At 42.8% G+C, this 72,089-nt stretch overlaps 1 pseudogene; it reads left to right on the top strand.

The window, feature by feature from the left end:
- Positions 1-50,329: 50,329 nt before the first annotated feature.
- Positions 50,330-50,446, top strand: LOC126429748 (5S ribosomal RNA; annotated as a pseudogene).
- Positions 50,447-72,089: the final 21,643 nt, after the last annotated feature.

Here is a 72,089-nt window from a genome sequence, read left to right as displayed (position 1 = left end):
ATAAGTTCAGCCGAAATTTTTGTGAAGGACCTAACGGTGTTCAGAGCGGATTGGCTGAACATACTTGGTGGTAACGTGTTTGTTACTATTAGAAATAGTCTCTATTGTAACGAAATTGAAATAGATAGTTCCTGTGAGTAAGTACGACTAGAGCTCATTCTTGGCAACCGGAATAAATTAGTAAATGGATCCTTTTATCGACCTTCCAACTCAGATGGTACAATTGCTGAAAGGCTTAAAGAAAACTCGAGTATAATTTCAAACAGGTATCGACGCATACAATTATAGTTGGTGGTGGCTTCATTTTACCTTCAATTTTTTGTCAAAAATACCTGTTTACAACCGGAGGTACGAATAAAACATCATCCAGAATTGTGCTATACGTATTCTCTGACAATTATTTCGAGCAGTTAGTTCCTGAACCCACTTGAATAGTAAACGGTTGCGAAAACACACTTGACACCTTAGCAGCAATTGAGAGATTTGTAGCAAATAAATTAACAAACGACGCAGCTGACCCCCCCCCCCCCCCTCCCCTTGGTGCGCAAAACGGGTCAGAACACCGTTGCAGAAACAACGATAACAGAATGACAAATTTTAACGAACGCAAAATCTGCAAGATTGGTGATCTTTTACAGAAGCTCTAAATTTAACGTGGACTTGAATGCTAGATGCGTATAATTTCCCCACAACGAAACTGTCTCGAAACCTGGCAGATAATCCAAAGAGATTCTGGCCGTATGTAAAGCATGCTAGCGGCAAGACAAACCAATACCTCGTCTGCGCGATAGCAGTGGAAAAACTACAGGTGATAGTACTGCAGAAGCATAGTTACTAAACACAGCGTACCGAAATTACCTCACCAAAGGAGGCGAAGTAAATATTCCAGAATTCGAATCAAGACCTGCTGCCAACATTGAGAAACTTAGAAGTGGATATCCTCGGAGTAGTGAATCAACTTAAATCACTTAATAAAAGTAAGTCTTTCGGTCCAGACTGTGTACCAATTAGGTTCCTGATGCAATAGCTCCATGCTTAGTAATCATATACAACCGCTCGCCCGACGAAAAACCCGAACCCAAAGACTGGAAAGCTGCGCAGGTCACACCAGTATTCCAAAAGGTTGTAGGAGTAATCCACTAAATTACTGACCCTTATCATTAACGTCGATATGCAACAGGATTTTGGAACACATATTGTGTTCGAGCATTAGAAATTACTTCGAAGAGAACTGTCTATTGATACACAGTCAACACGGATTTATAAAACATAGTTCTTGTGAAACGCAACTAGCTCTTTACCTACAGGAACTGTTGAGTGTTAATGAAAAGGGATTTCAAACTGATTCCGTATTTCTAGATTTTCGAAGGCTTTTGACACTATACCTCACAAGCGGTATGTTGTCACATTGCGAGATTACGGAATATCGTCTCAGTTATGTGACCGGGTCAGTGATTTCTTGTCAGAGAGGTCACAGTTCGTAGTAACTGACAGGAAGTCATCGAGTAAAACAGAAGTGATTTCTGGCGTTCCCCAAGGTAGTATTATAGGCCATCTGGTACTCCTTATCTATATAAACGATTAAGGAGGCCACCTGGGCAGCTGTCTTATGTTGTTTGCAGATGATAATGTCGTTTATCTTCTAGTAAGGTCATCATAAAATGAAAAGTAACTGCAGAATGGTTTCGAAAAGACATATGTAAAGTTAGGAACTGGCAGTTGACCTTAAATAATGAAAAGTGTAAGGTCATCCACATGAGTGCTAAAAGTAATACTTTGGAAATGGAAATGCCGTTCGGCTAGGGCCTCCCGTCGGGTAGACCGTTCGCCTGGTGCAAGTCTTTCGAGTTGACGCCACTTCGGCGACTTGTGTGTCGATAGTAATCCGTTAAACTGTGGTTCCACGATAAATCAGTCAAATCTAAAGGCTGTTAATTCAACTAAATACCTACGAATTACAATTACGAACAACTTCAACAGGAAAGAACACATAGAAAATGTCGTGGGGAAGGCGAACCAAAGACTGCGTTTTACTGGCGTGGCGGAACAGAACATGCAATAGATTAACTAAAGACACTGCCACGCTGGGTAGCCGCGTGGTCTCGGGCGCCTTGCTACGGTTCGCGCGGCTCCCCCCGTCAGAGGTTCGAGTCCCCACTCGGAAATGGGTGTGTGTGTTGTACTTAACGTAAGTTAAAGTTCGATTAAGTAGTCTGTAAGCCTATGGACCGATGACCTCAGCAGGTTAGTCCCATAGGAACTTACCACCACCACCACCAGTAAACACACTACCTACACAACGCTTGTTCATTCTCTTTGAGAACACTGCTGCGCGATGAGAAATTCTTGCCAGGCTGGATTAACGGAGTATATCGAGATATTTCAAAGAATGCCTGCACGTTTTGTATTATCAAGAAATAGGGGAAAGAGTGTCACTGGATTTGAGGTGGATATCATTAAAACAAATGAGTTTTCCGTTGCGAAGGAATCTTCTCACGAAATTTCAATCACTAACTTTCTCTTGGGAATGAGAAAATATTTTGTTCATTCCTACCTACATAGCGACAAACGATCATCATAATAAAATAAGGGAAATCAGAGCTCACACGGAAAGATATAGGTGTTCGTTTTTCCACGCGCTGTTCGAGTTTGGAATAAAAGAGAATTATTGTGAAGGTGGTTCAATAAACTCTGTGCCAGGCACTTAAGCCTGATTTGCAGAGTATCCATGTAGATGTGGATGTAGGTTAGATAATAAAGCACCACCGAAGGACAAAAAAACGCCAGCATAAAGGCTGATGACATTGTTCTATTATCTAACAAAGAAAATAAATCAGAAACCTGTTAGAATCCCATTAAAAAATGCTATTATGCTTCCTGTTCGTAAGGAATCCTCCTGCCGTTATGCCACTTTCTGAAGCAGTGATATTCTACCACATTTGTCTGATCAATTATCTTAACGTTGTTTACATTTGGCTTCACTGACATCTGTTACATACAGATTTAGTATATGCATTTTCTTTCCAAGATTTCCTATCTTTCCTTTCTATATACGGGAGAATTCTGGACGTAATACATCATAATCTGACAGATTCCGAGGTACTGGACTGTTAAGGCGTGCCCGGGAGTAGATATAGAGTCAGACCATAATTTTATGAGAAACGTCGGGAAAAATCAACGTGGAAAAGTGGGCTGCTGAAGCAGTGATGAGAGGTGAGATTGGTATGAAGGCTATAGATTCTGCGATAATTAATGACACAGGAGACGGTTGAGTTTAAAATGAATGAAGATCTCTGAAATGGGCTATGGCAGAAGTTGTATCCATACCGGACAAGGGACACTAAACGTCTACAGACAAGGGAAGCTCTGATGGTGAAAGAAACGTAACGTAAATTCTCGAAGACTTGAACTGGTAATCGCTTGAAGAAAGCTGCGAAGTGTCCCGCGAAGCCTACATCAAGATTTTAAATTAACTGAGGTCTATGAATATTCTACAGCCCATTACATCTCACTCCCATAGGAACTACGAAGACAGTATTAGACTAATTACAGCGCAAACAGAGGCAGTTACGCCGTTATTCTTCCAGTACCCCGTATGTAGAAGGAGGGAAAGAAACTCTTAAGCTGTGGAGCAATGGGAAAAACTCTCTGCCATGTAGTTCTCAGTGGTTTGTAGAGTACGGATGTACAGTACTGGCCATTAAAATTGTTACACTAAGAAGAAATGTAGATGATAAACGGGTATTCATTGGACAAATATATTATACTAGAACTGACGTGTTATTACATTTTCACGCAGTTTGTGTGTATAGATCCTGAGAAATCAGTACCCAGAACAACCACCTCTGGCCATAAAAACGACCTTGATACGCCTAGGCATTGAGTCAAACAGAACTTTGATGGCATGTACAGGTACAGCTGCCCATGCAGCTTCAACACGATACCACAGTTCATCAAGAGTAGTGACTGGCGTATTATGACGATCCAGTTGCTCGGCCACCATTGACCACACGTTTTCAGTTGGTGAGAGATCTGGAGAATGTGCTAGCCAGGGCACCAGTCGAACATTTTCTGTATCCAGAAAGACCCGTAAAGGACCTGCAACATGCGGTCGTGCATTATCCTGCTGAAATGTAGGGTTTCCCAGGGATCGAATGAAGGGTAGAGCCACGGATTGTAACACATCTGAAATGTAACGTCCACTGTTCAAAGTGCCGTCAATGCAAACAAGAGGTGACCGAGACCTATAACCAATGGCAGTCTATACGATCACGCTGGGTGATAAACCAGTATGGCGATGACGAATACACGCTTCCAATTTGCGTTCCCCACGATGTCGCCAAACACAGATCCGACCATCACGTTTTGCCATTCGTGCACCCAGGTTCGTCGTCGAGTACACCATCGCAGGCGCTCCTGTCTGTGATGCAGCGTCAAGGGTCACTGCAGCCATGGTCTCCGAGCTGATAGTCCATGCTGCTGCAAACGTCGTCGAACTGTTCGTGGAGATGGTTGTTGTCTTGCAAACGTCGCCATCTGTTGACTCAGGGATCGAGACGTGGATGAACGATACGTTTCAGCCATGCGGATATGATGCCTGTCATCTCGACTGCTAGTGATACGAGGCAGTTGTAATCCAGCACGGCGTTCCGTATTACCCTCCAGAACTCACCGATTCCATGTTCTGCTAACAGTCATTGGATCTCGACCAACGCGAGCAGCAGTGCCGCGATACGGTAAACCGCAATCGCGATAGGCTGCAATCCGACCTTTATCAAAGTCGTAAACGTGATGGTACGCATTTCTCCTCCTTACACGAGGCATCACAACAACGTTTCACCAGGCAGTGCCCGTCAACTGCTGTTTGTGTGTGAGAAATCGGTTGGAAACTTTCCTCATGTCAGCACGTTGTATGTGTCGCCACCGACGCCAACCTTGTGTGAATGCTCTGAAAAGCTAATCATTTGCATATCACAGCATCTTCTTCCTGTCGGTTAAATTTCGCGTCTGTAGCACGTCATATTCGTGGGTAGCAATTTTAATGGCCAGTAGTGTAGAATATATTGTGAGACAACTTGAATATAGCAGATTAACATCCTGAACAAATTAGATTCTATAACAGACGGACGCCAGTGAAATTGTATAGTGGTTGTGAGGATCAGTTCTGCTATCTTTCTTGTAGACGGGTGTAACGTGATTCTTCCAATCACTGGGCTCACCGGTTTGTTCGAGGGGTTAACTCAGCCGCAACGAAGACAACTTACTTGAATTCACACCTCACAGACAAGACTGAATCCTACCGCTGGTGCCCCTCTTCGCATCTGAACCGAGCCACAGACCTCTGCCGCTCGGAGCCACCTGTTGCCGGCTGCTGGCCCGCAAAGTGGTGGCCGGCGCCTAACGGCATTACCGGGACTACCCAGGACAGAGAGAGAGGGGGGGGGGGGGGGGGAGTCGAGGGGAGGCGGCTCTGCATTTTTATCGTGGACCTCAACCGACGAGAGCTCTCCTGGGAACGCCAAAATGAGAAAGCCCGCGCATGTGCCCGCGTATTTGCATAATCACGTGCCACGGTTGCCTCTTTCGGGAATGCCGCGACTGCTTTCTCAGTGGTGTTGCTGTAGTACATTACATTGGGCTGTATATAGAATCTTAATCCCTTACTTCAGGTCCTGTTACCTGATTTATGCTGTTTTCTCAAGAGCAAGAAACTACCACATCAACATTATTATTGGTTGCTTCAGCCCAAAGGCCAGCCGGGGTGGCCGAGCGGTTCTAGGCGCTACAGTCTGGAACCGCGCGACCGCTACGGTCGCAGATTCGAATCCTGCCTCGGGCATGGATGTGTGTGACGTCCTTAGGTTATTTAGGTTTAACTAAGTTCTTGGGGACTGATGACCTTAGCAGTTAAGCCCCATAGTGCTCAGAGCCATTTGAACCATTTTTTTCAGCCCAAAGATTAATTTGATGCAGTTCGCCATGCATGTATTTCTGGTGCAAGTCTCTTCATATCCGCATAACTACTAAGACCTAGATCCGTTTGAACCTGGTACCTGTAGTCCAACCTGTTCTCCCTCTACCAATTTTCTCTGCCCACTTCCTCCTCCTGAAAAACACACATATACTTACTTCTATTTCTGAATTAAATAATCCCTTGTGGCTTGCTGACATTTGTCTTGTGATCTCTCATCAAGACGTTACATATTTCGTTGAACTGCACTTGCACGTCTGTTGCCATCGCTGACATAATGACACGGTTATTGGTAAATCTAATTTTTTTTATTTCTTCTCTCTAAAATTGCTTATTGAGTCTACAGACTGAGCAACGTCCATTTCCTTGAAGTGCTATACCGACAGTTTCGATTCTCTACAAATTGTAGATAACTTAGCGCTCCCGGTACTCTATCCCTAAAGGTTTGCCTATTTTCAATCTACCTTCAAATATTAGCATTACCTGATATATTGCTAAATCTCAGTGGAACCAAATGATTATTCCCTCATGTGGTCCTCTACAAATTAAGTCATCCTGTAGATAAATCGCTTTAGTAATTTTCAGGCATGGCTTATTAAATTGGTGGTTCGGTAATATTCCTATCACCATATAACTTCTTTGGCATTCGCATTATTACAGTCTTTTTGAATTCTGAGCATATTCCACGTGAGTAATTCATCTCGCTTTATAATTGGAACAGTTTTGTTTGTTAATTTGTTTATTTAGATATGTATACTGTTTCAGTACTTTCAATCCTAAAGTTGAGATCAAAATTGCGGAGAAACTGCACGTACAGAATTCTCTTCATGGCATGTTTCAGTCAGAATATTAAATCATAAACATCATTTTGTCTGCTAATACAGAAGATCGAGGCTCGGTGGTAATAAAAAAAGAGATAAACCAGTTCATACCAAGACTGAGATCTACCGAACATGTCAAGTGTATTAGCCGATACGATATACAACCCACTGTGAATCAAGGTAAAATCCACTGAAAGATTTACTACTGACTGGGAGCAGCAACCAAAATTGTGCATGGCTCAGATTGTCTACATTCATCCTCTAAGATCTGTGCTTGTGAGATTTATAGCACATTAGATGCAAGCCCCAGCTAATTATCTAACCAAATTCAGGGGGCTGACATGTTGCCTACCGCTGTTACATTCAGAAACAGGTGAAAGCAAACTGCCAACGTTCATTACAAGAAACTGCAACAGATTTTAATCGAAGCCGGACAATTCATTTTCTGTTTCACTCAACAATATCTTGGACGGGCTTGGCCACAGAAAGCCTCATGAAATTAAGTACTAGTCGATGGTTGCAGGCGCTGCACAATTAGAGTCTAAAACAGATGAGCATCTGCTTACGCAGGTACGGTGGTGGAACCAGCGGTTACTGACCTCTCTAGCAATGTTATTGCGGTAGAGATGGTACAGTGGACGGTAGAGTACCGCATATTATTAAAAGGGCACATATCTTGAAAGCGCCAGTTTGTCACAACGAATCAGTAGGATTCTGCAATCGTTTCGACCTTGGTCGTCGTAATACCATTCCAACCTCTAAAACGAATGTAATTCTCAGGTGGCTTCACAGTCTCTGAACAACAGCAAGTGTTATAAAGAAAACGTCATCTGGCCCGAATAAGGCTGTAAGGATTCCATAACATATAATAGACAAAGGTAAGTGCTGATTTGCATCCCACTCACGTGCTGTGTCGTCCGAACATGACACAGCCAGGGTTAAATTCACCACAGGCGCGAAAATGCGAGCTGCTGCCAGTGCCGCAGAGTCTCGCCACTTGTGCGTGTTCCACCACCGCCACGGGCGGCTCTGAGTATGAAAAATATCGACTCCGTTTCCTAAACCCTCGTCGCCAGTTTTGTAAAGGTCTCGTCGCCACTGCTGTTACGGTAGACGGAGTTTGTCAGTTCGTGAAACGGCTTCTGGTGCAGTACACCACTAAGACAATTTCTCCCTGCCACTGTTACACAGCTATGCCCTATGGTTATGTAACAGGAAAGGAGAACGAAGGTTCTACAGCATTCCAAAAAATTAGTTACGAAATCACAAATAGGAGTTAAAAAGGGTTGGTTATCTTTGTGACTTGTTGAACAATGAAGTCTGCAACACTGCGTGCAATATAACACAAAAAAAGGCCCTCAATGGCTACGTGAAAAACAATCTTAGGTAAACTTCACAGTACATAGCAAATGCAATTTACAACAACCGTCTGTTTACTTCTAAGAGTCCAGTAAACGACGTTACCTGTCTATAACCAAGTGGGCGAGAGCTGCTCTTCTATCTTCCGAATAGGCTTCTCCGATGTCGTCCCATCCTTCGCGGATTGTACTCGGCCGGCAAATGGCCGAGGCGAAGTCGATAACTTCGTTCTCAGCAACGACGCCTCTACAAAACTGGTTTACAAAACTGAGTCGATATCTTCATACTCAGAGCTGCACGTGGTGCTGGTGGAACTGACGCACGTGGCGAATCTCTATAGCACTGGCAGGAGCTCGCCTCTTTGTACGAGTGGTGCTTTTGCCCTGGCTGTGTCTTTTTCCGACGATACAGCATCACTCACGATAACTGAGATTAGATGTGAATTTATATGCAATACTTTGGAAAGAATTTAAAGTTCCATAAACACAAAATGAACTTATCTCATATTTTAAGGTATCACATTATCAACAACGTCAAGACTTCGTCATTCAAATTAAAGTACTGCTAGATGAAAAGGAAGGGTTAATAATCATCTGGAGCGATGGGGATCATTTTCACATGAAAGAAGAGGTCATTAAACAACTTTCCACTATCTCGCTGAAAACCCTTGAGAAGTGTATATATAACGCCATTCAGTACGTGCAACGGTGTGGAGTAGCACGGGCGTCGTCGTCATTATCAACTCATATTTTTAAGATGAAGACAGTGCTAAAGTGCCAGACAACGCTGAACGAAACGTTCACGTCATCCAGAGCTAATGAAACGACGTCAACGTAACATTCAAAATGCTAATTGTCAACAAAATGTTAGTTTTCCAAAAGGCTGTACGATTGTCAATGTATATTATTCGTCACAGATCACTTCAAGTTTCGGTGACGTCCGCAGAATGCAACAAACACAAACGGCATTGCTCGAACTAAGGAGGCAATGAAAGCAGGCGTAGTGCCGACACTATTTTTAACGTCCATTACCAAACAGGAAACAGGCAGGCCTTCAACACAAACAGCTTCACTTAGGTAAAATTCCCAAACCGGAAACATGCAGGCGTTCTTCAATGACAGGGTTAGTTAAGAAAACTTTGCACCCGTCGTCTAGGGGTAGCATCTTTGTTTAGTAAACAAAATGTCCTCGGTCCCCTGTTCGAATCCAGCCACCGCTCAAATTTTGATCAATAACCAGCATTTACAGCCGAAGACTTCCGGTATAAGAAGCCATTCTCGTTCTGCAAACGGCCTTGTCAAGGAGAGCGGAGAAGCGGACAGAGATTCAGGTCAATATCTTGTCCTATGGGTGGGAAAGTCCTCCTGAAGGCGGAAGATCAGCACTGATCAACGGCATGAGGACGCAGAAGCCAATGGAAACCACTGCATTAAAGACACGTTAAGTGTATCCACAGGACTTGTGGCCTGTAATTGAAAGTGTCATGACTATCTTCCCATTGGCAAAAGATTCCAGAGTATTTTCCGATTCGGATCTCCGGGAGAGGACTGTCAAGTGGGAGGTGACCACGAAACAAAGATTGCATAATCAACAAAAGGACGTCTTTCTACGAGTCGTGACGTGGACTGTCAGAAGCTTGAACGTGGTAGGGAAATTAGAAAATCTGAAAAGGGAAATGCAAAGGATTAATCTAGTTGTAGTAGGGGTCAGTGAAGTGAAGGATTTCAGATGAGTATAGGGCAATATCAACAGCAGCAGAAATGGTGTAACGGGAGTAGGATTCGTTATGAATAGGAAGATAGGGCAGAGAGTGTGTTGCTGTTACCAGGTCAGAGATAGTGTTGTTCTTATCAGAATCGATAGCAAACCAACACCAACAATGATAGTTCAGGTATAAATGCCGATGTCGCAAGCTGAACATGAAGAGATAGAGAAGGTATATTAGGATATTGAAGGGGTAATGCAGTAAATACAGTGAGATGAAAAGCTACTGGTCGCGGGGAACTGGAATGCAGTTGTAGGCGAAGGAGTAGAAGAAACGGTTATAGGAGAATATGGGCTTGGGACAAGGAATGAGAGAGGAGAAAGACTAATTGAATTCTGTAGTAAACTTCATCTAGTAATAACGAATACTCTGTTCAAGAATCACAAGAGGAGGAGGTATACTTGGAAAAGGCCGGGTGATACAGGAAGATTTCAGTTATATTACGTCATGGTCAGACAGAGATTTAGAAATCAATACTGGATTGTAAGGCGTACCCAGGAACCGACACAGACTCAGATCACCATACAGAAGTGATGGAGAGATTAGTCAGGAAGAACCAATACGCAAAGAAGTGGGACACGGAAGTACTGAGGAATGAAGAGATAAGCTTCAAATTCTCTAAGGCTGTAGGTACAACAATAAGGAATAGCTCAGTAGGCAGTACAGTTGAAGAGGAATGGACATCTCTAAAAAGAGCCATCACAGATGTTGGAAAGAAACACATAGGTACAAAGAAGGTAACTGTGAGTAAACCAGGGGTAACAAAAGAAACACTTCAGTTGATCGATGAAAGGAGGAAGTACAAAAATGTTCAGAGAAATTCAGGAATACAGAAATTCAAGTCTCTCAGGAATGAAATTGTGGTGTGCGTACCGTAAGACCTTCGGTACACACACCATCAGATTATTTGACTTGTCGCTCTAACGAAGTAGGCGAGTGTCAGCAATATGTCTCGTGGTCTTATCGTGGCGCGTTTGTCTTCTGCCGTTAGGTCAGACGATAGAAATGCCACTTGCACGCTTAGAGTAGCAGATTGACGGTGACCAACTTTAAACAGAACTTGATTAATTTTCACACACATTTATTAAAATAATAAAAAACAGACATTACGTAACTTGATTCTGGATGCTGTGTACAATTGACAATCTGAAGTTCCCTTGGTCTTGGTACGTTAATCTTATTCTCACATATCTCTGATACTAGACAAAGTGTCTATTCATTTATCTTCATGGCTATGTACAGGAATATGGTAATCTTATTAGGCGCAGACTGAAACTTAACTTCGGACTGGTACAGACTAATGCAGACTGTACAGACAGGTGCAGACAAATGCAAACTGACTAACCGGAGGTCTGTACACTCGTTATAATACCTCGAGCGTTCAGGTATTACTGCGTGAGTGTGATCCGCTAGGAGAAAAGGTTCTACGTTAGCAGCAATCTCATTGGCTGCGTTACATATTAATACGCGGATCGGCGGAAGCAGAATTTGGTCCATCTTTAAGACAGCGCCATCTCGTAGTGCGGAGACGGACGAGCGCTGCGCCTGCGCTGTTGTGCTTAGCGGGGCGCGCTCTATTGGGAAAGTCGTGTACGTGCTGACTACACGGAACTATGTACACAACAGAAATAAATAGCAAGCTCAGGGAAGCTAAGTCAAAATGGCTGCATGAAAAATGTGAGGAAATCGAAAAAGGAATGATTGTCAGAAGGACAGACTCAGCATACGGTGCATTAAAAGCAAGAGTGGTAACATTAAGAGTGCAGTGGGAATTCCACTATTAAATGCAGGGCAGAGAGTGAATGGATAGAAAGAATACATTGAAAGCCTCTATGAGGGGAAAATTTGTCTGATGTGATAAAAGTAAAAAGAGGAGTCGATTTAGAAGAGATAGGGGATCCAGTTTTAGAATCAGAATTTAAACGAGCTTTGGAGGACTTAAGATCAAATAAGCCATAAATGATACATGGCATTCCATCAGAATTTCTAAAATCATTGGGGAAATTGACAATAAAATGAGTATTCACGTTGGTTCAAAATGGTTCAAATGGCTCTGAGCACTATGAGACTTAACTTGTAAGGTCATCAGTCCCTTAGAACTTTGAACTACTTAAACCTAACTAACCTAAGGATATCACACACATCCATGCCCGAGGCAGGAATCGAATCTGCGACCGTAGCGGTCGCGCGGTTCCAGACTGCAGCGCCTAGAACCGCTCGGCCACCCCGGCCGGCATTCATGTTGTTGGTTAGAATGTTTGAGTCTGGCGACATACCATCTGACTTTCGGAAAAGTATCACCCACACACTTCCGAAGACTTCTAGAGCTGATAAGTGCGAGAATTATCGCACAATCAGCTTAACAGTTCCTGCATTCAACTTGCTGTTGAGAATAATATACAGAAAAATGGAAAAGAAAATTATGGATGTGTTAAATGACGATCAGTTTGGCTTTAGAAAAGGTAACGGCACGAGAGAGGAAATTCTGACGTTGTGGTTGATAATGGAAGCAAAACTAAGTAAAAATCAACACACGTTCATAGCATTTGTCTACCAGAAAAAGTGATTGACGGTGTAAAATGGTGCAAGATGTTGGAAATTCTGTGAAAAATAGGGGTAAGCTTTAGAGAGATACGGAAAATAGACAATATGAACAAGAGCCAATAGGGAATAATAAGAGCGAACGATCAAGAACGAAGCTCTCCGAGTAAAAAGGATGTAAGACAGGGGTGCAGTCTTTCCCCAAATGTCTATCTGTATATCGAAGAAGAAATGATGCAAATAAAGCCGTGCGGAGTGGCCGTGCGGTTTAGGGCGCCACGTCATGGTTTGCGCGGCCCGTCCCGCCCGAGGTTTGAGTCCTCCCTCGGGCATGGGTGTGTGTGTTGCCCTTAGTGTAAGTTAAGTTCAAGTAGTGTTAAGTCTAGGGACCGATGACAGCAGTTTGGTCCCTTAGGAAATCGCACACATTTGAACATATTTGAAAGTGAAGAAAAATTACATGATCTGCGGAAAGGAATGAACAATATAATCTGTACATAATATGGTTTGAGAGTAAATCGAATAGAAACGGATGCAAAGAGAAGTAGCAGAAATGAGAACAGCGATAAACTTAACATCAGGAGTGATGGTCACGAAGTAGATAGACTTACAGAATTCTGCTAACTAGGCAGTAAAATAACCAATAACGGACGGAGCTAGAAGGAAATCAAAAGCAGACTAGCAATGGCAACAAGGGCATTCCCGCCCAAAAGAAGTCTACTAGTATCCTACATAGGTCTTATTTTGAGGAAGAAATTTTTGAGAAAGTGCGTCTAGAGTAGTAAGGTAGTGAAAGATGGTCTGTGGGAAAAACTGGAACAGAAGAGAATCGAAGCATTTGAAATGTGATGTTACAGACGAATGTTGAAATTAGGTGGAATAATAAGGTAAGGAACGAGGACGTCCTGCGCAGAATCGGAGAGGAAAGAGAATGTGGAAAACATTGACAAGGAGAAGGGACAGGATGATAGGACATCTCTTGAGACATGAGAGAATGACTTTCATGGTACTAGTGGGAGCTGTAGAGGGCATAAACTGTAGAGGAAGACAGAGATTGGAATACATCTAGCAAATAATTGAAGACGTAGTTGCATGTGCTACTCTGAGATGAAAAGGTTGGCACAAGAGAGGAATATGTGGCGAGCCGCATCAGACCAGTCAGAAGTCTGATGACAAAAAAAAGTTAAATAAAACTACCAAATAGAAAACAGGAAGGCCTCCAATGATAACAGCTTCAGTTAAGTGAAACTACCAAAATAAAAAAACATGCAGTTCTTCTCCAATAACAGCTTCAGTTAAGTAAGATTAGGAAATAGAAAACAAGTAGGCCTTCATGGATAACTGCTTCCGTTAAATAACCAAGAGTTTGAATTGACTCATCACAAGGGATATACCAGACGGCTTACATGCAAGGGGCACTAGACTACACCAAATAGGAAGGCCAAGAAGGTCACAACGAGAGAACCGACTTTCCAAGGCCCTTTTCGTTGGATACAGACCGGCAAAGACATATTAACAGAACAAGGCTAATTACTTGATACCAACAATAACTAGCCAAACGGTACGCCCGCGTCACTGCAAGATACCGCCTCTACACCGACGGCGAAACGTCCGAAAGAAAACTATGCTGCCGAACCTAATTCTATAGTCCCATCAATATCAAATTTTGAGACCCAGGCACAAATGATTCAAATGGCTCTGAGCTCTATGGGACTTCTGTAGTCATCAGTCCCCTAGAACTTAGAACTACTTAAACCTAACTAACCTAAGGACATCACACACATCCATGCCAGAGGCAGGATTCGAACCTGCGACCGTAGCGGTCGCGCGGTTCCAGACTGAAGCGCCTATAACCGCTCGGCCACATCGGCCGGCTGACCCAGGCACCTCCTAAGCCAATATAATTAACAGAGCGATGACATCTGCAATGCCCGAAGGTACCTCGAAACCGGTACCTGGCCGTATTACAAGAGGAAGGTACTTATCTGGAGTTCGATGACGTTTGGTAGGGAGGCCAGCTAAAATCCAACCATCTAGGTACGTGTGACAACGGGGAGGTCCGCCACAGCACAGAGGAAACACATTATCGCTCCGGCTGAGGAAACACCATCGGCTCACACGGTTTAAGATATCCTGTTAATCGTTACGGCCATTATCGACTCAGGAAAAGCGAACAACAGCCACAATTCGAGGAATCAACTGGTGGTGAAATAGATCAGCTAAGAAACGGCAATCATCGCAGCAGACTACAGGTATCAATAAGAAAATAACAGTTAAGACTTCAAAATCCAAAACTTAACCGAAATTCGAGAATCGAAGCTGAAGCTTGCCGGTTCCAAAAGGCACCCAGAATTCAGCACAACGAAACTGGCTTCAACTCTCATCGGTGTGCCACGTCCCTGAGTTGGCTGTCCATGCTACGCACGGAGACGGCACTGTAAGTAAGCCACACAAATATCCCCACAAATATGCCCGGCAACCACTCGCCGGACTCCGTGCCTAAGACGCTTGCGCAAGTGCGCGCCCTACTCGCTGGGAGGACCTCTCACACGGTCCTCCTATCTCTGTTACCACTCTCCCCAACTCCCCGCCACAGCACGCTCTGTTCCCATCAACAATCTCGATCGAAGATCTTAGTGGTCTCAAACCAGAGGGACATCACATGAGAGATCGAGTTAGTGTCGCCAAGAATTCGAAAGGTGATGCCAGCGAACTCGCCACAGCTGAGAGTCTGCACAGGTCTTGGCCTAACTGATGTTAGAAAGCATATACACTGGGATGACAAAGTGATGGGTTACACACACACACACACACATATATATATATATATATATATATATATATATATATATATATATATAAATGACATTAGTATTGCGTACACAACACATAAAAGGGTAGCGCTTTGGAGAAGCTGTAATTTGTACTTAAGCGATGCGTGTGAAAAGGTTTCCGAAGTCATTATGGCCGTAAGATGGGAATTAACAGACTTCGAACGTGGAATGGTATTTGGCGATGGACACATGGGACATTGGGGAAATCGTTACGGAGTGTTAAGAGCGTCCCGAGAATAACAAATTTCAGTCATTACCTTTCACAACAAACAAGGCAGTGGCCAGCGACCTTCACTTAACGATCGAGAGCAGCGGTGATTGCGAAGAGTTGTCAGTGGCAACAGACAAGCAACGATGCGTGAAATAGCCGCAGAAATCAATGTGCAAAGTATGACGAATGTATCGGTTTGCACAGTACGGCGAAATTTGGCGTTAATGGGCTATGGCAGCAGACGACGTAAGCGGGCGTCTGTCCTGGGCCATGGCCATATCGGGTGGGCCCTAAACTACTGTAAAACCGTGACCTGGTCGCATGAGTCATGATTTCAGTTGGTAATAGCTGGTACGGTTCGAGTTTGGTGCAGGACCTACGGAGCCATGGGCCCGAGTGGTCAACAAGGCACCGTGTTAGTTGTTGGTGGCTCGATAGTGGTGTGCGCCGTTTTTATATGGAATGGGTCCTCTGTTCCAGATGAACCGAACATTGACTGGAAGCAGTTCCCATTTGCAGTGTTTCATAGAATTCATGTTCCCAAACACCTATGTCAAGTCACCGGACCGTAATTGTTCGCGATTGGTTTGAATTCGAGCGAATGATGTGGCCACCCAAAGCGCTCGACGTGAATCCTATCTGTCATTTGCGGGAAAGAAACGAGAGGTCATTTCGTGTACAACATCCTGCAGCGGACCCTTTCGCAACTATGGACTTCTATAGAGACACCATGGCTCAGTACTTCTGCATTGTACTTCCATTGCGTTGATGAGTCACGTCGAGAGATGCTCCACTTCCCCCGGAAAAAGGAGGTCTAGTATCATATTAGGAGGTATCCCACGACTTCTGTAACCTCAGTGTACATGGAGTTTCAGGCGAGACTTGAAACGTGCGCTAAGGGGTAAAGAAAAAAAAGAACATCACCTGCTCACGCCGCCTTCTCCTGTAGCAGTAGAAAGAGAAATGGAAGTCTACGAAAAGTTTGTATCGTAACAGCTACAAATACCCCACTATGCCAGTGCCAAGAAGATTTGGGGCGCCTAAGCAGGACCCAAACTGGCCATGCCAGAACTAGGGTTGCCCTACATAGATCATCGGTAGTACTGAATGTAACTGCGGAGTAGCAGAAAAGACCAGTAGCACATTCTCCAACAGAGCTCCAAGAAAATATGGCTTGGGAAGAGGAATGATATCTTGGAAGCTACAGGCGGGGAATGCCTATGAGAAGGGTTATCAGGACGGGGACGAATACGGTTAACATTCTACAATCGTAACGTGAATTATTTGAAGTCTGCATATCAAAGGAAAACAGGAGAACTGAAAACAGATGTGAGTAGAGTGAAAATGTATTTTTCAGATATTAATGGAAACAGGACAGAGATTTACATTCTGATTGTTACAGAGTATCAAAGGTGGCAACATCAGTGAATCGTGAAACATATGCTGGTATCGTTGTAAACAGAAAGGTGTAACAGGATCACTTCCTTTGATGAACGTAGTGATCGAATTATCCTTCTGATGATTAAACTAATCCAACACCAACAACCATTATACAGTCTTACATCCACAAACCACAAGCTGTTAATAATTAAATAGAGAACATATATGAGGAAATACAAAAAATTATAAAATATGTAAAGGTGGATGAAAATTTGATAGTCTTAAGTGATTTAAACTGTGTTACAAGGGAGACAATAGAAAGTAATATTATTTGAGAATACCGGCCGCGGGAAAAGAATGAGAAGAATTCTTCTATTCTGCCGTAGGTGTCAATTGCTAAGCGATCACCGTCTTCCAAAATTACAAGAAGAAAAGGTTTACTTGTAAAAGAACAGATAACACCCAAAGACATCAACTGTACTTTATTATGGTTAGACAATGAACTCGACTGCAAACAATACGCAGGTGCAGGCTCAGGCTGACACCGTAACCTCGAATTGATCAACAGCGGGATTAAATTGAAGAGGATATAGAAATATGAGTGTACTATGAAATGAAATACCAAAACTACGAAATAATGAGACGAAGTGTAAATTCTCTGATGCCTAAGTGAAAGCGCAGAGAGTAGGTGAGTAAAACAGTAATGGAAGGTAGTAAAAACTAAATGTATAAAACAGATATAGCTAAATAAGAGGCGAAAGAACCCTGGATGACTCTGGAAACCTTCAACCTTATGCATGACAGCAGAAAATATAAAAGTCACGAATGAGATAGGGATACCACATGATAGGAATAATATTAACGTGAGTTGAAAACAGACTAAATTTAAATGAATGACAGGTATTTGTAAGGATATTGAGGAGGACAAGGTTTAGGAAAAGTCGACACGATGTACAGAAAGAGTAAACAAAACTTTGGAGCAATATAACATAAAGATGTTTATCTACCATGTATAGATGGAATATTTCTATTAAATGCAGAAGGGATGGTAATGGAGTGAAGGCCTGTGTGATGTAGATAAACTGCCCCAACGGGTGAAAGAGGACGCTGAATGAAAGAAACAGGTGATACAGTAATGCAGTCACAGTCTGACAGAACACTGTGTACGACGTGGGGAATATGGAGCGAGGATTATGTGGAAGAGATGCAGGATGACAATTAGTATATTTATTAAAATGAAGATATTTGAAATACACATTACATTACTGACCACAATTTATGTTACATACTTTATTTCTTGATCAAGGCTTGTTAAATTACCAAAACAACTCATTAAAAATTTAAAATCTTTTATCATTAAATTTTAACTCTATCGCCCCTGATCTAAACTAGAACTAAAAGGGCAGTACAGTTTAAGGCTTTACTGAATTTTAAGAAAAGGCAAAATCAAACATATTTACAACATAAAACTTTGAACATAGCTGCTAAGGTCCAGTGGCCGTGTCAGAATTATATTGTAACAAATAAGCCCTCATTCACAAATATTAAGTCAAAATTGACCTGGTTTAGACCCTACTATGAGCGTCGTCTTCAGAATTAGACTAACTGTACTAAAACATTAGGTATACAGTACATTAATAAAATTAAAGTTTGTACTGACTCGAAACGATGCAGTACTTACAAGTCACATATTAAAAAAGATCTCAGCCGGAAAGGCGACGTCCTGAACACTTGTCAGATGGCGAGCCGCTAAGGGCTGCTCGTGCTGTGGACAAGGGTTGCAACAAGACTGAGGTGCCCACTTTAGAAAGTGTGGCCAAGTAAACATGGTGTTGCTACGAGCGCCATCTAGTAGACGCAGAAACAATTTGAGTACTGTACATTCAAAATTAGACACATGAAATTGTGATGCAGCTGATTCAGGCATAACGTAATCATTAATAATAACAGGATGAAGTTACATACTTATCGGCTTTAAACAGAGATACATTTTGTAACGTAAAAGCGTTAGTTATGACGTACAAGAAAACAGCAAAGATGTGACAGGAAAACTACATTTCGGTAAACTGCATGAGGAAGTCTGAATCAAAGATCAAGCAATGGCTTTATACAGTCAAAAAAGTTTTTATTTCGCAGCTGCAGCTGTTCGTTGATAATGAGGCCATCATGACGAGTGAGATGTTTGAAAATCTCCAATTCCTCTAAGACATCTAACTTACGCCCTTTCTTCTCGGTATGCAGAATACTGTTATCGCCTATGGCTTTAGGCACGTGTCCAGTAATTAAGAGATGATCGGCAAAGGATGAATTTAGGGGACTGGTGCTGTTCTTTCTCAAAAGATGTTCTTTATATCTGACGGTGAAAGCACGTCCGGTTTGCCCTATATAACGGGAGGAGCAGGTATCGCGGATGATCTTATAAACGCCAGAACTTTCTGTAGGGGAGTGAATGGATTTCAAATTATGAAAGAAAAATCCAAAGTCCTTTAGATCTATCATGAAGAATATTATTTGTAATAGGATAAAAGAGCTGTACGCTAAAAAAGACCGTCTTAACGAAGAAGCATACCATTTGTACATAAATATGACAAACACTTATCGTGTTAACTGTAATTTTAATATTGACGACATGTGGACGCAAATTAACGTACATCTAGAGATTTGTAAAATAGGTATAGTGCAGAAACACGAGAAGAAATTCAGTAATCTTTTTTGTCTGCTTTCTAATGAAAAACGCCTTCAGAAACATTTCAAAAAAGCAGTCTCATCTTTCATGAAAGAATTTTAAATAAAACCAACATCGTCTTTACTGAGAATGAAAAATGTCCTGTTAGGAAAAGGACTAAAATACAATGTCAGGACTAACCTGTCAAACAGAAATGTAAGAGAAAATATTCTTGTTGATTAAAAAATCGGTCTTGATTATAATAAGATAGATAATGCTTCTCAAGCCAGAATTGCGTATGATGTAATCCGTATGCTAGAGAAAAATGCAGCTACTTTGTCACATGCCACGCATAACGACAGAATTTTAGTAACTTCCATTAATAATAAACTTAAAACAGCAAATGCTTTAATAACTAAATCCGATAAAGTTTGTTGTCTAGTCATTGCTTATATTTCTGAGCACATTTCTAAAACTGAAAATTTCTTCAGTGAAAGCATCATATCGGACCTGCATGATGATCCGACTCCTAAATTACAGAAAGAATTAAGGTCAGCCATTAACATTGCAAAATTTCTTATAAAAGGAAACTACTCATCAATATGAACCCTCAGCCCCCTAAACTTTGGTCCCAGATGAAAATTCATAAACCTAATCATCCAATACGTCAAATCTCCAATAGCATGAATAGCGCATATCACGATTTGGCCCGATTTCTACACGAAATTTTGAAAAAATCCTTCGTTTTCGAAAATAATTATTCCGTTCCTAACAGCCACGTTTTGGTCCAAAATATTAAAAACTTAGTATGCAGTGCAGACACCAAGCTTTTTTCCTTAGATATTAAAATTCTTTATACCAATGTCCCGGTACATGAGACGCTCATCATTGTGGAAGGAAACTTACGTCAATTTAAAAAATATCTATCAGATGAACAGATTACTGATGTTATGAATCTCATTAATGTCGTTGTCAAGTACCACTACTTTGAATTCAACGGACAACTGTACCAGCAGTCTGATGGGCTCGCTATGGGAAACCCTTTATCCGGCATCCTCGCCGACATCTTTATCAATTCCTTGGGAAAAAAAGCTGTTTAACCGTGTCTCAGCCGCTTCACTAGGTATCCTTTCTTACACAAGATACGTTGATGATATTCTAGTCATCTATAACGGACCCGCCGATAGAATTGATCATATATTTAAACTTTTTAACGACCTCCATGAAAAAATTTCTTTCACTATTGAACTCGAAAACGACAACCGCCAATTAAATTATATAGACTTGACACTTACAATAGAAGACAATAACACCACTTTCAATATTTTTCGAAAAGAAACGTATACTGCTTCCTCTTTTCATCCACAGTCTCAAAAAATGGCCTTTTTTCACTCTGCCGTCCACCGAGCCACCTCCGTACCACTTTCAACAGAAACGTTTAATGAGGAGATTAATTTACTTAAAACCATAGCAGTCAATAATGAATGTACGCCAAACATAGTAGACGATATCCTAAAAAAGAAAACTGTAAGAACTACCACGCTTAACACATCATGCACTGAAATTCAACCAAAAAAAGGTTTTTCTATTCCTTTCATAGGACCCATTTCCTATCAGATTCAGGGCATGTTTCGCAACAAATACAACTGCAATGTTGCCTTCTCTACTAATAATAATCCAAAGAGAAATTTCATTCATAATTTGAAATCCATTCGCTCCCCTACAGAAAGTTCTGGCGTTTATAAGATCATCTGCGATACCTGCTCCTCCTATTATATAGGGCCAACCGGACATGCTTTCACCGTCAGATATAAAGAACATCTTTTGAGAAAGAACGGTACCAGTCCCCTAAATTCATCCTTTGCCGATCATCTCTTAATTACTGGACACGTGCCTAAAGCCATAGGCGATAACAGTATTCTGCATACCGAGAAGAAGGGGCGTAAGTTAGATGTCTTAGAGGAATTGGAGATTTTCAAACATCTCACTCGTCATGATGGCCTCATTATCAACGAACAGCTGCAGCTGCGAAATAAAAACTTTTTTGACTGTATAAAGCCATTGCTTGATCTTTGATTCAGACTTCCTCATGCAGTTTACCGAAATGTAGTTTTCCTGTCACATCTTTGCTGTTTTCTTGTACGTCATAACTAACGCTTTTACGTTACAAAATGTATCTCTGTTTAAAGCCGATAAATACGTAACTTCATCCTGTTATTATTAATGCTTACGTTATGCCTGAATCAGCTGCATCACAATTTCATGTGTCTAATTTTGAATGTACAGTACTCTCGTTGTTTCTGCGTCTACTAGATGGGGTTCGTAGCAACACCATGTTTACTTGGCCACACTTTCTAAAGTGGGCACCTCAGTCTTGTTGCAACCCTTGTCCACAGTACGAGCAGCCCTTAGCGACTCGCCATCTGACAAGTGTGCAGGACGTCGCCTTTCCGGGTGAAATCTTTTTTAATATGTGACTTGTAAGTACTGCATCGTTTCGAGTCAGTACAAACTTTAATTTTATTAATGTACTGTATATCTAATGTTTTAGTACAGTTAGTCTAATTCTGAAGACGACGCTCATAGTAGGGCCTAAACCAGGTCAATTTTGACTTAATATTTGTGAATGAGGGCTTATTTGTTATAATATATTTACAACAGCTTAATAAAAATAAAGAATAAATGAGGAAAGTAAATTAAGGCTTAGCTACTTAGAGGCCCCTGAATTTAGTAGAGGCATAATTTAGCGGGAACTTCACTGAATAGCCAAAAAATATTTAATACAAAATTACAGACTGGGATTGAACAAAAAATTAAAGGGAATCAGCGACCATCTATACCAGTTGAATTTACCTCTGGCCGTATACGAATTAAGTCCGCAGCATAATAAAAATTCAGAAATGTTGAAGGACAGGAGCTTCACCCAGACAATGATTTACTTTGCCAAAACAACAGCTCCAGAATCATTACATGGAAGACCATACACCAATATATAGTATTCGAATTGTCGTTCAGCAAGAAACTAAGTAACTGGCAAAAGCATGATCCAGCGACTAAGATTAACACAATAACAACAAACAGTATATTCAACAGTCGTTCCAGCTCCGAAACCGTTAATCCGGCGTTTCAGTATATATCCAGTGCCCTTTAAATGACGGCGGAATATTCAACAGACTTACGTCACAGTGACTCTGTTTACAATAAAGATGGGCCCTGTCACCTTACGTGTTACGCAAAGAGGGCTCAGACAATCTGTAAAGAAACTACACTAATGTCAAGAAAAAACAGAACAAAGAACATGTACATTAATATGTTATGCAGAAATGACCAGCATTTCAGTCACCTCGATGCAGTCCGCCTCCTGTTTCCTAGTAGGCACTGTGTCCACCGTGGGACCTGGTAGCTTGTGCCATAGGTAATGGCATCGACGGGTACAAGGCGCGAAGGGCGTCCTGTTTTATAGCCATCCCTGCTGCGTTCACCTGGTTCCATAGTTCATCTGTGGTTGTTGGCATTGGGTCACAGCGCTGCACTCGTTATTTACCATATCCCACACATTTTTGATTGGCTACCAAGCTGGTGACCTGGCGGGGCAGGGCAAAAGACTGACATCCTGTGGCACCAAGAAGGCACGTATCCGTGCAGCAACATGTGGTCGTCCACTGTCTTTCTGAAAAACGGCGTCTGAGGTTATAACACTATACTGCGTCATGTGTTGTATCAACATACAGTGTATTACCAGTTATGGTATTACGACGCAGTTAATGATACCCTCTGGGAGGATTTTAGTAAATAGACCACGAGTTACCTAATGGGTTTGGCTTGTCGAACCTGAATTTAGTATAACAGTAGAAACCAGAATGGTAAAGACTGAAATTTGGAAAACTTCTTAAGTATCAAGTTTACTTAAATGAAACAAAATACGGTCGCCAGCCTAATTAGGCACAGTAATATGAAACAATACTTTTAAAGAATCTGTATTGAGTTTTGGTAAAGGAAACCTACCATTACTTCTTTCCCAGAGAAGTGCAATGAAAATCTAGTGTAGTGAGATAAGTGATACAGTGAATGCTAGCAGTCGTAAATAGTACGCGCAAGCTCTCACATGAACAACTGGCACTTTATCTCTTCTCAACAGTAATACTTTGTCACATATAAATTATCTCATCATTAAATGTTGTGAAAGACACTACTAAACCAAAAATGGACATGGACACAGTCCTATTTCCATAGTTACTTTTCGTATAGTACAAATATAACTAAAAGTCACTGGCAATAGGATTTTTACACTCACTATGAAGCAATCTTGTTTGAATTTTTAAGAATAAAAGGAATTAGTGTAACTTTAAGTTTCATAGGCAAAGACTTAGGTGGGGTCCTCAAACTGTCTTTCCAATTTTTACTACACAAAGCACACAAAACTCAAAATTTACTTCAACTGCAATTAATATATCCATTATTCAAGTAGGTTTATTCATTTTAAGCAACCCAAAATTCGGGACTCTTAAACTGTTCATTATCATAAGGCAAACTAAACACACTTTCTGAGACAATTTGTAAGGTGCAAATTTTGGTATTATGCTTTTATTCAAATTTCACTCACCTTGTAGAATTTTTAAAACAGTTAATGCCAGTGATTTTTCATACAGGTTCTTAAGTATGACTTTAAATGCATTTTACTCTAACTAACTTCAAAACAACGTGCTTCCTTTTGTCATTAGCACAATCAGTAATTTTCACTGACAGAACTAAATGCAGTTAATCTTTGAAGCACAAATACTTTGAATCAAAAACAAATCAAACATTATGGAGGTTTTCATAAATGCAATACTAACTACCTCCCTTGATTTCAATGAAACACACAGTATTTCTATATCTCTTGTTGCATTCAGAATTGTGCAAATTATCAACCACTTACTTTCATTAGATTTTAACGCACAGGATACTCGGATGTCGTTATTTATATGCAGTGGATCCTAAGAGCTATCATGAGAGGAACCGAATCAATGATTGGGCACAAGTTTCACACAATTTGCCTGATTATTGCAAATTAAACAACACTTAAATGTACTGGTTCATACTTTGACACATTCTGACCTCTTATAACTGCCGACGTGATTGCGCAATATCGGTGGCGAGTACATAATAGCTACTGGTCTCCCCTCTTGATGTAATTGGCTCTATTCCAACATTAGAGCATTTTCCATTAATAGAGCGCCATTTTATAGCCGTACAAATATCCGAGGCCTTTCCGTATTAATCCAGGTACTGGAAGCTACGCTTGGCACTTGCACTGTTCACTCACTTGCTGCTCAGACGAGAGTATCCGGTACCTAGCTGCCGACTGACTCCTATTCCACCTTTTAGCACACGCCAACCATATTTTGGTGCGCGCCAACTCACTTCCGTTGCAGATGGGAAGTACTGTTGGTTTTCATTTTATACGATGTAAGTCCCTAGGTATGAACCAGCTTATACATAGTTGTAAACAAACATCTTTTCAAAAATCTTAATATTTAAGCACATTAACATGTCAACACAGAATTCACATAATTATATAACATTTTCCTTCAATTAATACAAAGAATTTAAATAGTAAAGAAAAAAGATTTTACAGGACTTTCCACTTCATTAGGTTAGGTCAAAGACATTACATAGTGAAAAATATATACCTGACATGGAACAGAATTAATCGATACAAAATGTTTACAGAATTAATTATGGTGTTACAAGGTGTTGTGCAGAAAGGGATATGGCTACGGACTGCAGGATGTCGTTCATGTGAGCCACACAGGTCACAGTGCCCTGGACACGCACCAACTGTGATTTGTGGTTGTATCAAATTGCACTCTACACCATAAGGCCTTTAGTTGGCACTATATGTCTTGTGAGAATGCAATCTCTGTGATGTTGCTCGCCCAGTCTGCGGCGAACCAAAATGTAGCTATCATTTTCAAACAAAGAGAACTTGAATTAGTCTGAAAACACTATCTGATGCCATTTCTGTGCCCACTGATATCTTTCCATACACCATTGCTGTTTATCCACATTTGTCAAATGTAGGGTAGGCGGAGAAGTGGACGACGCGCAAGTAACCCGTGCCGTAATAAACGGCGACGGACTGTCACTCCTGATAGTATACGCTTTGTTACACTGTTACACCGTTGCGCCAGAGGCGAAGAGGACTCAGATCTGTCCTGCAATGTCATTCGGATGAGCTGTCGATCTTCCGGAGAAGGTGTGTGGTCTGGGTGATGCGACAAAACGCAACTCGACGTGTTCTAGTGCCTTCCGTTAACCATTCTGCACACACCCGTTGCATTGCCGAAACACTTCGTCTTACACGAGCTGCAATTTCCCTGATGGATGCATCACGTTATCTCATGCCAATAATGAATGTTGCAGCCTCTTTCACAGTCACTGATTTGACGGTACGGTTCGCGCATACGTCTGCGAGGCATCCTGCACTTCTGCTCAAGTAACGCTGACCCACTCCCTTCGGTTTATAGCTACAACGACTGCCGCAGGCACATTTTACCGGCAGGTGGTATTACGCCGCGATATCGATGTTAACCTAGAACCTGCAGGTTCAAATGGTTCAAATGGCTGTGAGCACTATGGGACTTAACTGCTGAGGTCATCAGTCAACTTAGAACTACTTAAACCTAACTAACGTAAGGACAGCACACACATCAAAGCCCGAGGCAGGATTCGAACCTGCGACCGGAACCTGCAGGACGACGTGGTTCAAATGCTAATCATTTCTCAGAACATATCGATGTGTATGTCCTGCGAATAGGAACGTCCTATCCCTAGTGGTTCAAGGCGTCTGTTTTTTCTGAACAAGAGTGTATTTTAGATCTGAAAATAGTTGAGACATTATTCACAGTTTTAAGACTACCCTACCCGATTTTTATTCCCTCATTGAGACTACTGTCCTAATATTTTAAATTTAGCTTTAACAGAATTGGCGATAGTTTAAAACCACTCATGATACAGTCAGTAGTATTTCGCACACATTAAAGGAACTACCACAATGTACCATTAAATACATCTACATCTCAATATATATTCCGCTATCCACCAAGCGTTGTGTGGCGGAGGGCAAAATTCGCACCAAAGTCGTATTTCCCCCCCTCTGTTCCACACGCGGATCGCGCGAGTGGAAAACAACTCTCTGAACGCCTCAGTACGAGCTCTATTTTCCTTATCTTTTAATGGTGATCATTGCGCGATTTGAAAGTTGGTGGTAATAATATATGCTCTACATCATCGGTGAAGATCGGATTTCGGAATTTAGTAAGCAGTCTCTTCCGTTTAGCGCGCCGTCTATCTGCAAGTTTGTCCCACTTCTAACTTTCTATGAGATTTGTAACGCTCTCGCGATGGCTAAATGTACCAGTTACGAATCTTGCCGCTCTTCTTTGGACCTTCTCAACCTCTTGAATCAACCCAACTGGTAAGGGTCCCATACAGACGAACAATACTCTAAGGCTGGACGAACTAACGTATTGTAAGTTATTTCCTTTGTTGAAGCTGCATCGCTTCAGGAGTCTACCAACAAACCGCAGTCTAGAGTTCACCTTACCCGTTCCTTGCGTAATCTGAGCACTCCATTTGAGATCATTTCGAATAGTCACACCCAGATACTTAACGGATATTACCGCTTCCAAAGACTGGGCATTTATTTTGTACTCGTACGTTAATGGGAATTTTCGCCTTGTTACACGCAGTAGGCTACACTTACTAATATTGAGAGATAACTGCCAGTCATTACTTCACGGATTTATTGTCTGCAAAACCTCATTGATTTGTTCACAACTTTCATGTGAAACTACTTTCCTGTAGACTACAGCATCATCGGCAAACAGTCTAATGCCGCTGTCTGTGCCATCAACGAGATCGTTTATGTAAATCGTAAAAAGCAGCGGACCTATTACGCTGCCCTGGGGCACACCTGAAGTTACGCTTGTTTCTGTTGAAGTCACCCCGTTCAGGACGACATACTGCTCCCTGTCTATTAGAAAACTTTCTATCCAACCGCATATGTCATCGGATAGTCCGTAAGCGCGCGCTTTTTGGAGCAAGCGACAGTGCGGAACAGAGTCGAACGCCTTTCGAAAGTAGAGAAATATGGCATCAACCTGGGAGCCGGTATCTGGAGCCTGTTGAATATCACGCACAAAGAGGGGCAGCTGTGTCTTGCATGACCGCTGTTTCCTAAAACCGTGGTGGTTTCTGCAGATGAGCTTCTCAGAGAGAGTTTTAGGTCGTTCCACAAAATGCCCATAGAATCAAGCGGCAACAGGTATTACACACTGATTATCTCCTTATGCCATGGAGGCGCCCCCCGCGAGAACCGTTATCAAGTTATTTGAAATCACTGTCGGGTATCCACAATAAAACACGGACGCTTACGACGGGAACGCAACAGGCCAATAGCATATGGTGGACTTTAAGACACTCATCACTTTATTACTGAATAACGTAGCGTAAAATTCAGTTGCAGATCCAAATAGAAATACCGCTCATCTTCCAGGAGTTTCAGCTGCAGAATCCGTGCACTACCACCTGGTAGACGTTTCCCGTTCCGTCTATATTTTTAGGGCCAAGCCAACACTCATGCAACAGGGTTCTGCATCCAAACACTAATACTGTAGTTTTCACCGAACTCGCTGCCTTCCGTTACCAGGCCGGCGCCAGAGATATCGTTCCCCAAACAAACCTTGCTGCCGCTCGTTCCCGCTCAACCCACGACCACCACTCACCGCTCACCGCTCCCGCCTACCCCTCATGGCCATTCGTTGGCGCCACCGATGCATGCAGAGAACCTAGGAACTAGAGATGAGCCGGATGATGTGCCGGATCAGAGATGTATGGGCATCTGGCACAACTGAAAGATTTAGGATCAAACAGGCAATGGTAATTCATGACATACGAGGGCAGTTCAATAAGTAATGCAACACATTTTTTTCTGAAACAGGGGTTGTTTTATTCAGCATTGAAATACACCAGGTTATTCCCCAATCTTTTAGCTACACAACACTATTTTCCAACGTAATCTCCATTCAATGCTACGGCCTTACGCCACCTTGAAATGAGGGCTTGTATGCCTGCACGGTACCATTCCACTGGTCGATGTCGGATCCAACGTCGTACTGCATCAATAACTTCTTCATCATCCGCGTAGTGCCTCCCACGGATTGCGTCCTTCATTGGGCCAAACATATGGAAATCCGACGGTGCGAGATCGGGGCTGTAGGGTGCATGAGGAAGAACAGTCCACTGAAGTTTTGTGAGCTCCTCTCGGGTGCGAAGACTTGTGTGAGGTCTTGCGTTGTCATGAAGAAGGAGAAGTTCGTTCAGATTTTTGTGCCTACGAACACGCTGAAGTCGTTTCTTCAATTTCTGAAGAGTAGCACAATACACTTCAGAGTTCATCGTTTGACCATGGGGAAGGACATCGAACAGAATAACCCCTTCAGCGTCCCAGAAGACTGCAACCATGACTTTACCGGCTGAGGGTATGGCTTTAAACTTTTTCTTGGTAGGGGAGTGGGTGTGGCGCCACTCCATTGATTGCCGTTTTGTTTCAGGTTCGAAGTGATGAACCCATGTTTCATCGCCTGTAACAATCTTTGACAAGAAATTGTCACCCTCAGCCACACGACGAGCAAGCAATTCCGCGCAGATGGTTCTCCTTTGCTCTTTATGGTGTTCGGTTAGACAACGAGGGACCCAGCGGGAACAAACCTTTGAATATCCCAACTGGTGAACAATTGTGACAGCATTACCAACAGAGATATCAAGTTGAGCACTGAGTTGTTTGATGGTGATCCGTCGATCATCTCGAACGAGTGTGTTCGCACGCTCCGCCATTGCAGGAGTCACAGCTGTGCACGGCCGGCCCGCACGCGGGAGATCAGACAGTCTTGCTTGACATTGCGGCGATGATGACACACGCTTTGCCGAACGACTCACCGTGCTTTTGTCCACTGCCAGATCACCGTAGACATTCTGCAAGCACCTATGAATATCTGAGATGCCCTGGTTTTCCGCTAAAAGAAACTCGATCACTGCCCGTTGTTTGCAACGCACATCCGTTACAGACGCCATTTTAACAGCTCCGTACAGCGCTGCCACCTGTCGGAAGTCAATGAAACTATACGAGACGAAGCGGGAATGTTTGAAAATATTCCACAAGAAATTTCCGGTTTTTTCAACCAAAATTGGCCGAGAAAAAAAATGTGATGCATTACTTATTGAACTGCCCTCGTACCTTCAGAGTTGCTAAAATACAAAATGTAGGAGGTCTAGTGAGTAGATCAGTATTTGTTAGTGCCAAAAATCTATGAAACGGATGACTGCGTCATGAATAAGATGTTTCATGGTGCGCTTAAATTCCTGTCTCGCCTGGTAGTTCGCACCAGTGTGGGCCATGCGCTCCAGTCACGCCAGTGTGTGCGGCTATCGGCAAGTTGGCACATGAGCTGCCAAGATGAGATCTGGAGCCGCGGAGCGGCACAGTAGTGGGTGGTCTGAAGACTGGGACGGAGTCGTCCATACTAACAGAAATTGGGAGCCATTGTCTAGACGCCGTGGTCTGCAACAAACAAGTGTTCTATTGTGCGCCGGGGGACAGACATGGAGCGTCAGGTTTTCATTGACGTAGCTGGATGAGGGAGCCAGTAATATAGGCAGAGTTCCGTGTAGTCAGAGGACGTGTGCCACTGTCACCATCAGACGAGGCAGCCCCGCTGGAGCAGGGTAGCTGGGATCCACCGATGAATGCCAACATATACTGGAGGAAGCTCAAAAGTGCTACCTGAAGTCAGGTCATATAGGTCAAGCCAAGGGGAAGCAACCACTGACTAATGGGATACTGTGAAACAAATGATTTACGCTACGTAGAGACTTCAGAAAGTAAAGCATTGTGCATCAAGTGTGGCGAGTTATCAGAAGGGGATTCATGTTCCCGATTTCCTGCACACACAGTTCTGCTGCGGTTTGGACAACAGGTACATTATAGTGTACGACTGAAATGGCACAGCTACCGGAAACGTACTTCAAAGTTGAAGTACACGCGTCAATGCAATATTTGTGGATAAAAAGTCTAAGTTACTTCCGGGTCCAGAGCGAAATTCTGAGGGTATGTGAACCAAATGTAGTGTCGCCTGTAGCCGTAGTAAAATGGTGTGAACAATTTGACCAGTGCCACACAGACATGGGTGATGCTGATCGGGAAATCCTGACCTTGCACCGTGCGATTTCCATTTTTCCGGTAAGGTAGAAGAACCTCTCATGGCAAGAGATTTTCCAACGATGAGGATTTTCATACAGCGATTCTCGGATGACTCTGTGGCCAAGGTACGGTTACCTGACGTCGAGGGACTAAAAGATTGATAGAATCACCAGCTGCGACGTAGTCGCATATATGAACAGTGATCCAATACTGTCAAATGTTTTATATTGATAGAATGTTCCGATCATTGTTTGCAGAGACTTGTGGGCTTAATTTGAAAAACGGAATCTATTGTGTCAGGTGTGAATGACACTTTCGTTTTTAGTCGAGCAATCAACAAAAGTTACTTGGCCTTTCTGATTTCCCCTTGTAGTAGTGCCGGGATGCCACCTCAGATTTTGTGTCCTTACAAGACTAGACTCAAAGCGGATATCCAATGAACTGATGTATAACTACGTGGGTGATCACAGGCTTGTTTGTTAGACAGTTTTGTCTAGCAAAAACATTCACAAATCTGAAATGGCTGATGTTTGAAGTAAATTCGTAATATCTTGCAAAAATCTGGATAAAAAATTTCTAGGACTAGTTTTCAAGACAGAAAATTTTTTAGCGCTTAACATAGCGTTTGTGGAGAGACAACGATGATAAATGTTACTAAAGAAACCACGCACAAACATAGTTCGAATTTTTCCGTACAAATGGAATTGTAGTGATCAGGATAAAGACAGAAATGTGTAGAAGCGGATAAACGTTGTCTGTCAAATGCAGCTTTCACAGAGGATGGTTAAGCTGACTTAACCAGGCACGTTCTGGCAATTTTTTGATGATTGCCGGCCGCTGTCGTCGAGCGGTTCTGGGCGCTTCAGTCCGAAACCGCGCTGCTGCTACGGTCGCAGGGTCGAATCCTGCCTCGGACATGGACGTGTGTGATGTCCTTAGGTTAGTTAGGTTTAAATGGTTCTAAATCTAGGGGAATGATGACATGTTAAGTCCCATAGTGCTTGGAGCCATTTGAACCTTTTTTTTATGATTAGTTCGAAGCCAGTGACAAAATACAAACACAGGCAGGATTGCTTGAAATGTTATTAACAGGAAGTTAACAGACATACAAACAAAAATGAAAGTGTACCGGAATGCGTACGAGAAAATAAATCTACCAATGGAAAACATACTCCGTCGGTACAAAAAGTTTCGAGACTGGATTAATAAAATCAGAGGAAGATTTATATGGTTTTAAAGCTTTAAGTCTTCTACATCCCCCCCCCCCCCCCCCTCGCCACCCCTACCACTCCTCTTCCATTTCAGTACAAAGCACAGAACGTTAATACAACCTTGTGGAACTGTCAGAAAAGACCTTCTGCCGGATATTGCCCAACTCATGCGCCACATTCGCTTGAACGTTGTTTACATCGTAAAAGTCGTCAAAGTGTTGACCCTTTATATGAATTTCTGGAGAAATTTCTGACTTTTGCAGAAAGGGATTGTCCGTGTTTAGCGTTTCAATAAAGCCGCGGCAGGTGTCCACGTGATGTTGGTTTTGGTCGCGAGCAAAGATGTGCAGGATAAACTTTGCACACCCTTTTCTCTTCTTCAAGACCTTATGGAGAACGCCCTGAACACCTGTTTTAGAGATATTGCTGCATTGCGATTTGTGACACAACAGGACTCACTTGCTACGGAAGCACGCCCGTTACTTAACGCTACCTGCTCACAACTGACTCGTCGAATGGACGTCTGTTGTGAGGTATGTTTTCTGCCATAGCAAATATTTCACCTTTACTGTACTGGGACAAAGATGGATCAGTGCGCTGCACGAGTAACGGATAAGATCCTTGACTCTGTGTTTAACGTAACCTGTAGTGCTATGATGTATCATGCAGCGTAACTTGCTGTGACATTGCGAGAGAGAGACAAAGATATTGTTTATTACTCTGTGGCGGTCAGCACTCACATAATTATTCTTAAGAGATAGAGCTTTGGTTCTTCTTAAGAGTAAAAATTTTTAGGAGTGGAGAGCCATTCTTGTGATGTAAAAATCGACGCCATTGCGTGTTTTTGATTCACATTGTAAAATATAAGTGTATATGGAAGGAAATCAGTTAATAGAACAATAAATATTGTTCATTTCAAGAAGGTACGTGTTATTATACACCCAGCGATATTCTATTGTGATTTACTAATAAATACCAGCTTGAGAACAGTTCCGACGGGAGCGTTCAGTACCAGTGAAATAGTTCGATGTTTTCTTCGGAAAAGAAGTCACTTCATGGATCATTCAAATCCACAATAGTACCTGGACATTTCTCAGAACTGAAAGCAATCTGATTGCTATGCAACAGAGCCCCGAAGAATATTTCTCCGTACTTTGGTTACCACTTTCAGCTCAACACGGTATCTGCAGCATCTGGAGGAGATTTCTACAACAGCGGAAGCGTGTAATCGCTATCAGTTTCACACATCGCCCTGTGTACGCTGTATGTATTTACCAACAACAGTGAACATACAGTTACTCACACACATAGAAAGACAATACAAGGTGGTGGGAAACATTACAGTATAAAGGTCCTGTAGAGCTGAACAGTAATTAGCCTAGTAGTAGCAGTGATAAACAAACAAAAATTTCTTTTTTTTCAAAGGAGTCTTTATAGTGCGTTCAGCCGCCAATCGATTGTGCAGCTTAAGCGAGTTATTAATAGTGGCACAGTAGCGAGAAGTTGAGTTTTACAGAAGAATTTCTGGTATTTGTGAATCTGGAAGAAATTATCTAGAATTCTTTATTACGGACATGAAAACTAAAGAAATGTTCTTGGCTGTATGGATGGTGAAGCTTTTTTGAAGAATATTTCATGGTAACCAAAGCACGCGCAAGAATGAATTGTTTGTTTTCCAATATTATTAATTCAAGAAAATCTTCGTCTCTTAGATAACTAATAATATATATGACTAGTGTTAATATAATTCTTTGTTTTAATTATGTCACAAACAACGCAATTGGTTTAAATCTCCGCAATTTTTGCAGTGAGTGAATTTCGTAATTATTAGAGTCTTGTTATGTTGTACGGTCTTTTTTGACAATAATGAGAGTTTAATATTTCAAGAAAGCTTTTGTTTTATGTAAAATCCTTATCCATCATAGTAAGGTTTTAAATATATTGCCGTGTGTGCATTAGACGTTACGACACACGCAGTCCCAGTTTGTTTCTGACAAAACTAAAAAAATTACTAGAGAGTAGACTATTTTCCTCTATCTGCTGCATTTGCTGATTTCAGTTTACTTTCGAGATCATCAGTACACCACACACAGAAATCATGCTGAGCAAGAGGGAAGCTACTTTTCTTTCAGGGCAGATCTCACTTTGCATTCTTGTCAGCAGACAGTATGTAGTCAAAATTTTGAGGTTATTTTGCTAAGTAAGCAGATTAATTTACAGTGGACAGTGAAGATAATCTTAAACAGTTATTTTCTTCCGAGATGAATAGTATCTTATTTGATGAGTATTTCAAGTTGGACATTGCAGTTAATGTTACATATCTCTCATACCGTACTTTACTATTGAATTTCATTTAAATACACTCCTGGAAATGGAAAAAAGAACACATTGACACCGGTGTGTCAGACCCACCATACTCGCTCCGGACACTGCGAAAGGGCTGTACAAGCAATGATCACACGCACGGCACAGCGGACACACCAGGAACCGCGGTGTTGGCCGTCGAATGGCGCTAGCTGCGCAGCATTTGTGCACCGCCGCCGTCAGTGTCAGCCAGTTTGCCGTGGCATACGGAGCTCCATCGCAGTCTTTAACACTGGTAGCATGCCGCGACAGCGTGGACGTGAACCGTATGTGCAGTTGACGGACTTTGAGCGAGGGCGTATAGTGGGCATGCGGGAGGCCGGGTAGACGTACCGCCGAATTGCTCAACACGTGGGGCGTGAGGTCTCCACAGTACATCGATGTTGTCGCCAGTGGCCGGCGGAAGGTGCACGTGCCCGTCGACCTGGGACCGGACCGCAGCGACGCACGGATGCACGCCAAGACCGTAGGATCCTACGCAGTGCCGTAGGGGACCGCACCGCCACTTCCCAGCAAATTAGGGACACTGTTGCTCCTGGGGTATCGGCGAGGACCATTCGCAACCGTCTCCATGAAGCTGGGCTACGGTCCCGCACACCGTTAGGCCGTCTTCCGCTCACGCCCCAACATCGTGCAGCCCGCCTCCAGTGGTGTCGCGACAGGCGTGAATGGAGGGACGAATGGAGACGTGTCGTCTACAGCGATGAGAGTCGCTTCTGCCTTGGTGCCAATAATGGTCGTATGCGTGTTTGGCGCCGTGCAGGTGAGCGCCACAATCAGGACTGCATACGACCGAGGCACACAGGGCCAACACCCGGCATCATGGTGTGGGGAGCGATCTCCTACACTGGCCGTACACCACTGGTGATCGTCGAGGGGACACTGAATAGTGCACGGTACATCCAAACCGTCATCGAACCCATCCTTCTACCATTCCTAGACCGGCAGGGGAACTTGCTGTTCCAATAGGACAATGCACGTCCGCATGTATCCCGTGCCACCCAACGTGCCCTAGAAGGTGTACGTCAACTACCCTGGCCAGCAAGATCTCCGGATCTGTCCCCCATTGAGCATGTTTGGGACTGGATGAAGCGTCGTCTCACGCGGTCTGCACGTCCAGCACGAACGCTGGTCCAACTGAGGCGCCAGGTGGAAATGGCATGGCAAGCCGTTCCACAGGACTACATCCAGCATCTCTACGATCGTCTCGATGGGAGAATAGCAGCCTGCATTGCTGCGAAAGGTGGATATACACTGTACTAGTGCCGACATTGTGCATGTTCTGTTGACTGTGTCTATGTGCCTGTGGTTCTGTCAGTGTGATCATGTGATGTATCTGACCCCAGGAATGTGTCAATAAAGTTTCCCCTTCCTGGGACAATGAATTCACGGTGTTCTTATTTCAATTTCCAGGAGTGTAGTTTTCACCGAGTAGACGATTAGTGTCTTTTGGGATTAATTAGATTCATTTTCGTTAAGATTAAAGTTTTGTTTCATGACACTCTTCACAAGCGCGAAACAGGGCCAAACTAGTCAGGATTGCTCAGCAGTTGAATGTGATATCTTAGGGATACGTCACATGAGGAGAAAGTTTTCGAGAAAGAATATTCAGTACCTCATATGTAAATAAATCACATACTAAGCTTACACTGTTGATCAAAGTTGTTAGTTCAGGATGTCACAGTTGCTTTTAGCCGGCCACTGTGACCGAGGGGTTCTAGGCACTTCAGTCCGCAACCGCGCGACTGCTACGGTCGCAGGCTCGAATCCTGCCTCGGACGTGGATGTGTGTGATGTCCTTAGGTTAGTTAGGTTTAAGTAGTTCTAAGTTCTAGGGGACTGATGACCTCAGATGTTAAGTCCCTTAGTGCTCAGAGCCATTTGAACCATTTTACTGCCCTTACGTCATTATCATGCGAGGAACATAATCAGTCTCAGACCTTTTTATACTGCTGGCCTAGAATATGTAAAGCAAATTACTGAGGGCGTTCGGCGTTTTGGAATGTAATGTAAGATTAGCAAGCGCCAGGAATAAAGTCAGTCGAATAGCTGATGGTTGAAAATCACGAGTTTGATGTAAACATATTTTCGCTTAGAACAAAGCTTCCATATAGCGAAAACCTAGTAGTGTAGTGGGCGATGGAAGCGAGGCATGGAGCCTCTCTCGGGCGCATTAATATCGGCGATATTGGCTGCTAATAGCATCAGCGGCTGGAACGAGAGGCACTCGCGTAGGAGCGGGTGCGCACGGAGTCGCACAGCGTGCCTGGCTCATAGTGCTGTAGCGTTGGCTGCAGCGTTCTCACAGCCAAAATGTGTGGCCGACAGTTTGCTACTATTGAGTTAGCGATAATTTTATTAATCAGTGGAACTCGCCCACAAAGATATTCGATGTATTACGGTACTACAGATTCAGAACAAACAATTCAAGTCATATACACGGTCATTTACTTACGTAAAGGTAATGGCTGACAAGAATTAGACAGACAATTGGCCTCCGTGGCCTTGCAGTAGGAACAATGCCATCATTTACGTCACCGTCAGAGTCTTATACATAGGTATAAGACATCTTCCTGTTCCGTGTCCATTGTTTCCGTAGTTGACGTAGGTTCCTTCATTAACAACATTCAACTCATTTCGAATGTTTTTCTTTCTTATTACATCTCTTCTTTTGTAGCTCTTTACTTTCCTCAAGAATCTCATCTTTGCTGCCTGTATACTACTGTCGTCTTTTTATTTACCCGGAACTCGCTTCTACACAACAGTAATGATATCATCATAGTTTTATAAAATTTAATTTTTCTGTCTAATCGGGAATTGTAGAAACGTCCTGTGTTTATTGTTCCTCATGTTGCCCGAAATTTATGCAGCTTTTCATCTATGTCATTATGATAATCATAAATCGTTTCACAGCCCATATTTTTAAAATATGACACGTATTAAGTTATTTCATTGCCAATTACTATTTTTGAATATATCATTTACTTAGAAAGACCATAACATTTGTCTTTTGTAATGAAATATTTAAGATTGCATTCTGTACATATTTTCTTTAACCGATGTACTGCTAACTAGAGTTCAGTTTCTTCTATTATTTCATTATCATCTACGTATAGTAAAGCACTTAGATTAATGGGTTTTAACTAATTTTATTTCTGATTTTCAATTTTAAAGAATTTTACCTGTACAAATTTTAAAAAAGGATACTTTAGGCGCACTTTTTGACTGATTTTTAGCTCAGCTGTCCTTTTCCGCCCTGCATTTATCTCTATTTTTGCTTAATGTTACAGCCTTTTGATTGCCTTTGTGAGCTGTGATGGGTAGCCACAGTCACTCATTACTGACCGTAATTTATTTCCATCAACACGATCGAAAGCTTTTTCAAAATCTGTGAAAGCAACGTGGGTGTCCAGATTAAATTATCTTTGAGGTTGCGAGTGTTTGTTTCACATAAAACTTGAAACGCCATATTTGCGCCCAGCAAATGGATGTTTGACAACGAATATATTCCGAAACGCGTCATATGAACAAGAAAATCATTATTTGCGTGACGTCTGAATTTCAGCACTGCGAACCAATCAGCCTGAATGCAGAACTATTCATTAAATAATTTTTTTAATCAGTCATTTATTGTAAAAACATTAATCCTACATAAAACGTCTAAATCCACTTTGATCTTCCTGAATAACTAGAACTAGTCTTCTGTTGTTCATGATTTTTGAGTAGATCTTTATCTAAAGAGTGCGAGCTAACATCCCAAAGCAAAGATTTTCAGTCTCATATGCGGTTCCTCTTCGTCGAAATGTCTTGGCTCAAACTCGTCTAGGGGTTGAACCGCACGTGTCGCGTTATACGCCCTAAATTAGACGCATGTGACCCTCTGGTTAAATTGTCTCACTGATGGCGAGTTTGAGAAATACAAAGTTAACATAACATATAATAACAGTAATAATAATATCGGGAACTAAATCAACGAACCATAAATAATGTAGGCCACACAGTTGCGATTTGGTTAGAATAATGTTTATTCAGAAAGCAAACTAATAGCGAAAGTGGTCGTATTTAGAGTTACTGTTACACTCGAGCGTATATCCACTTGGCGCAGTTCGATCATTCACAATATTATCGCGAATTACAAGTTCGATACTCCACCTCGTTAATTATGCGAAAAGTTAGAGTTAACACCAGGCGCGCGGCTGCTCACCGCTCAGAGACTAAGCCTCGCGATAACAGACAACGCCAAGTTTTCTAAGTCGTTTTACTTCCTAGCTACGTAGAGACTGGCCGTCCGCTTCCGCGTCTGCACCAGTACTGTCCACTTTGGTGTCTCCAGCCGCACTGTCCGCTTTTGCTTCTGCATCAGCTCTCTCTGTCCGTCCCCGGCCGCGTATTCCGCGCGCCGACCATCGTCGCTCAACTGACTAGGGCAGTTCCCTTTCCTGAAGCCGTCCATCTGAATGGATACAGCTTAGCCTACATTATTTTACATTTTAACATATTTAAATAATCAAACCTTGACCACTTTCACGTTCTAAATGAAGTAACAATAATATATATTACACAATAAACGTTAAATTCTTTTACACAAAACCAATACAATTTCCTTCGTAACTTTGAATGTCACGGCCAGCAGCCTTGCAGCAGTCTGCTTTCAGGTAAATAAATACAGAACAAAAGTAACTATTAAGCACTAAGCTTTACAACAAATATTCCGTTACCAAATGATTCAATAAGGTGTCATGCTGTCATCATTCAATGTGTTTTGTGTGGAGGAAATGATGATCTGATGCTTAACTGAAAATACCGATAATTTAAATTTACTGTATCTTTTAAACAAATGAAGTTACAGAGTTGATAATTACAACGCTTTTCATTTTAATGATGCGCTTCTATATGAAATGTCGATAGTTAATATCGACCAAAGCTTTCAGATTTTATCATTCAGGTCCTTGTTACAAAACTTGTTAATTTCACTTCAACAGTAATTCCTAAACTATTATAGATGTGAGCAATATTCAAGTTTTGTTGGGATCACCATGAAAATTTATAGACGATGGCAGATTAAAATTACTGTGGCTTGATTCCCTGCATTACTACAGAATTAAATAGTTTTCATAAATATTTCCCTTTATGGCCGATATTAGGTCCGCCATATTTAACACTGCTACATCTCCTCGGCCACAAAAGCCTTCTGCTGGGTTTGCCTATGACGTAGGTTCTCGTCTGTCTTACTCGCACACTACAACACTTAGGCCTCCATGGACAATTTGGTGAATCTGCGCCCTGGACGACAGGGCTTGTTTCACAATTCATGTAGGCTGACTCTTTCGGCCATATATGTAAATGAGAGCGCAATGTTCGTTAACTCACAAGAGAACACATGAAAATATTAAATCATGATCAGCGAGTGGTGATTATACTTCCTTCCTCCCGAGCGAAAGGCCAAACTGTTAACAAATGCACGTCCTTGTTTGGTTTATTTTCGACGATCAGTGCTCTTTTATTTACACGTACAAACGAGTAAGCGTCGGATAACTGTTGAGATTAAAATACGCTGTAAAAGAAAAAGGGAAATTTACATAAGGATCAGAACAAGTCAAGATCCTGCATTACTTTCATTCTTTGGAAAACACTGTAATATTTTAAGATAGTCATTACAATATCCGTAAATACACAGAAAAGCAATTAATAACGTGATAATGCAGACACTAAGACTAACACTATACGGAATACTGTGAAATAGGACAGATAGGACAGCCCGTCAGTGCTCAAGGTGCTATAACGAGCAAACTGAAAGACAATGTTGTGACCTAATTCATAAGTAGAAAGTATTTATAACATTCACTTTCATAAACATAGCAACAAAAATATTATTAAATCATTCGACTGAAGGAGCAAATATTATATTGAATATGTCACTATATAAAACACTTAAGAGACTAAAGTAGCACCAAAATCGTTCACTGAAATTAACAGAATTACGAAAGTTCTAAAGGCAGCTCATGTAGTTTTCATGGAACTTCCATCAGAAATAAAATACAGGTGTTCTAACTTAATGATTAATGTTCTTAGAGATGTATGTAATGCATCCATTGGAACACTGATTTTTTTTTCTCTGGTAGTCTTAAACCTGCCACTGATAAACCTGGAACAAGAAGAGATAAATAATTGTCGTCAAAATTCTTTCCTGGCGTCTTTTTAAAAAAAATACGACTGAGAGTGCTGTTTATACATCTACTCACGAAATATTAAAGGCCTCAAACAATAAAATATCGCTAAGTGGCATTTCTTGAGATCTTTCCAAAGCGTTTTATTTCGAATATCATGTTACTCTCTTGGAAAATATAAAGTTTTAGGAAACTCATGACTTTACAAACAACTTGTTCTAATCTGGCTTAATAAACGTAATGAAAGAGTTGCGCTGAACAATTCAAACAATGTTAGAAGGAGAGAAAATATTAGTGACTGGAAGAAATCGCAGAGTCCCACTGGGTTCAGTTTATTATACATGTGAACGACTCTCCACATAACGTTCCCTAAGCATGTTTGGCACTTTTTGCAGACGATACTAGTTTTATAATAAATCACATTAGAGCGAAAGCAACAGAAGAAAAAGTTAGGGATGTTTCCAAATAACTTCAGAAACAAGTTGTATGAAAATAAACTTTCTCTTAATTTTGAGAAAACATACTACATTCAGATGTTTACAGCAAACAGAAGCGTACCAACAACTGATGTAGCACATGAACAGGGGCCAGTAAAGAGGATACAGAAGCACCGCATTTTGGGTGTATTTGTTAATGAAAACTTGAAGTGGAGATGGTTTGTTAATGATAACTTGAAGTGGAGGAGGTATACAGGCGCAGAAGAAACTCAGTAGAACAGGTTCCGTGGTGTGGTGATTATGATACTAGACTGTTGCACGGAGGGTCGTGAGTTCAAAACTAAACTGACCTGTAAATTTCTAATTTCTATATTCGTTTCGAGTACATTCTAGAAGTATCCACAAATGTCAAGAATCATTGTACTGGAATGTTCTGTAACTGTATATATACCGTATGTGTTCTGGCCGGAGGCAGTTCGTTCCGCGCCCTTCTATGTGTAAGTGCTGAATAAACCTTCGTCAAGTGAAGTTAGTGTTCATTATTCATCTAATTACACCTTCTTCTATGTCACATTATTCTGGCGGAGACGCTGGGTAACCTTCCAGTATGCTTCCACTGTGGACCACCAGGACATGTGGTGCACTATTCTCAAGAAAGACGGCGGGAGCCCGCATCTCGTGGTCGTGCGGTAGTGTTCTCGCTTCCCACGCCCGGGTTCCCGGGTTCGATTCCCGGCGGGGTCAGGGATTTTCTCTGCCTCGTGATGGCTGGGTGTTGTGTGCTGTCCTCAGGTTAGTTAGGTTAAGTAGTTCTAAGTTCTAGGGGACTGATGACCATAGATGTTAAGTCCCATAGTGCTCAGGGCCATTTGAACCATTTGAAAGACGGCGGATATTTGATGACGCCCGCACCAGAAGACAGCAGACCGATCTTAGCCGACGCCAACTACGGGACGACGAAGATGAACAAGAAGATGTGGGTGCAGGACGACGTAGGTCACCATCGCCGCAAACTAGCCGCTGCAGAGGACGCAACGACAGGAGTTACCGTGTTGTACATAGAGCAAAGTTCAGAATACGTTCTTAAAAGGTGTCAGTGTAGTGCGGATTCTTTCGTAAAATGACGGAATATGGCCGCTTTTTACTTATAATTAAGAGTGATTCGAAAATTACATGAAAGACAGATGTCACAAATGTGCCTGACAATGACGCTTAGTTGAAATTAGCTAATCGCATTATTAAACAAACATCGCATTACAGCCAACTATGGACCATGTTTACGTTTATTAAATATTTCATTCATTTGCGTCTCGTGACATCGTTATCTGTCGCTCAGCAGTCATCACTCAAAGACTCTTCCCTCTCTATTGATTTCATTTCCATACACGGGGTGGTTTGTTCTGGAATGACAAAACACTCAAAGAGAAAATTTCTCCTATGAAGACCCCGTACAAGGCAGTAGTATCGTATGTCAGCACTTGATGCTTCCACGTCTTGTATGAAGCCGTCATTTGGTGGTAATCGACATCTTTGCGCAGTACAAAAAAATGGCTCCGAGCACTATGTGACTTAACATCTAAGGTCCCCTAGACTTAGAACTACTTAAACCTAACTAACCTAAGGACATCGCACACATCCATGCCCGAGACAGGATTCGATCCTGCGACCGTAGCAGCAGCGCGGTTCCGGACCGGAGTGCCTAGAACGTCTCGGCCACAGTGGCCGGCTGCGCCGTACAGAAATTCACGCAGTGCATCAGAGTATCTGTGAGGAGGACAGCAGCATGACAGGTAGCCTACCAATCCAAACGCCAAGTGTCACTTCTCCGACAAGGGGGTTCCAGCAAACATTTCTACCCTGCACCTGAACATACACTGAAATGACAGCAGTCATGGGATACTTCCTAATATCGTGTCGGATCTCCTCCTTTTTCCCGGTGTAGTACGGCAACTCGACGTGACGTGGGCTCAACCAGTCGTTGGAAGTCATCCGCAGAAATATTGACCAATGTCGCCACTACATCTGTCCATAACTGCAAAAGCATTGCCGGTGCAGAATTCTGTGCACAAACTGACGTCTCTATTATGGCCCATGTCGGGAAATCTGGATTCCCAAATCATTGCTGGAACTGTCCAGGATGTTCTTCAGACCAGTCACGAAGAATTGTGGCGCCGTTACATGGCGCATTATCATCCATAAAAATTCTATCTTTGGTTTGGAACAAGAAGTCCATGAATGGCGGCAACTGGTTTCCAAGTTGCTGAAGATAACCATTTACAGTCAATGATGGATACAGCTGGACCAGAGGACCCAGTCCATTCCATGTAAACGCAGCCGACAACATTATGTAGCCACCACCAGCTTGCACAGTGCCTTGTTAACAACTTGGGTCCACGGCTTCGTGAGGTCTGCGCCACACTCGAACCCTACCATCAGCTCTTACCAACTTAAATTAGGACTGTACAGCCCGGACACAGTTTCCAGTCATCTAGAGTCCAACCGATATGGACACGAGTCCAAGAGGGGCGCTGCAAGCGCTTTTGCTGTTAGCAAAAGCACTTGGCGTCGGTCCTCTGGTGTCATAGCCCGTTAACGCCGCATTTCACCGCACTGTCCAGACGGATATGTGCGCCGTACGTCACACATTGATTTCTGCTCTTATTTCACGTAGTTTGCTTGTCTGACAGCGTTGACAACGGTCACACAAATCGCTGTTCTCGGTCGTTAAGTCCGTCGACCATTGAGTTGTCCATGGTGAGAGATAATGCCTGAAATTTGACATTCTCGGGACACTCTTTGCTCTCTGGATCTCGGAATATTGAATTCCTTAACAATCCTCGAAATGGACTGTTCTATGTCTCTAGCTCCAACCACCGTTCTGCTTTCAAAGCCTGCTAATTCCTGCCGTGCGAGTATAATAACGCTGCAAACCTTTTCACATGAATCACCTGAGTACAAATGACAGCTCCGCCAGTGCACTGCCCTTTTATCATCTCGTCTACGCGATACTACCACGACCTGTATATGTGTATATCGCTATCCCATTGCTTTTGTTACTCAGCGTAAAGCAGTGAGGACCAAATCGACAGACAGATCGTCAGATTGTTGTGCACCTGTCTTACAGGGAGACTACTTTCGGTGGTCTCCCTTGTGGAACTGCTGGTTACTCCAAAATCATTCTCTAGTCAGTGAACGTAATTGTTTGTAAATAACGTACACTACTGCCATTAAAATTGCTGCACCACGAAGATGACGTGCTACATACGCGAAATTTAACCGACAGGAAGAAGATGCTGTGATACGCAAATGATTAGCTTTTCAGAGCATTCACACAAGGTTGCCCCCGGTGGCGACACCTACAACGTGGTGATATGAGGAAAGTTTCCAACCGATTTCTCATACACAAACAGCAGTTGACCGGCGTTGTCTGGTGAAACGTTGTTGTGATGCCTCGTGTAAGGAGGAGAAGTGCGTACCATCACGTTTCCGACTTTGATGAAGGTCGGATTGTAGCCTATCGCGATTGCGATTTATCGTATCGCGACATTGCTGCTCGCGTTGGTAGAGATCCAATGACTGTTAGCAGAATATGGAATCAGTGGGTTCAGGAGGGTAATCCGGAACGCCGTGCTGGATCCCAACGGCCTCGTATCAATAGTAGTCGACAGGATAGGCACCTTATCCGCACGGCTTTAACAGATCGTGCAGCCACGTCTCGATCCCTGAGTCAACAGATGGGGACGTTTGCAAGACAACAACCATCTGCACGAACAGTTTACCCTTGACTTTGCATCACAGACAGGAACGCCTGCGATGGTGTACTCGACGACGAACCTGGGTGCACGAATGGCAAAACGTCATTTTTTCGGATGAATCCAGGTTCTGTATTCCAGAATTTTCATTACTGTCCACTAACTACGAGGGTCACTCCAAGAGAAATGCACACTATTTTTTGTAAAAATACAGTTTTCATTCTGCATGTGTGGAAGTTTTACAGTGTGTAGATACATCCTTTCTGCTTGTTTTCAAACTTAGTTCAACCTGTTCTCTTGAGTGGCGACGTCACAGCATGTCTTCAAGATGGCTGCTACACTTGACTTTCGTCAGAAGCAACGTGCTGTCATAGAATTCCTGTGCTGTGAAAACGAGACAGTGGGAAAGATCCACAAGAGGTTGAAAAAGGTGTATGGAGATGCTGCTGTCGATCGCAGTACAGTTAGTCGGTGGGCAAGCAGATTACGTGATGAAAGCGGGCGCGGCAATATTGAGGATTGTCCTCGCAGCGGCAGGCCTCGTACTGCACACACTCCAGACAACGTGCAGAGAGTTAACAAATTGGTGACTGCTGACAGACGCACCACAGTGAACGAATTGTCACGCTACGTTGGGATAGGGGAAGGAAGTGTTTGCAGAATACTGAAAGTGTTGGCGTTAAAATAGGTTTGGGCCAGGTGGGTTCACAGGATGTTGACAGTGGCTCACAAAGAAACAAGAAAAACGGTATACAGCGAACTTTTGGAACAGTACGAGAATGGTGGAGATGAATTTCTTGGAAGAATTGTGACAGGTGATGAAACATGGCTCCATCATTTTTCACCGGAGACGAAGAGGCAATCAATGGAGTGGCATCATGCAAATTCCCCCTTCTCCCACCCCCCACCCCAAAAAAATTCAAAACCGCACCTTCTACTGGAAAAGTTATGGCTACGGTGTTTTTCGATTCCGAAGGACTCTTGCTTGTGGACATTATGCCACGTAGAACCACCATAAATTCTGATGCATATGTGACGACACTGAAGAAACTTCAAGCTCGGCTGAGTCGAGTTCGACCACATCGGCAAAAGCAGGATATTTTGCTGTTCCACGACAACGCACGGCCACATGTCAGTCAAAATAACATGGAAGCGATCACAAAACTCGGATGGACAACACCGAAATACCCGCCTTACAGTCCTGACCTGGCTCCATGTGTCTATCATCTCTTTGGGAAAGTCAAAGACTCTCTTCGTGGAACAAGGTTTGAAGATGATGACTTCCATGTGAACGCTGCCGAACAGTGGATCCAACAGGTTGGTCCAGAATTTTACCGTGCGGGTATACAGGCGCTGGTTCTAAGATGGCGTAAGGCAGTTGAGAGAGATGGAAATTATGTGGAGATATGAAAATATTGTTCCTAAAGGATGTATCTACACACTGTAAAACTTTCAATCATGTAGAATAAAGGATGAATTAAAAAAATAGTCTGCATTTCGTTTGGAGTGACCCTCGTATTTTCTGGTGTTGCGATTTTTTTCCGTTACTGTATGTATTATGTCTTTCACCAACAACCAACATTTTCGCAGCTGTTGGACAGTGCATTAGACAGAGGAGCGCATTCTAACCGGTATAGCGAACACGGAAGCAACGGAAGACATTTGTTTATAAACAAGTTTTGGAGGCGCATTTTAAGGTGTCTCGCGTGAAGCATGGCCCGCAGGGGGCGCCGCACCGCCCCTCGCCTGACCATAGCTCCTTATTAGCGGCGCCGCGGGGCGAGCGGCCCGGCCATCACTCTGGCAGAAGCTAAAAGCACACTGCCGGGACACCGAGCCAGGGAAATATTTCGCAGATAAGGAGCCCCTTCCGGCAGCCGGCGCCTTATCTCGAGCCCGCAACGCGCGAGGCCAGAAAACTCTGTCAACAGCCCTCACAAATTGTTAGCAGAGGCGCACGTAGGCCTGACTGGACGCTTCGCTGTAATGGCGGAGATGTCCCATTTCGAGGGGTAAACCACAAAAGTTATGAGGCCCGTATTCTTATCCAGTGTAGCAACACACAAAATAGTCACCGCGGAAACTGACAGATTTTTTTCCTAACAGTACGGTATCTGAGGTGTGGGTCATAAGGACACACCGAAATCACAATAGCAATCCGTTGTAATTGCCACACACTTTATTCAGTCATAAAACATTATCAAATCACAATCACAATAGTAAAGGCGATTGCCTTAGAAAGCCAGATCACTTGGATAAATGATGAACAAATTTCTTTAACTAGAACAAGACCCATAAACACTTGAGAATTGAATATAACTAGTTAACCTAACTAACTTCATTATTTAGATGGAACTAAGGAACTAAGGAACCACTCGGAGGTCTGGGAGAGTTTGAAGGCTGACAGTCTCCAGTCCTCCTAGTGCATTCAGTACACGTAGTGCTAGATTCACATCCGGAGAACTCACTGTATAGGTAATAGATGCTATCACCAGCGAGACATCCATATACACACAAGAAGATGGGGGCGAGGAATGGTCTTTCCCAAAGATGTATGTGAAATTAATTCATACGCAACGACGATGATTAAATAATTTACTATATGCACTAGCAGTTCTGACTTCTTTGTCTATTTGCAGTATAGATTCGTGTCCTGTGGTTTTGCTCGTAGTGTATTTCCTATTTACTATGTCTTAAGAAGGATAAGGTATCTCCTTCCCATACAATAAAAAGATATACTCGATACAACCGTATTGAGAGAATCGGCAGCTGTTTAGACAACTAAAGTAATTCTCATTTATTGACCGATCTCAGCAACAAATTTCGATCACACTGGATCATCTTCAGATCTAATTAGAACTCTTATGTGTCGTTCTGAGGAGACAAGATGGTTTGCTGCCGCAACTCTGAAGATGATCCAGAGCGATCGAAAGATTTAATATAATTCAAAATGTGCAGCTGAGACAGAAAAAAAGCAAACGGAGTTTAACACCTTTTACCAGTGAGCACATACCACACACGCGAGTGCGCAAGCGCGCACGCACGCACTCACTGTGCTGCGTTGTATGCTGTAACCTTGGGCCCAGACTATCTGCACTCTTGGTATCCCTCTGCCTAACGGACAAAATTGGCACCCTTTTTACTCCACCGAGACTTTCCATACAGATTTAATTTAAATAAATGTGAAATCGATGTCGCCCTTCACGGGAGCAAAGAAGAAGTGGAGCTCACTTTAGTGAGATGACTAGTTGTTCTGGCAATGTACAATAATCATGTTTAGTTGGCCAATTAGATACTGGTGCTATGAGAAAAGTCATTTGTAATTAATTGTGTCTCATGGTTGGATTCGTCGTACACAACATTTTCAGGAAGAAAACTCAACGCTACGGTCACGCAAAATAAAACACCAAATATCTGGGGGTAAACCCTGATGAAACTCTACCTTTCAGAAAACTTCCAACAAAAACTGCCTGAAAACAAAGCAAGAAATAATACCATTCAAAAGCTATGTGGTATAACGTAGGGAGCACCATTTTCCATCCTATATTCTTCTGCTCTGTGTCTTGTCTTTTCAACCGCTGAATATTGTGCCGCAGTTAAGATAAACAGCCCATTTGTACAAAAGATAGATGTCCAACTAAATAACGCCATAAGAGTGGTTGCTGGTATTATCAGATCAAAACCTACGGAATGGCTGACTTTACTAAGCCACATTCCACCCCCTAAACTACGACGCTTAAATGCGCTCTCGAAACAGTACAAAAGGTGATGAGTAACAAAAATATAACTACCCATATCGACGCTGAAAATCGTAACCAACTCGGCTCTAGACGACCACTAACAATAACAGCATGGTACGCTGTGGATGAGTTCAATCTTACTAGTGCAAGGCCTCGAGAAATGACTGGACGACAAAATAGTAATTTTCCGTGTTTAACCCAAAAACCACCGGAATTTGACTAGCCACGCAAGAAATGGTCAATGTTAAAGGGAATTATAGAACCCAAAACAGCAGATGTGCATTTCTTTTACACAATAATGTGAGCAACCAACCACACTTTGGGCTTGTGGAGGACACATCACAGAAGAATGCCCCACAAGATCCTATGATAGTAGAGCAGGCTTTCTGCCGGCGACTCCAAAGTCCTCGAGAATACATAAATGCTATAGATTTTGGTTTATACGATTTTACTGTGAAGAGCCAAAGAAGCTGATACACCTGCCTAACATGGTGCAGGACGGCCGCGTGCACGCAAAAGTACCGCAACACGACGTGGCGTGCACTCTACTCATGTCTGAAGCAGTGCAAGAGGGAACTGACAGTATGAACCCTGCAGGGCTATCCATAAATCCGTGGGTCCATGGATTCATGAGGTTGTGTCTACACCCGTCCACGTCCATCCGCTCGATAATTTTGAAACGAGACTCGTCCGACCGGGCAACATGTTTGCAGTCATGAGCAGTCCAATGTAGGTGTCGACGCGCACAGGCTGCAAGTCTCTTCTGAACAGCATATTGCAAGGCATCCCAGATATACTCAATAGTGTTCATGTCTGGGGAGCTTAGTGACCAGCGAATGTTCCTGGAACCACTCCGTAGCAATTCTGGACGTGTGGGGTGTCACATTGTCCTGCTGGGACTGCCTAAGTCCTCCGGAATCACAATGGACATTAATGGATGCAGGTGATCAGACAGGATGCTTACGTACGTGTCACCTGTCAGAGTCACATCTAGACGTATCAGCGGTCCCATATCACTCCAACTGCACATGCCTCACATTACAGAGCCTACAACAGCTTGAATAGTCCCCTATTTACTTGCTGGGTCCATGGATTCATGAAGTTGTGTCTATACACGTACACGTATATCCACTCGATAATTTTGAAAAGAGACTCGTCCGACCGGGCAACATGTTTGCAGTCATGAACAGTCCAATGTGGGTGTCGACGGGCTCAGCCGAAGCGTAAAGCTTTGTGCCGTGCGGTCATCAAGGTTAGTGGCCTTCGGCTCCGAAAGTCCATATCAGTGATTTCCGTTGAATAGTTCACGCGCTTACAGTTGTTGATGGCCCATCATTCAAATCTGCTGCAATTTCCGGAAGGGTTGCACTTTTGTCGCGTTGAACGATTCTCTTCAGTTGTCGTTGATCCCGTTGTTGCAGGATCTTTTTCCTGCCGCAGCGATGTCGGAGATTTCATGTCTTGCCGGATTCCTGATATTCACGGTACACTCGGGAAATGGTCGTACGGGAAAATCCCCACTTCATCGCTACCTCAAAGATGTCGTGTCCTATCGCTCGTGCGCCGACTTCAACATCACATTCAAACTCAGTTACATCTTGACAACCTGTCATTGTGGCAGCAGCAACCGATCTAACAACTGCACTTGGCACTTGAGGTCTTATATAGGAGTTGCCAATCGCAGCGCCATATTCTGCTTGTTTATATAAAAAGCTCGCTCAAAAGGTTTTTTGCACAGTCGTCTCTAATTTTTTTTATTTTTTGCAGGAGAAGAATGAAATTTTTTGTGAACATACTTGGAACATTTAGTTATAAGGTGGTATATAAAAGTATTTTCTTTTATGTACAGGTGAGCCATAATGGAGCGTGGGCAACGGCCTTGCCGCAGTGGATACACTGGTTCCCGTGAGATCACCGAAGCTAAGCGCTGTTGGGCGTGGCCGGCATTTGGATGGGTGACCATCCAGTCGCCATGTGCTGTTGCCATTTTTCGGGGTGCACTTAGCCTCGTGATGCCAATTGAGGAGCTACTCGACCGAACAGTAGCGGCTCCGGTCAAAGAAAACCATCGTAACGACCGGGAGAGCGGTGTGCTGACCACAAGCCCCTCCTATCCGCATCCTCCACTGAGGATGACACGGCGGTCGGATGGTCCCGATGGGCCACTTGTGGCCTGAAGACGGAGTGCATAATGGAGCGTGAAGTAGATGTCAGGTTGCGACAACGGTCGGTGATGGAGTTCCTCTTCAAGACCGACGATGACTCTACCACATCGATTCACAGGAAGTTGGTGCCTGTTTATGGGGAGGACACAGTCGATCGCAGCAGTATCCAGCGGTGGCTGCAAAGGTTTATAGAAGGTGATTTCTCTCTACTGGACAATCCACGATGCGGTAGACCATCGACGGCAGTGAGTGATGAGAATAAGGAGAGCATTGATCAAATCATCCAAAATAACAGATGTGTGGCGACACGACAGCTTGCTGCAATGGCTCGTTCGTCATTGGGTAGTGTGCTATCAGTGGTACAGACACTAGGGTACCGAAAAGTCTGTGCACTTTGGGTGCCTGGATTAGTGACAAGAGACATGAAAACGATGAGGGAAAACGTGTGCGAGATTCTCATGAAGAACTTTACTGAAGAGTGGAAACAGTGTTCTGACAGCATCATTACACAGGATGAAATATAGTTGTTTTTGTCCGCACCTGAGAGGAAAACCCAATCCGTGGAGTGGCGTCATATGGGTTCGCCTCGGAAGAAGCACAGCAGGCCGAAAGGTGATGGCCTCCTTCTTCTGGTATCAGTGTGGTGTCATTTTCATTGACTTTTTGGAACCTGACTCCACAATTAACCGGGAGCGTTACTGTTTGTCCTTGGACAAGCTGCGACGTGCCATCAAGACCAACAGACCACAGCTTCAGGGTCAGATCATCAGACTACCCCATACAGCTCTTGTGGCACAGGAGAAAATCATGGAACTGGGTTGGAAAATTGTTCCTCATCCTCCCTACAGTATGGACTTTTCACCGTTTGATTTTTACCTCTTTCGTCGTCTGAAACAGGAGAAAGACCTTGTGTCAAGCGATGGTGTAAAAGTCAATCCCCAGAATTTTACCAAAGTGCATTTACATCATGGAAAGAACATTGGGCCAGATGCGTCACAGCTGATGGAGGCTACATTGAGTAGGCTCAATGTATAGAAAGTATTCATTCTCCTCTGCAAAAAATAAAAAAAAAATAGAGACGAGTATGCAAAACTTTTTGAACGCCCTTTGTATCTCTCTATTTGAAACGCATGCCTGTACCAGTTTCTTTGGCGCTTCTTTGTATATCTTACGAGGACGTGCTGAGAAGTATAAGGAGCAGTGAAATAAAAACCGAACATCCGCCTCAGCGGAACCGTGGAATGAACTTACCCGTAAGTAATCAACACACGTGCAACGATATTTATCCCACTGGGAGGCTAGACGATCCACAACCGCACCCACTGTTGCACTTCCTCGTCCGACTGAAAGCGCCAAGTTTGTATTTCTTCATGTCGCCAGAGTTGCGGAAACTACACAGTGAGTGAAAGATCTGGGCTGTACCGAGGATGTTGCAGTGTTCTCCAAACACATTTGTCCGACTGGGTGTGTGTGTAGGGGGGGGGGGGGGATGTGGATGTTATTCTGCTGGCTCAGCCGTTTGCTTTCTGGCTGTCGGAACGCCGTCGGACGGAATCATCCTGTTGCACAGTAACGCCTGCCGCTACACTGCCAGTCGGACGAAGGCTACGGCCTCAGCGATTTGGTTGGGAAACAGTGCAACAGCCTCTGTACAAACGTGATGTTTCATCGTGCGATTTTCACATCTTCGACGACCCCGAAAAAGACATGCGTGGATGCCGGTTTCAGTCGTGCGCGGAAGCGCAAGAGTGCATCCCAGTGCGTAAGATAAATGTCGCGGCAACTTGAAACGCACTGCGAAGTTGAAGAACGTGGAAAGTACGATTCTTGTGGACAGAAGGCCTAAATTGCACACATATTCACAGTGAAATTTTGGCGTTATATGGACAAAATGCAATGTTGCATGCAATCGTAGGGAAACGGTTCCAACAATTTGACCAAAGTTGCAGAGACATGGATGACGCTGTTTGGAAAGTCCAGATCTTGCGCCATTTCCGTCTTTTCGGGTAAACTTAAGGAATTTCTGGGAAGGTGAAGGAGGGGGGTGGGAGGGGAGGAGGTGGGGGGGGAGGGGGGAAGATTGGTGGAATTTCCAATGATAAGGACGTTCACACAGCACTCTCTAATGACTCCATGACCAAAAAGGGGATTTCTATAGTCGAGGAACTGAACGATTGATGAAACGTTCCTACCGTTTTTTTACAGAAACTTGGTGACTGTTGAAAATTAGTGGCACGTATCTGTATCGCTATGATGCGTAAAGCAGCATTCAATAAAATTTACTTTGGCTGCCATAATAATGTGTTTCTTACCTTTTGAATTCGCTCTAAAGCTTCGTGACGTCGCAAGATATGAACTTCAACTACTTCAGCGAATAGTTCTGAAAGGATTTAACTTTACGTAAGTAATTCGTACGTCACAGGTGAAATTTGTGAATTTTAATGAGGTTAGCGCTGTTCGTCAACTTAGACGGTTTTTAGTCCGATTACAACTCAGAACTTCGCCCTAAGCTACGCTTCTGTGCGCCTGTACTTGCGAATTAGGTAGTCTGATCCACCTTTAAAGTTAGCGGCCACTCGAACGGAGTTTATCAGATGAACTGTGTATTAAACTTTAAATTGGCTGCATCGCTTACCGTAACTAATCATCAGCTTCCCGCATTGCTGCTGACATTTACTTCAGCTGAAGCGCTGATCGTTAACTGGACTTTAATATCAAAGCGTGTGATATACCTCTAGAACGAGCCATAAACGTGTGACCACACATTCTTCCAGGCCACACACTCAGATATCGAATCGCGCGAAGTACTGTTTGTGGCGAATTGGAGCAATGGTAAGGTATTGGGTTCGCAAGAATTAGAGTTGAAATCACCTACCGACAAACCATAACAAGTTTTTCCATGATTTTCATTATCCACTTAAGGAGTAATTACTGGATATTTCCTTTGATAAAGACACAAACGAATTCTTTGTCCAGCTCTATTCAGTCGGGACCAGTGATCGTTCTCTAATAATTATACTCGATCACACAGATACGCAGAATAGCAAATAAAAGAAAAACATCATCAAAGTTAGATAAAAACGTACATCTACTTTTATTCCATACCAACAAAAGAAAGCAAATGCTCGCTCCACAACAACAATATTTCGTGCAGGAAACCATAAATAACAGTCAAAATATACTGAATGTTAAAAAATAATAAAGGAAGGATAGCACTGTGGGTAATAATCTGCCATAAAAAAAACACACACATGTGAGCAAGACTATGTACAGAGTGCAACAGGAATACATTATGTGCAGTGAAGTATTTAAATGTAAGCTATCAATTGGAAACCTGTATTACGCGCACCTAGTATTACAGAACGGCACGTGGATACATGACACGGCATAAAAATGAATGTAAGTGTAAAAAACACAACCACATATTTGTAAATTTTAATGACCTGATAAGAATCATTTAACTGCTATCAAAATATGTGCAGTTAAATAACTTTCTTTACGTTATAGACCCTAACGATGCGCTTGCAAGAACAGTGGAAACTTTTTTGGTGGACACGAATGAAGGGGTTGGAAAATAATATGAAAACAGTGCGAGAAGTGCATGCTTGAACATGAATTCAAATGCTAGCCAAGCCGGCAGGTTGCGTTGTTCTATTTGACCACGGGCGCCACCTGCGCATTCCCCTCAATACGTTGCAAGTATAAGTCGTTGTCAGAAGAGTGTTTTGTGTACAGTTTCGAGTGCATTATCTCGGAGCTTAGTGAATTCGAACTTTTGCCAATCCTTAGTCTCGTATGGTGGGCGCTTTCCTAATCAAGGTAGCTGAAGTGTTTGGCGTTTCCAGAGGCACCGTATCAAAGATTTATACCGCATACAGTGAAAGCGGAAACAAATCGTCCGCTAAGCCGCAATGTGGACAAAAGTCTGTGTTGAGGGGTCATGACGGACGGTCATTGAAGAGAATTGCGACGAAAATAAAAGTCACTCCAGAACCGAATGTCGCTCTCGCGAACCCTGTCAGCACCAAAACAACAGAATGGATGGTTGAGCCGTGGTGCGCCTTTTCTGGCACACCAGCTCTTTGGCACGACACTATCGATTACCCGACTGTACTAGGATCTTTGCCCCTGTTGTGATCTCGCGGGTGTTTCGCGCTCGCGGGAGTTGGTTGGACTCGCTACAGGGCGCTTGCGTGGACGAAACAGGAAAACATGCGTCCTCGGTCGGCAGCGGCACGCCGGGCCTACCCAACACCTACTCAAAGGAAGGCCTCGGCGCTTGTTCGTGACGTCACGTCAGCTAGGCACGGTCAACGCCAGGTCTGTTGCAGGCATACTCATAATGGTGGTGTCTCCCTCTCTGATACAGGAAAATGTGAAACTATTGGCGGTAGTTGACCAACACACATTGTTCTGAGAGATTTCTGCAATCAATTAATTGTGCAATTCATTACACTTCTTAACAAATACTGTACTCCTGAACTTAAATTTCCACCTGCTTTAAGGATTGACATACAAAAACAACTTCATGGTCCAGCAGCAACAGAATTCGTGCCTCTTTACCTTATTTGTAAATCTGAGGAAGTTACGTTTGTACTGGGTTGCTTTTACAAGAAACTGTGAACATATTGGTGCTCTTCTTCAGGTATCTTGGTTGACTGTGGGGTGAGGAGCACTGAATGTTAATGAAGTATCTTGCGATTGTACACGTTTGGGGATGGGGTGGCAGACAGAAGTAGAGGCAAAAGAGAGATACTTGTTTTATCAAATAAAATTTTTTTATCTTATAAAGTTTCTCCTTTCAGTTGCAAGAGGGGAATATTTATCTTTTCTGATGTGCATGTTTCAAAAAGTTTAAGCTCAGCAGTATTTTCGATGTATGAAGCTATTTTGTTTTCTGTTTAGAATTCCTTTCGTTGAAAACGACTGTAATCTAATGACTGGCAACAGTTGGACATTTACACATGTAAATTAGTTCACATTTCCAGTGACGATGTCAAACGAAAATAAATAAATAAATAAAAGAAACGAATTCATTGTAAGGGGGTTGGGGTAAGTTTCGACAGCAAAATGGATCCAGTAAATATAGTTTCTTGAATGTAAAATTTCCGAAGCTTGCAATGGTGCAAAGCATCTTCTCATATTGACCTACGTTTGTTTCGACAGGATTCAGTAATACAGAACTATGATCTTCATTTGTAGCTTTACGATAGTAAGAAAATCTTTCATCTAAATAAAACTGCAGAATCCAAAACAATACCAAACATTTTGTTCAAAAATAAGAGATTTATAGTGATAAGCACGCCCAGGCGTTTCTGCCTGCAACAGACCTGGCGTTCGCCGTGCCTAGCTGACGTGACGACAGCAACAAGCGCCGAGGCCTTCCTTTGAGTCGGTGTTGACCTACCTCGTAAGACGGTCGCGTGTTTGTGGCGGACCTGCCTGATGTCAACTCCGGGCGCTGTTCGTCGCATTGCCTTGGTGCCTGTTTTCTCGGAGAGACCCATCCCTGGAGAGCATCTCGAACAACGCTCTCCATCAAAGGTGTAAGTGATTTTGGTGCTTTCGTTTCGTTGAACCATTTGCATTGCAGCCAGTGTACTTGTTGCTCGGTTGCCCTAATGTACACGTTGCTGAAGTTAGAGCAGCCGGCAAAGTGTGTGACCGCATGGAGACCAGCTGTTACTAATTCCTGTTAAAAATCTGCTTTTTGGATTACTATTAGGAAGCTGATTAGCACGAAGGTGTGTGTGTTATATTTTGAGTTTTTAGGACAGTATCCAGAAGTTTATGTATTGTCTGTATGAGATTTTCAGCGTATTTTGATTGCTGTAAATCTGGGTCACTTATACACGTGCATTTATTTGAAGGCACTCACTCAGTTAGTAGTAAAGACTCGTATTCTTTAAAGCTAGTCATTTATATGTAGTTCTTTTACACATGTGCATTTATTTGAATGCGCTTTCTCAGTATTATTAAAAGACCATTTATTTATATTGTTCATTTATATTGTTATTTATTGATCTCTTAACTTATATCAGTTGATGTTTGGTTGGTGTTTACCCTGTCTTCTGTGGTCTGTTTGTGTTTAAGTTTTCTGCGGGTTGGGGTGTGTGGGAGCGGTGCCACGTTTCGCTTCAGTGCACAGAAGCTGTGACGTGACGTCCGGTTGGGCCCCGACGTTTACGTTTAGGTGTTGCTTTGGACGGCTGGTCTGCTGCTTCCAGCAGTTTAAGTGAAGTCACTTTTACCCAGGGCAGCCTGGCGTCACTGCCCGTTTGGTAAACATTTAACATGTTTAATGTATTTTTTTTAAAAAAAATGTTTTTCAGTTTGCTTGGGAATGAATTGTATAATTGGCAACTTTTTCTGCTGCTTGTGTTATTGGGATACTTAACTAACTGGCGTGCGTTTCATAAATCACTTTCATATTGCAAATCATTGTTCTTAAAAAAAAGAATTATCTGTGTCACATTTCCTTAAATCACCTTCAGATTGTAATTCATTGTTCTTTTAAATATTGAAATCTTTGTGGCTCATCTTTTTGACTCAGTTTTGGTAATTGTAATTTGCTGTCTTGCTTAACAAGCAGACTATCTGTGATATTATGGGTATTCTCTTAAAGATGGCGACGAGTTGATTGTCTTTTAGCTGTTTATAAATATTGTTTTGAATAAATTGTTAATTTATTGATTTGCTAGTCGTTGTGTTTAAGGATTGACGTTATAGGGGCCTTTACCTTCCATGTTAAGTGTACCCTTCACCCCAGTCCTAACAAAACAACAGGAATGGAGGTTGAATTGGAATTCTAATCCATTCACAACTGATACCAATCCCCGTAGCAAGGAACTGTTTTGCCGAAGCCATAAAATCTGCATTATAAAGCAATAGAAGTATATCATATGCTCAGATGAGTTTACGTCCCAAAATCGAAACATGGCGGAGGTTACGTGATGATTGGGCAGCCATATCCCAGTATTGCATGGGTATCAGGGATAAATCTGCGAGGCCGCAATACTGCTAAGCATTAGGTGGCCATTTTGGTTGATCAGGTGCATCCCACGGTACAATATTTGTTCCCCAATAGTGGTGCTGTGTTCTAAAACGACAGGATATCTGTTCACACAGCTCGCAGAACCTAGGACTTGTTGTGTGAGCACAAGTACGATCTGTTGCTTCTCCCCTGCCCACCACAGTCTCAATGTTATGAGTCCTACATTAAGCAAGGTAATGTGTTGCGTTTGTAGTGCTTCCATATTTCCGTCGACCGCCTGTAAAACGTCCAGTTGCAAAAAACGAAATTTTTTATTATATGTGTGATAAAACATAATTGAAGTAACAACTGAGGACAAATGGCAGAAACTGTCAATAATATTCTTTAATAACATCTACATCTACATGGACATTTAAGTGCCTGGCAGAGGGTTCATGGAACCACCTTCACAGTTCTCTATTATTCCAGTCTCGTATCTTTTCGTACAAGCTCTGATTTCCCTTATTTTATCGTGGTGATCGTTCATCCCTATGTAGGTCGGTGTTGGAATTTCGCAACGAAAAACACCTTTCTTTTAATGATGTCCAGCCCAAATCCTGTATCATTTCTGTGACACTCTCTCCCATATTTCGCGATAATACAAAACTTGCTGCCTTTCTTTGAAGTTTTTCGATGTACTCCGTCAGTCCTATCTGCTAAGGATCCCATACCGCGCAACATTATTCTGAAAGAAGACGGACAAGTGTAGTGTATGCAGTCTCCTTAGCAGGTCTGTTACATTTTCTAAGTGCCCTGCCAACGAAACGCAGTCTTTGGTTAGCCTTCCCCACAACATTTTCTATGTGTTCCTTCCAATTTAAGTTGTTTGTAATTGTAATACCTAGGTATTTAGTTGAATTTACTGATTTTAGATTAGACTGATTTATCGTGTAACCGAAGTTTGAGTTCCTTTTAGCACTCATGTGGATGACCTCACACTTTTCGTTATTTAGTGTCAAGTGCCACATTTATCACCATTCAGATATCTTTTCTAAATGGTTTTGCAGTTTGTTTTGATCTTCTGATGACTTTATTAGTCGATAAACTACAGCGAGATCTGCAAACAACCGAAGATGGCTGCTCAGGTTGTCTCCAAAATCGTTAATATAGATAAGGAACAGCAAAGGGCCTATAGCACTACCTTGAGCAACGCCAGAAATCACTTCTGTTTTAATCGACGACTTTCCGTCAATTACTACGAACTGTGACCTCTCTGACAGGAAATCACAAATCCAGTCGCATAACTGAGACTATATTCAATATGCACGCAATTTCACTACAAGCCGTTTGTGTGGTATAGTGTCAAAAGCCTTCCGGAAATCCAGAAATACGGAATCGATCTGAAATCCCTTCTTAATACCACTCAGTACATCATGTGAATAAAGAGCTCGTTATGTTTCACATGAACGATGTTTTCTAAACCCATGTTGACTCTGTGTCAATAGACCGTTTTCTTCGAGGTAATTCATAATGTTCGAACACAATATATGTTCCAAAATCGTGCTGCATATCGATGTTAACGATATGGACCTGTAATTTAGCGGATTACTCCTACTACCTTTCTTTAATATTGGCGTGACCTGTGCAACTTTCCAGTCTTTGGGTATGGATCTTTCGTCGAGCGAACGGTTGTATATGATTGTTAAGTATGGAGCTAATGCATTAGCGTACTCCGAAAGGAACCTAATTGGTATACAATCTGGACCAGAAGGCTCGCTTTTATTAAATGATTTAAGTTGCTTCACTACTCCGAGGATATTTACTTCCACGTTACTCATGTTGACAGCTGTTCTCGATTCGAATTCTGGAATATTTACTTAATCTCCTTTTTTGAAGGCATTTCCGAAGGCTGTGTTTAGTAACTCTGCTTTGGCAGTACTGTCCTCGATAGTATTACCTCCATTACTATCACGCAGAGCAGACATTGATACTTCACATCGACCAGAATCTCTTTGGATTTTCTGCCAGGTTTCAAGACAAAGTTTCGTTGTGGAAACTGTTATAAGCATCTCGCGTTGAAGTCCACCCTAAATTTCGAGATTCTGTAAAACATCGCCTATGATGGGAATTTGCGTCTGTTTAAATTTGGCATGTTTCAAAAATGGCTCTGAGCACTATGGGACTTAACATCTGTGGTCATCAGTCCCCTAGAACTTAGAACTACTTAAACCTAACTAACCTAAGGACATCACACACGTCCATGCCCGAGGCAGGATTCGAACCTGCGACCGTAGCAGTCGTGCTGTTCCGGACTGAGCGCCTAGAACCGCTAGACCACCGCAGTCGGCTTTTGGCATGTTTGTTTCGTTGTTTCTGCAACAGTGTTCTAACCCGTTTTGTGTACCAAGGAGGATCAGTGCCGTCGTTTGTTAATTTATTTGCTATAAATCAATTGCTTGTTGGTTGATGATACATAAACTCTGTCTCTCTTTCTTCTTTCTGTGTATGGAATCTTTATAGAGTTCGCACCAACTCTGGTAGTGAAATGTCGATTAATATATTTTTTGGGTGATCAAAAGGGGTTGAGGAGTCCCAACAGAAGCCCTTCACGATTGCGCTACTTCGTTTGAGTCTAAGCTAAAAAGAGACACCAATGAATTTTCATGAGACTCGGTACTGGTTAACTAGAGGAGAACGGCTGAGCGCCCAAGCAGCTTTGCAAGTTCTGAGGTTCTTCGTGCCGCATTTGCGCGCCGTCGTACCGGCCAGAGCGGCCGCACGAACTGCTCCTGGCGGCGTGTGGTTAAATGAAGCGACGGAATCCTGTGGCGTTAATCGCGTTAGCGGCTGGAGCAGTGAACCACGCGCTGCCTGCCGCTTCCTGCTCAGTGCCAGATGAAGCAGTTTTTATGCAGGCACCACCAGACGCCTTACGAGTTTCCGTTGCTAGCAGCCCAGCGTCGTAACAGCGTTTGCCGGGGCGTCCGTTCCGTCTTTACAGCAGGGCTGTTCGATTTCCCAATGATCGCAGATGAGCTCACCGACTGTGACGAATCCCTTCCACAGCTAAAGAGTAAGAAAGAAAAATCAAATAACAATAAATCACTCATTTGTGGCTTCATAGTGGAAGCTACTCACAGATCAATGAGGAAGAGAAGATTTCTTCTGTCGCATTCATCGTTGACAGAACATCTTGTAAACAATGGGGATGGTTTTTCCTGCAGGAGACCCGTTAATCACTTCGTACCTGCCTGTCGAGTCATTGCACCTGCACAGGCACTTTAGATAAGAGCACATCATCCTCATCGTAAATATAAGCATGAATTTCTTCTGCTTCTTCAACTGACAATTCAGTATTTTGTAGCTCTTCCCTACCATTACATTGCTGCGCCTTCTCTTTCTCTTCCCACTTAGAAAGCGTCTCTAACATGGTATCTATCAAATACTGTGAGTGATCTAATATTTCTGATGTATTCTTAGATGCTACCGACCCTTCATCCACATGTTCAGTCTGAGTATTCTGATCTGCCTTACCAATTCCCGTAACTACTGGCTTAGGAAAAATAGCAGCCTGGTGAGCGCCAGTGTCCTCAAAGACGGGAACTAGTTTTCCTGCCTCAGCCTACTACTGTTTCCTTCATTTCCATTATAGTTAACTGGCACAGCATTGCTTTCCGCACTGTTGCTTACCTGCATAATTTTGTCCGGAACAAAATTACTGTCATTTGAATGCCATTGTTGGTTCTGATAATTATTTCTCCAATTCCTACCTCTCTTAGGATGGCGAACACCTACTGTTCTGATGTTTACATTGCCATTCTGCTCGTTCTTAAAATTACTACTATTGTTATTAGTATTTCTGTTATTACGTGCTTGCTCCTCATTGGCAGCCACACGCTCAACACGTTCCAAATATTCAATGAAACGATCCAGATTGTCTCTAGGGGCAGATATAATTCTAGTTTGCCAATACCATGGCAGTTAGGCTTCAAGACCTAGTATTACCATTTCAGGTTTTAGCTTTTCGTCCAAATGTGACAAACGTGAGATCCATGACTTGGCAAACTCTTTAATAGATTCCTTGCCTGCATTGAAGGGTTTTCCACTCAAAAATTCTCTCAACACTTCATTTTGCTTATTGCTAGACCAATACTCATTAATGAAAGCTGTTTTCAACTCCGCTAATGTTTTGCACTTCAACATAACATCAGCTGACTAACGCATGGCGTCACTTGCTAAATGGCTTCTAATAAATGAGATTTTCTCTCGTTCAGACCAAGCTGGTGGAATCACATCTTCGAAATCGTTCCAGAAATCTGGCGGGTGGATATTTTTATCTCGATCGAACCGCAAGAACTGCCGACACCCGATAAAACCGGCGTTTGCAGCTACAACTTGTTGTACACTACCATTACCACAAGTTACTGAAGCTACTTTACTCCCAATGTTAGCAATGTTAGTACTAATATTTTCTACTCTCATTTCAACATTATCTAATCTTTGCACAATATGAGTAGTATCAGTTTTGATTGCATCTACTTCTGCTTGACATATGTTTACTTTTATATTAACATCTTTGAACCTATCTGAGCACAGTTCAGATTCCGCCTCCATCTTTTCTGTTAACTTGTGCTCCAGCTTCGCATCTTCCATTTGGAAGTCTTTGCGAACCTCAGCAACTTCGGATTTTACTGTTTTATACATTTCAGAAAATTGTTGCGCTACCTTTTTCTTAATATCCTCATGGTTGTAATCAATCTTATAATTCAAACTGTCCAGATCCTCTTTCAACTTATTGCAACCAGCCTTGAAGGTATTGTCCATTACCTCCAATCGTTTATTAAAATTAGTTTGGCTGGCCACAATCTCATATTTTAATTCAGCATTACTGGTAATTGCTTGTAATATAACATTTAAATCAACAGCCCCAGTATCTTTGGGTTGCTCACAAGCTGGCTTTTTATCACACTCATGTGACGAAAAACTAGCTTCAACACCAGAATCATCAAAACTAAATGAAACTTCTGATTGATCTGTCATATCTAACTTTTCCTGTTTAAACTCTACCACCTCTGATGACTGTTTCGTTTTTAACTCATCAGATAAACTATCATCCAATAAATTAACAATTTCTGATTTCTGCTTTATTACAGGGGTCTCTATTATTGAATCATTGCCCCTATTCACACTACTGTCAGGAGACAATACTTCATATTTCACTTTAACATTACTACTTTCATGCATATTTACACTTGAACCGTTGTCTGGATTTACAGTTCCCTCAACAGACATAGGTTCTGATTTAAGTTTAACCTCAGTTTCTTTTGGCGGTTCCATCGCCGACAGTCTTTTAGTGCAGGTTAGTAAAATTTTTAACAGCTTTTCACTTCTTCTGCACGACGTATGGCGTTGCTGGTGTGGCGTACCAGGATTACTGATGCGACGCAACGTGCTGAATTGCAGACGGCACTCCGACAGCTGTTGTGTGTTTGCGTGGCCCGCAACTGCAGGCGCGGCTCCGGCTGCTCCGGCGAATGACTGTGGTGCGGCAAAACTGGCTTCTCGCAATGCCGGCAGCGCCGCTTGACTCAGTGCCAGCTCCGTCAATCCAGATGCGTTGTTAATCCACTTGCGTCGTCCACATGCACACGTAACACTTTCACTGTTATATTACTCAGTTGCGTGTCGCATTTCACTCGCGAATCCGAATATTTAAAAATCACTTTCACTTTACTCAGTTTCTTTCCTTTCCCGGCCGATGCACCATATGTGGGGCGGCGGGTTGGAAAATTTACTGTTGTACAAAATGTTCCTGTTATTTATGCTGTTGTATGCCGTTCTCAACACTGGCTCTCTAACTACAATATTGGCAACCAGGAAGTGATTAGCAAAACGTGAAGCCTGTAATTAGAATTCCTAGTGCCCACTTCATCTGAGAAATACACTTATAGCTACAGCTTATAGCTCTGAGGAATTAGGAGATTGTCTGGGATTCATAATCAAAAACGATCGTGAAAAAAAAAAAAACAAATTTCCTATATTCTGAAAGTCACAAATGAAAAAAAAAGAATCCACGCAATCTGACTAACAGAGCAGTTCAGAGTCTAATGCGCTGATGCCACTATAACTGTCCAAATTAAATATTTAAATGAATGCTTGCCATAATTTGATGATAATGTTCATCAAACGCCACGCTAAATAATGGTAGAATGTCTGTCCCGCGACGGCACGTGAAAATACGACATACGCAAACTGACGATAGATAATTAAAGTCATCCCAGAATTAACACTTTACTCGAAAATGATTTCATGGTTATGCGTATCCCGAGTAACTTAATACGGCATCCGAGGCTGTTTATAGCAATGATACCGACGCGACGCGACTCCCGACACAGATGGTGTGCTATTCAGCGTCTGGAGAGAACTGGGGCATTGCTTCCTCGCGCAGCGTTCTTACATATAAAGCCGCGGTGTGGACGGATAAGGGAACGCCTGATCAAGTCGGCTCTCCCGACTAGCCGCTGGGCTAGTAATTCACCACATTAAATTACCGAATAAATCATAGCTTCTTTTGCTGATGGCCGATGAAGCTCTTAATTTAAATGCGCAATCAGCTCACAGGTAAGTAATCATAATAAAAGTCTGATGTGGCTAAGTAAATTATTTTGGGCGAGAGAATTAATTTAATTACACTGCACGCAGTGGACGAGCTCTGAACTTGCCCTTTGGAAATACGCTATCGCTATAGTTTTATAGTTATTCAAATGAAACTTCTCACATCTTTATGGTTATAGCGGATCTCCATTCTACTTAAATATAAACATCCTAGCCTTATTTATTAGCCTACTTAATCTATCTTGCTTCTTTAATTTTTAAGACAAAAACCAGAAAATTATGAATTTCAACTAAAATCTTAATTTGTGAGATCCAGAAGACTGTTTCTATTAAATAATTATGAAAAAGGAATCTAAATATAAATTTTTAAGTCTCTATCTCTTTTCTGTTGCGCCAACGATTTTTACAGAAAAATGTCCAAATTTCGAAAATGGTTAAAGTTGTCAAACTGATATTCAACACATATTAATTTAGTATTACTCCTGACATGCTAGAAACATTTTAGGTTATTTACATGATTTTTAAAGTATTGCGCAACCTTTATGACGTCAGAGCTAGTTACAGCGGACTGGCTGGCACACAATGGAAAGACTGATGTGAATTTACTGCGGCGTGAGTAGGCTGCTTCCCTACACATCGAGTGGGATCGATTCTGATAAATGTTCGTGACATGACAGGGTTCCCTTTTCTTTCCTTAGTGTATTGAGACAAATACTCTGCTGTATCGCGTACGTGGTTGTGAAGGATATGTAGAAGTTGACTGATGCAATAACAACAACCTGTCGTCTCTGACTGTCCAGGAATATTTATTTTCCCATGAGGTGGCTTAAACACCCATCATCAGGAGATGGTTTTGTAGATTAATTCGAGAAATGCGTGCAAATCGATTAAAAATTGCGTGCTGCGGGGTTGGGAAGTAATGTTTAGCAAATTACACCACCCGATAATCAGCTTCCATTGGCTTTATAGTCACCTTACGTGTCACTAACATTTATTTATTTAGTTACTGCTTCTGACAGAGATAATCTCTATTTGAACCACAGTCGCGAAGTAAAAAAAAATTTAGAATGGGTAAACATCGTTTATTAACACGCCAGATGTTTCATGGCCATACTACTTCCAATGTCCGATTGCCAACCGTGTAATCTATACTGGTGTGCCAAACTTAAGGACGAAAGTAACTTTCGCAGAATGTGCTACTTCCACGCAACATATGACGATGAAACTTAGCCAGGCATAGAAAGAATTGCTACAGCATAGTGCAGAAGTTAACAGAAAGGTAGTCTACATGCAATGACATGAACAGAAATGATACTGCCAATCAGTGATGATAATTACTTTGTAAATTGAAGGTGCAGGGCGGTGAAAGGAAAGTAAATGGAAGGAACTAATGATATCAGCAGAATGGGGACTTTACGCGGAATCAGCGGCGACGAGTGAAAATATGAGTCGAACAGGGGGATTTGAATCTGGGATATCCTGCTTACTGATCAATTGCGTTAGCCATTGCTACACGCCGACTATCTCGACACGCTCCACGGCCGACTATATTCCCACCTAGCGCCGCTTGCCCACCCTCACCGCCCGTGTCCTCCGTGTTCGCTAATATTTGAGATTCCCACTGGAGGTCAATAGTTAACGTGCATTCGCATTGAAGGTTGTGGAGTGATTGCCCGTCGATGTCATATCATTAGTTCCTTCCCTTTGCTTTACTTTGTCCTTCAGCACCATTAGTTTATATAATACAGGGTGGTGCACGAAATGTGTTACCAATTGTTTCTTTCACAATTTACGACGCACATTAGATATCCCGCTGGGACGTCTACAGCAGTACCAGCAGATCTTGGAAAAACAAATGAGTTACGAAATGACGTGTAATTCACGATACTGCCGCTAGGAGACTAGTAAGCAGCAATGGCTGACAATGGAAGACTGACGACACAGCAACGATCGGCAATTGTGTTACTTTTTCATGAAACGAAAAGCCTTGTTGTGACTCAGAGGCGTTTTCGACAACAGTTTAACACACGATGGGTCCTTTGCAAGAAGACCATTCACAGGTTGTACACTACATTTGTACAGGAAGGAACAGTATTGGAAGCGAAGCGACCTCTGCCTAAGCCTGTTTGTTCGCCAGAGAATATTGAAACATTATGAGTTGCTGTACAGACAAGTCCTGGGAAATCGTGTAGAAAGGCAGCAGTGCAACTGGGAATATCCACACGCTCCGTTCAACGCATTCTCAAAAGTGACCTTCATATGTACACATACAAGATGACCTGTGCACAGAAGCTCACTGAAGAACACAAGCAGCAGAGACTACTGTTTGCTCAGTGGTCGGAGAATAGGGAAGAAACTCTCAACAACGTTTGGTTTTCAGACTAGGCGCATTTTCATTTAGACGGTGTCGTTAACAAACAAAATGTAAGCCTTTGGGCCACTGAAAACCCACAAGTGCTTCATGAACGACAACATTATGCTCCGAGGATTACAGCGTGGTCAGCAATTTCCAATCATGGACTTATTGGACCCTTTTTCTTTGAAGAAACTGTGAACAGCGAGCGTTATTTGAGCATGCTTCGCAATAGCTTCATTCCACAACTTCTTGCTACTTACCCTTCAACACGCAGTGGTTCATGCAAGATTCGGCATGATTTCTGTTCTTTCGGACATATCCGAAAGAAGACACCACACTTTCTTATAACCGATTCGTCACGTTGGGCAATGAATCCACTACCTCCACTGTGGGTGCACATTTACATTAGACCCACGAGTAAATTTAAATTTAAGCGAGAATAAATAGAGAACTCGGGTGGGGACTGCAGGTACTTGGCGCTAGCTGGTAATATGAGTCAGCTGGCGAACGCTCTGAGATAATCCGTGCATTTGCGATAAACACTGTGTCCGATTGGCAAGTTTGTTAATGCGACTGACCAGTTATCAGGGCTACTATGTTAAGAGTCCCTGTCCAGAACATATTTTCACTTATCGCCGCTGATTCCCCATAAAGTCCTGGTGCACCAGATATAATTAATTATTTACTTTGCCAATGGACTTGCCACAATGGTAATACCGGTTCCCGTCAGATCACCGCAGTTAAGCACTGTCAGGCTTGGCTAGCACTTGGATGAGCGACCGTCCGAATCTCCCGGAAGCTATTGGCAAGCGTGGTGCACTCAGCCGTTTTCAGGTTAATTGAGGAGCTACTTGAATGAGAAGTAGTGAGTCCAGTCACGAAAACTGCCTGAGAGAGCGGTGTGCTCACAATATGCCATTTCATATTCGCATCTAATGACGGCTATGGGCTGAAGATGACATGGCGATCTGTTGGTATCGATGGGCATTCGGAAGCCTGTTTGGATGGAGTTTAGCTAGTTTCCCTTTACTTTTCTTTTTTCCACCTCCATTTACATAATACGTCAAATAGCTACGGATTTCGCGTGGTGTCTGTTCTTTTGGACATGTCCACGCATTCATACAATAGACGAAAATTATAGTGACGTAAGCGAGCCCGGTTAGCCGTGCGGTCTAACGCATGGCTTTCCGGATTGGGAAGGAGCGCCTGGTCCCCGGCATGAACCTACCCAGCGGACTTGTGTCGAGGTCCGGTGAGCTGGCCAGTCTGTGGATGGTTTTTAGGCGGTTTTCCATCTGCTGTGGCGAATGCGGGCTGGTTCCCATTATTCCGCCTCAGCTACACTATGTCGGCGATTGCTGCACTAACAAGTTCTCCTCATACTCTACCACGAAAACAAAGGGGTTAAACTCTTCTGGTGTGAGACGTTCCCTGGGGCGGGGGGGGGGGGGGGGGGGGGAGAATTCCACTAGGGGTCGAACCGCAGAACCGCACATTAACCCTGAAAGAGTGGTTTGGTGCGGGGCGGTGGAGGGATGACGTAGGGGTGAAGTGGACTGCAGTAGTCGTTGTGGGGTTGTGGACCAGCTGCAGTGCAGACGGAGCCTCTCCATCATTTCTAGGTCCCTAGTTAACATACAATACTGAAGTACCCGCGATTCATGAAGGTCCACAGGACATTACAATTGAGGGGGGGCGGAGGGGGGGCATGGCTCTTAATAATCATCACCATGGACGGCAGTGCATGCTCTGCAACTTGCTCCTACGCTAGCAACAAAATTAGGAAGGAGTTCTTGTGCTAGTGCGTCCCATTCCTCCACCACCTCGGTTGACATCTGCTGGCTGGTCTTTGGTGCGTGTGGGTGTATTGTAGTACATCTCTACAGTGCATCCCACACGCGCTCGATGGGACTTATGTCGGGGGAACGGGCAGGCCAATTCATTCGAAGAACATCCTCTCGTTCCAACAGCACTTCCTCCTGCACTGTTCGATGCGATCGCGCATTGTCAACCACAGCAATGAAGTACGAGTCGAATGCAACCCTGAAAAGACGCTCACGACTACGAGGACAACCATGTTCGTCAATGGTCCTAGATGCATTGTGTTTCCACCTCTCGCCACAGGAGGGTACGTCCATGACTGTCGACCATGTTATGGTGTCGGAAGGAATAATGCACTGAGGAACATTATCGAACATGATCGATTTGTTGGTCCAGCTGTTGTGGACAGGTGTGTTGAACACGATGCACTCAGTGGACAATGTTGTTGTGAAACTGTACTCTTCTCAATGTGCGTTTTTTCAGGGGTGCACTCGGCCCTGAGTTCATTTCTATTGATGAAAATGCATATCCGTATCGAACAGCACCGATGGAGGAGCTTTTCAAACGAGAGGATATTCCTCGAATGGATTAGCCTGCCCATTCCCCCAACTTACATCCCACGGAGCCCCTGTACGATGCTTTTGGCAGACGTCCACATGCACCAACCATTACTTGTAAAGCACGCTCGCGGAGGAATGAAACGCCCTACCACAAGAACCACCTACCAACTTTCTGGGCAGCATAGGAGAACGTTGGAGAGTATGCACTGAAGTCCGTGATGATCAGGCACCCTATAAAAAACCAACTCCTACTGAAACGTCCCCTTTTGAACAATTATATACGTGACTGGGCTTAAACTGACACACAATATTTTTAGCGCAACGCAATCTGACTTTCAAAAATCCCTACAAAAGAATGGCCCTGACTAACATTAACCTACACGTTTCACAAATCACTTACCTCACAAAAATCTTCGTTACTCGAACTACTGCAATACAGCGAGCGCCACTACTGCCAGCTAAATAAAAGATTCAAACTACTGAAGGCACTAACTACTAATAGGCGTAGTTAGCAAATGAAAGATTTTGATAGAGAACAAACAATGTATTTACCTTAATAGTCATAATTGACATTCAGTCTTACAAATTTCTGAACTCCGCCATCTCTCTCCCCACATCCACCACTGCTGGCGGCTCACATCCAACTGCGCAACGCTACGCGCTGTTCACGTCCAGCTGCCCAACACTACAATGGCAGACAACAATGCAAACTAGCCACAGACTGCACACAGCACAGCCAGTGATTTTCATACGGAGAGCGCTACGTGGTGGCGGCGATACCAATATAAGAACCTAAACAGCCTACATATAAGAACCTATAACAGCCTACTTACACTACCTTCTGTAGTATCCAATGAAATATAATGAATCGCGGTGACTTTAGGGTAGTTAGTGTCTTTGAATGAAAGTGTCATTACTGTTGGTCTTATTGCAGTTATTCAGTTACCTCCCATCAATGCTTTAGCAGGTCTTTCTATGTATTGTCCAGGTTTCATCTAGCTATTTTACAGTCTCTCAGTTTATTCACAAAGTTACTTTAGATATGATAATTTCAGCATGTTAAGAACACTATGTTAAGTTTCATCTGTTAGCAAGTCCTAAGGCAATTTGCAGACACACTCCTGAAGCCCTTAAGTGAGTAGTAACGATCTCAGCGTCATCCAGCCAAAAACCTTTATCATCATCCTGCATACGCTCGCATTTTTCGGTGCAGAACTGTTTCAAATGGCTTCCGGGAGTTAAGAAATATGGAATCAAAATTGGGGCCGTTAGCTGCTGCCTTCTACATAGAACAAGCAAATGGAGTAAGCCGTTGATAAAATATGACATCATCAGTCTGTCAAGATTTCCTCTCTTGTGTCCATTTCTTCATCTCAGTGATTTGGCTTGCATCTCCGCCATAATTTTATCAGAATGAAGTCTGTAAGTGTCTCATTTAGTGTTGGAAGCGGCGCAGCAAAGGATGCAGACCGATGGAATTTTGGAAAATGTAACTTGCTTATCGCTGTTTGATAACCGCTCAATGCTGAATGACTGATTTGAAATAAACTCGTACTTCTTCGTTGAAAGATTTCAGGCTCTGATCGTATAAGAAAAATGAACAGTGCAAATTAGTAATGAAATCACGCCAGTGGCGGATTCGTGCCACATCGAAGTGTTGCGTCTTCCCTGCGAGTAACGCCGAAAAATAAAACTCATAACACAATAAATATTGAGTTAAACATGTGGTCTGATGAATTAATAAAGAATCAACACATTAATGACTCAAAATAAGTTCGCACATTAAGAATCATTTCTAACTATAGCCCACGATGCTTACGTTATGGTGGACGGGAACAGGAAGACCAATGTGAATAGCCAGGCTTCTTCTAGCTGCTCTCTAAAAAGAATTTGAAGACTGCGACTTTTCTTATTGCACAGATAATGCTAATATGAACTTCGACTCGTTTGTCACAAAGCTTTACATAAAATTTTACACAAAACCTATTATTTAGAATGGGGTATTACAATGCCCCCTGAATGACTGTGATACAATTTATTGTTTCATTGCGAGTAGTCATTCAACTCTCTTAAATCACGAAAGTAACGTTAATATGTACCCATTTCTTTTACTTGTTCGACAAGAACAGTTCCAATTAGCGTACAGTTAGTCCACGGTGCAGTCCATGGTATCAACATAGTATATGAAAACCACAATGGTCTTTGAGTAAGTGTTGATTCGAGACTCCCGTCGGATTGCATATGCGACGCAATGCTGGCTGCGAAGCCATCGGAGGAGTGACATCAGTTGCGGATTGTGACATCAGACACTCGTTGTGGCGTCAGACGCGGGTTGCACTACGTCACCAAGTGGCGTCCGGCCAACTGGTTTGATCTTCTTGGAGCGCCCACAGCCCAGAGACGCTGTCTTATTGGTTCTCACCCCAGTATCCACTCCCATATGTAGAGCAGATAACAACGTAAGATCAGAATGTACAATTAGTCATTTTTCATCATATTTTTAACAACTGGAAAGACTTGGATGTTGCTCGTATCATACGATTAATGTACATTCAGACATAGCTGGTAGATCGTTCTTCGTTTGGATAAGACGTTGGTTATCTACAAATGTCACAGGAATATCAACGGGTCCATGACTTTGTTTACTCGTGCGCATATTAGCGTGTTCAATAATTTTCACCGCACAGGCGTCCGGTGACAATCACATTTTTTGCTGGCGCTCCCGTGGCCTACATCATACGTGCCGGTTGGATGCGGCTCACCGTGTTTATGTGATCTGAAGTTTTCTCAGCGACTGAGTTCTGTGCGCTGGAAATCACAGACACTCCATTGGTAACACATTCTCTTGGGAGAAACTACTTCAGTTTTTTCACGCCTTAAGTGCGCACTTTTGAATCAGGCATAATTGCTATTTACTCGTCCTAATGTTCAGTTAATACCCCACAAGGGATCGTGATTATGCACAGTGCTCTTCTTTTCCATCCGAATACACGATAGGTCACTGTGTTTGACGCACACACTACTAGTTTGTTCTGCAGTATAATACAAGTTTATATACCCTCGCATCTATTAATTATTTACTACGTGCTTTTCTATTTACAGATTTTATATACACGTCATTTGACCTACTAGTATTCTT

This window comes from Schistocerca serialis, chromosome 1 (genome assembly GCF_023864345.2).
Source record: "Schistocerca serialis cubense isolate TAMUIC-IGC-003099 chromosome 1, iqSchSeri2.2, whole genome shotgun sequence".
Taxonomy (NCBI): domain Eukaryota; kingdom Metazoa; phylum Arthropoda; class Insecta; order Orthoptera; family Acrididae; genus Schistocerca; species Schistocerca serialis.
This window is presented reverse-complemented; position numbering and strand designations above follow the sequence as displayed.